The sequence below is a fragment of the Salmo trutta genome, chromosome 32 (assembly GCF_901001165.1).
Source record: "Salmo trutta chromosome 32, fSalTru1.1, whole genome shotgun sequence".
In the NCBI taxonomy this organism is placed as follows: Eukaryota; Metazoa; Chordata; class Actinopteri; order Salmoniformes; family Salmonidae; genus Salmo; species Salmo trutta.
In genome coordinates, this window is record NC_042988.1 from 8,800,345 (window position 1) to 8,862,033 (window position 61,689).

At 41.9% G+C, this 61,689-nt stretch overlaps 2 protein-coding genes and 1 long non-coding RNA gene across 4 annotated transcripts; all 3 read left to right on the forward strand.

The window, feature by feature from the left end:
* The first annotated feature begins 298 nt into the window (after window positions 1–298).
* On the forward strand, window positions 299–31,082 carry LOC115170986 (deleted in malignant brain tumors 1 protein-like). 2 transcript variants are annotated; one of them, XM_029727414.1, is made up of 10 exons: window positions 299–551; window positions 4,110–4,139; window positions 4,488–4,808; window positions 4,969–5,280; window positions 5,572–5,868; window positions 10,572–10,892; window positions 26,975–27,298; window positions 27,428–27,559; window positions 27,870–27,966; window positions 30,301–31,082. In XM_029727414.1, the coding sequence occupies exons 1-10, from the start codon at window positions 521–523 to the stop codon at window positions 30,530–30,532; spliced, it is 2,097 nt and encodes a 698-aa protein (XP_029583274.1). In that variant the 5' UTR covers window positions 299–520; the 3' UTR covers window positions 30,533–31,082. The 2 variants fall into 2 exon arrangements, with proteins under 2 accessions (XP_029583274.1, XP_029583272.1); XM_029727412.1 differs by lacking the exons at window positions 26,975–27,298; window positions 27,428–27,559; window positions 27,870–27,966; window positions 30,301–31,082 and adding exons at window positions 11,090–11,227; window positions 11,413–12,256.
* LOC115170987 (uncharacterized) lies at window positions 18,515–19,917 on the forward strand. The gene is made up of 2 exons (XR_003871120.1): window positions 18,515–19,397; window positions 19,600–19,917. It is a non-coding gene; the product is annotated as an uncharacterized LOC115170987 (long non-coding RNA).
* A 23,717-nt stretch (window positions 31,083–54,799) lies between the features above and the next one.
* Window positions 54,800–60,722, forward strand: LOC115170988 (leucine-rich repeat-containing protein 3B-like). The gene is made up of 2 exons (XM_029727415.1): window positions 54,800–55,233; window positions 59,033–60,722. Exon 2 carries the CDS (start codon window positions 59,080–59,082, stop codon window positions 59,932–59,934), a length of 855 nt encoding a protein of 284 aa, XP_029583275.1. The 5' UTR covers window positions 54,800–55,233; window positions 59,033–59,079; the 3' UTR covers window positions 59,935–60,722.
* Window positions 60,723–61,689: the final 967 nt, after the last annotated feature.

Here is a 61,689-nt window from a genome sequence, read left to right on the forward strand (position 1 = left end):
TGGGACTATGGTAGATCACGTTACAAGAACAAACACAAGATTCAGAGAACATTTAAGGGTTATACTACAATTTTAGATTTTTGTTTGGGGGGGTGACTTACTTTTTAGGTTCTGTGCATTTCTTACTGGCCCCTCAGTTTATTTTTGTGTTTTATGGGTTTCATACTATTTGATTAAAAAATGAAACAAATGGTGTTTGTGGTGTTGAGCTCAGTTTAGTGGAATCGGTGGCCAAACAAGAGACTAAACATAGTAGTGGGCCAGGATTTCCTGTTTTGTGACTGTGTGACTCTGAAAGTGTGTAGAAGATCACACATTGATCTTTTTTACATGGGTGTAACATTGCCAGACCATGGTAATTTAACTCTCAATTTTGGTTCAGCAGAATTTTGGTTGTATTGTTAGTTGAGTCCATTGTATTGTAACTTGAAAATAGTTAAATCTGAGGTAAAAATTGCAATTTACTGCCAAGTGTTGGTGAGAATCATACCTGATATTGGAGGACATTACAAGGATCAAGATGGTGACAATTCTACTCTTTATGGCATTAGGTGAGTCTTTGTGTATTACAATAACTAAGTTGTCATAAAGGAAAGTCTTTCAAGTGCCTTACATGAATAAGAATAGAATCTATATATAGATTGGTATCTGTTGTCTCTGTGACTTCTGCGTTATCCAAGTACAGTATTATATTGTTTCTTTCAAGCTTAGCCTTGTTTCAATAGGCTTTGATTTATGTAATGGATATACGAATATCTGCAATGGAATTTTAATGTGCTAATTTGTGGATTTTGATCTCCATGAATATTGCTCATGAGCGACTTGGTAGACAGTCACAAAATCACACTGACCTATAACAAAGGAGTAATTTCCAGTACTCATGTCTGCTTTCTTGGCTCACACAACAGTGACTTCAAAGTTAAAAATATATGTGCTTTGCGGACCTATACTGGAAAAGTTGAGCAATTTTGCAGTTATTAACTTTGATAGAAAATGTAGCAAAATAGGATCTTGAAACTGCGGAGAGGATAACACCGGTCCATCTATGCAAAAATGACACTGATTAATTCTCTAGTGATATCGTAGTTTACATATTTATTAATGGTCTAGAATCGTCTTTCAAGTCACACGAGAATTTTTTTTTTGAAATGGCAAAACAAAGTTAAAAGGGTTGGGGTCAATTTCAATTCTTGAATTCACTCATGAAGTAGAGAATTTACATTGAATTCATTTCAAAATGTAAACAATCTTCAAGTTTTGGAATTGAAGTGTTTGGAATGTTTTGAATTGGAATTCAATTAGAATTACATTTTTGTACATTTCCCAGTTAATTGAATGAATGGGAAAGTTTTCAGACCCCTTCCCCTTTTCCACCTTTTGTTACGTTACAGGCTTATTCTAAAATGTATTAAATAAAACATTTTCCTCATCAATCTACACAGAATACACTATATTGAAAAAGCGAAAACAGGTTTTTAGAATTTCTGCAAATTTATAAAAAAGTATTCAGAACCTTTGCTATAAGACTCTAAATTGAGCTCAGGTGCATCCTGTTTCCATTGATCATCCTTGAGATGTATCCAGAACTTGATTTGAGTCCACTTGTGGGAAAGTCAATTGATTGGACATGATTTGGAAAGGCACACCCCTGTCTAAATAAGGTCCCACAGTTGACAGTGCATGTCAGAGCAAACACCAATAATAAACTTTTGTTTATTATCTATTTCACTTGCTCAAAATCAAACACTTATTAAAGAGACAATTAAGAGAGTAAAATCTCAGTAGCTGTAACATAAACTATATGTTACATACAGTGTTGGGGAGTAGTTCCACTTCATTTAATTCAACTAGTAATTTAACAACAGTGAGGGAAAAAAGTACACTGACAAAGAAATTACCAGTCTATAATTTTAATGGTAGGTTTATTTGAACAGTGAGAGACAGAATAACAACAAAAAAATCCAGAAAAACGCATGTCAAAAATGTTATAAATTGATTTGCATTTTAATGAGGGAAATAAGTATTTGACCCCTCTGCAAAACATGACTTAGTACTTGGTGGCAAAACCCTTGTTGGCAATCACAGAGGTTAGACGTTTCTTGTAGTTGGCCACCAGGTTTGCACACATCTCAGGAGGGATTTTGTCCCACTCCTCTTTGCAGATCTTCTCCAAGTCATTAAGGTTTCGAGGCTGACATTTGGCCACCCAAACCTTCAGCTCCTTCCACAGATTTTCTATGGGATTAAGGTCTGGAGACTGGCTAGGCCACTCCAGGACCTTAATGTGCTTCTTCTTGAGCCACTCCTTTGTTGCCTTGGCCGTGTGTTTTGGGTCATTGTCATGCTGGAATACTCATCCACGACCCATTTTCAATGCCCTGGCTGAGGGAAGGAGGTTCTCACCCAAGATTTGACGGTACATGGCCCCGTCCACTCGTCCCTTTGATGCGGTGAAGTTGTCCTGTCCCCTTAGCAGAAAAACACCCCCAAAGCATAATGTTTCCACCTCCACGTTTGACGGTGGGGATGGTGTTTTTGGGGTCATAGGCAGCATTCCTCCTCCTCCAAACACGGGGAGTTGAGTTGATGCCAAAGAGCTCCATTTTGGTCTCATCTGACCACAACAATTTCACCCAGTTGTCCTCTGAATCATTCAGATGTTCATTGGCAAACTTCAGACGGGCATGTATATGTGATTTCTTGAGCAGGGGGACCTTGCGGGCGCTGCAGGATTTCAGTCCTTCACGGCGTAGTGTGTTACCAATTGTTTTCTTGATGACTATGGTCCCAGCTGCCTTGAGATCATTGACAAGATCCTCCTGTGTAGTTCTGGGCTGAGTCCCCATTGTTCTCATGATCATTGCAACTCCATGAGGTGAGATCTTGCATGGAGCCCCAGGCCGAGGGAGATTGACAGTTCTTTTGTGTTTCTTCCATTTGCGAATAATCGCACCAACTGTTGTCCCCTTCTCACCAAGCTGCTTGGCGATGGTCTTGTAGCCCATTCCAGCCTTGTGTAGGTCTACAATCTTGTCCCTGACATCCTTGGAGAGCTCTTTGATCTTGGCCATGGTGGAGAGTTTGGAATCTTATTGATTGATTGCTTCTGTGGACAGGTGTCTTTTATACAGTTAACAAACTGAGATTAGGAGCACTCCCTTTAAGAGTGTGCTCCTAATCTCAGCTCGTTACCTGTATAAAGACACCTGGGAGCCAGAAATCTTTCTGTTTGAGAGGGGGTCAAATACTTATTTCCCTCATTAAAATGCAAATCAATTTCTAACATTTTTGACATGTGTTTTTCTGGATTTTTTTGTTGTTATTCTGTCTCTCACTGTTCAAATAAACCTACCATTAAAATTAAAGACTGATAATTTCTTTGTCAGTGGGCAAACATACAAAATCAGCAGGAGATCAAATACTTGTTTCCCTCACTCGCACTGTACAGTGTAGCTGAACTTTTTACTCCAGTGTGAAGTAACTGGTAGCAAGCTAAACTATATTCTCAGAGTAGCTTCCTCAACACTGCTGACATTTTATATCAGGAAATAACATAAGGCAACATCAAGTGGAGAAACTATTTCACAAAATAAAGTGTTGAGCGTCATTAATAGCATTTAGCAGAAAGCAGGACTAGCTGATTTTTAAACAAATGAATTGGGCCATTTTGTGTGAAACTGATACATTATTTTATCTGTATACTAAACAGAAGTCTGTGAGAGTCTGGTAACTGTCAACCACGACAAGTTCACTACTGTACATGAGACACAGGGCAGTTTCATAAAGGAAATCCTTAAGCTCAATATATACTTAACTATCTGGCTTTACAGATGCTGTAAATACCACAACAGCATATGCAAATAATGTTTGCTTGCCCGGTTTATGTTTAAAATTGTTTAGAAATATGTAAATAACTATCTATATACAGCTTACTAACATTTACAAATGTAGCAATAACAATTCAGAAATGGTGAGCAGAGTTACATATAAAAAAATGTAGGATTTTTTAAATTTACATTATTATAAGTTGTTATCCATTTACAAATGGCAACCTCAGTAAATAGGTGTTTAATTGTAATGTTTTGGTTGTCTGTGTTTCTCCCCAACAGCTCATCAAATGGTCAAATCTTCATTGGCTGGTAAGTGTTCCTGTGGGGTGGCAGGTAGCTTAGTGGTTAAAGCGTTGGGCCAGTAACCGAAAGTTTGCTAGATCGAATCCCTGAGCGGACAAGGTCGTTCTGCTCCTGAACAAGGCAGTTAACCCACTTTTCCTAGGCTGTCATTGTAAATTAAAATTTGTTCTTACCTGACTTGCCTAGTTAAATAAAATTTGTGAACACAAGTCTCAAAAGATTTAAAATGCTGTTATAGTCCAAAAAGGTTAATTAACATGTTTGAAACAGCTTTGACAACTGGCAGTGTTAAATTGCGTATTTGCTTATTAATCATTAATAATTGTTCCTATCATCTCTTTTCCTCTTTGTGAGCTGGTGAAGAGATCAGGCTTGTCAATGGCACTAGTCGCTGCTCTGGGACAGTGGAGATTCTTTACGAGGGCCAGTGGGGAAGAGTGTGTGGCCAGAAGTGGGACGTCAACGATGCCAATGTGGTGTGTGGCCAGCTGGGCTGTGGGAGGGCTGTGAGTGTCCAAGGTAGTGTCCACTTAGGTCAGGGTAGTGGTGGCAGGCCTACTTGGCTGGATGATGTTGGGTGTAATGGCAGTGAGAGCTCCCTCACAGAATGCTCACATGGAGGATTGAAACACCATGACTGTTTACAGTCTCAAGATGCCAGAGTTGTCTGCTCAGGTAAGAAAAGTCCCTCTATGTTGCTATTGTGGTTAATGAAAGTCAAAATACCTTGATTATACTTGTGTCAACTTGGCATTGATTTAGTTGAATATGATACTGAAATGCATTTATTTTCTCCCACATTGTCAAATGTTTTTAATTTTTCTTTAATTCCTAGTTAAACCTAATATCAGACTGGTCAATGGGAGTGACCTCTGTTCTGGGAGGGTGGAGGTCTATAAAATTGGTCACTGGCGAACCGTGTGTAATGACATGTGGGATTTGAATGTCTCTGCTGTGGCGTGCAGACAGCTTGGCTGTGGGAATGCTGTTAGTGCCCCAGAGAGGGCTTACTTTGGTCAGGGCAGTGGGCCCATCTGGCAGGATGATGTTGGCTGCTCTGGCAGTGAGTGCTCCATCACACAGTGCCCACACACAGGAGGAACACATAACTGTAATCATGGTAACGACGCAGGTGTTATTTGTTCAGGTAAGGGAGTCTCTTTTCCTTGTCTAGACTTAAGTTTTGGTTTGAATGATTTGAATTGTGCAAAAATGTCACATCAGAGAGCAAATTCTAAAAATCATATTACTGCATTATTATGGCCTGCTCTGCTACCTAGTGGAGACTTGACTGTTGCATAAATAATCTTAACCCAGGCCAGACTTGGTGCTATGTGACCAGATTGGTGCAGCCTAGATCAGAGCAGGTGTGTAATACAGTATGAAGACCAGTTGTGATTACTGTTACTTAACTAAACTACATGTCTTTGACCAACAGGTGTTGTCTTGCAGAAGCCTTCACTCTCCACAAACCAATCATATTCTGCCTTCTTACATGGAGAGGAGGTCCAACTCACCTGCACTCTTCCATCCCGTATCCTCTGTAATGCTGTGGAGTTCATCTTCTATCTGAATGGAGACTCTGTCATGAATGTGACCGTTGGATCCTCACAGCCCAGGGCTACTTTAACAAAGTTTAAGATGGATGCTTCACACCAGGGCAGTTACCGCTGTCTCTACAGAACCCTCTCCAACAGCCAAGTCATCAGCTCCCCTTACAGCAATGTTACTGAAGGTGAGGTGGCAGTTGGGAAACAAGAGTTGCTTAATCTACAGTGAGCTCCAAAAGTATTGGGACAGTGACAAATATTTTGTTTTGACTCTGTACTCCAGCACTTTATATTTGAAATGATACAATGACTGAGGTTAAAGTGCAGACTGTCAGCTTTAATTTGAGGGTATGGTTATTCATATTAGGGAACCGTTTAGAAATTACTGTCACGATCGTCGTTGGAAGCATACTCGGACCAAAGCGCAGCATGATTAAAGTTCCACATATTTATTTAAGCAAAACTTCCAAACAAAAAGAAACAAACAATCAACGAACCATGACATCAGCGGTGCCACATGCACTAACTCAAAACAAGGTCCCACAAAACACAGTGGGGAAATGGCTGCCTAAATATGATCCCCAATCAGAGACATCGAAAAACAGCTGTCTCTGATTGGGAACCATACCAAGCACACCAACATAGAAATAATAAACCTAGAACACCCCCTAGTCACGCCCTGACCTACTATACCATAGAGAACCAAGGGCTCTCTATGGTCAGGGTGTGACAATTACAGCACTTTTTGTATCTAGTCCACCCATTTTACGGGACCAAAAGTATTGGGACAAACTCACTTATACAGTAAGTGTATTAAAGTAATCAAAAGTTGAGTATTTGGTCCCATATTCCTAGCATGGAATGATTACATCACGCTTGTGACTCTACAACCTTGTTGGATGCATTTGCTGTTTGTTTTGGTTGTGTTTCAGATTATTTTGTGGGGTATGATACTTGTGTCTAACTTTCTCACTCATCATTATTCACAATTCATTCAGGACTATCCGTAAACATGGTAGAACATTAATGCAGAAGTGTTTAGAAACATATTATTTTCTTATTTAAAATATAGGTAAATCCAAAATGACACAATACACTTACCATTAATTTCTATTGGGCTTATTATTGTGGCCCTGGTGGCACAAAAATCAAAGGTCTGACTGCATGGAGATGCTTGGGATATGGTCACTACAGGGGACCATGTTGTGGGTGTTTCAGGGGAAGGGGGTATATCTGACCTCCATCATCTAGGACGTGACAATGGTTAATCAGATCTCCCCGTTTCTGCCCATTTGTTTTGCGCAGTCTTGCAGGCCTTCTCATGCAGCTGCAACTGTATATGCATTTGCAAATCAAGACTTTTCTTGAGTTGGGCTCTGGGACGGTGCAACTGCTGAGAATCTGAGTCTATGGTTGTTGTGGGGGAAAGGGGTTGAGTGTGTGAGTATGTATCCCACAACTGTTGCGAGGGAGTAAAAGATGTTAGAGACAATACAGGATGATTCACAATAATTGTTTGCTAATATAATAATTGCTTGCCATACTGTAATTTTGGTAATGGTGACTGGTGAGAGGTAAAAATCCTTTGCATAAATTGCCTACATTACTACAACTATTAATAGCTAATTATGGAAAATAAGAAACAGGATTTTAAAATAGATATATAGATTTTTTGATGGCTATATATAATACAAATCGAGGTGAGGGCGATGGAAATGCATTTGGCGGTTGATCTGCTTCTCTTCTGTGGGTGGCACTGTGCTCTTTTCGAAGGATGGGTCCCGGTCTCTCCGGGGCTATTGGGATCCGGGGGGTGGTCTGCCGGGCATTGGGATGACAACCCAACTCTGGATGAGGAGAGGGGTTCTAGCGGGTGGAATAGTGGGGACCAATTGGAGGTTTACTTAGTAGCAATGCAAATATCGTGGTACAGCTATATAGACACTCAATCATCATGTTACTTTTTAATGGTATGTTTACAAACATATATTTTGATAAATAGAATTAAAATTTGTGTCTCACTATGGTAAGTGGTGAAATAAGTATAGCCAGTTATAATTGTAATGGCTTAGCAGATAATAAAAAAAGACGATCAGTATTTACCTGGCTAAAAGAGAAGGAATATAATATCTATTGTTTACAGGAAACTCATTCAACAATTTTAGATGAAGTTTTGTGGAAAAAGGACTGGGGGGCAAAATATATTTCTCCCATAGGCAAAGAAATTCAAAAGGGGTGATGATATTAATTAACAGTTATTTTGATCCAAATGTGCAAATTGTCCAAACAGATCATTAAGGTAGATGGATTATTTTAAATGTTATTGGACAGTAAACATATTTGGCTTATTAACCTATATGGTCCAAATAATGATGATCCAAGCTTCATTGAAAGTATATATATAAGAATTGATCAACTCTATAAGCAACACTAGACTCTATTATTATGGTGGTGTAACGGCTGTCGTTGAAATGAGACCAAGGTGCAGCGGAGGATGTGTTCATCTTGAAAGGTTTTAATGACCGAATGAACACTATACAAAAAAGAAACCAAAAGAACGACCAGCAACAGTTGTGTCAGGAACAAACTCTAAACAGAAAACATTCACCCACAAACCCCAAAGGAAAAACAGGCTGCCTATGTATGACTCCCAATCAGCAACAACGATCTACACCTGTTCCTGAAACAAAGAAAACCACCAACATAGAAAAAGAAACCTAGAACGCCCACCCATGTCACACCCTGGCCTAACCAAAAATAGAGAACAAAAAACCCTCTCTATGGCCAGGGCGTTACATGGGGGGGATTTTAATACGGCTTTAAATACCTCTATGGACCGTAAAGGAAATCACCCTACAAACTATCACCCTCAGGCACTTAAGGAAATCATGATTGTCATGTTGGAATTAGTGGATATATGGAGGCTTAAATACCCTGACCTAGTGAGATAAACATGGCGGAGGCTTAATTAAGCTAGTCGTCTTGATTACTTTCTTATGTCATTCTCTCTGGCACCAAAAGTTTAAAAAAAGTGTTGATAGGGGACAGAATGCGGTTGGATCATCACATAGTTGGCATATATATTACTCTTACAGAATTTTCACGTGGGCGAGGATATTGGAAATTGAACCAAAGCCTACTGGATGATAACTTGTTTAGAACTAGGACAGAAGAATTTATAACTTACTTTTTCCGACATAACATAGGTACAGCAGATCCCCTTATTGTATGGGACACTTTTAAATGTGCCTTTAGGGGCCATGCAATTCAGTACTCATCTATAAAACAAAAGCAATTTAGATCTAACAGTACAGTTAGATAGCAATAAAAACTGTACAATAGAGGCACAGAATAAGTTAGAGGAAAAAGAATTGGAGGAACTTATTCAAGAAAGATCCAGTGTAATATATTATAAAAATAAAGCAAACTGGATGGAATAGGGGGAAAAATTTACCAAATTCTTTTTCAATCTTCAACATAGAAATGCTACCAATTTTTTTTTTATTGAAACTTGTTACAAATGAAGGAGTCACGCATGATTCACCAAATGATATTTTAAAAGAGGAAGTAAAGTACTTTAAGAATATGTTTTCGTTTCAGTCTCCACTAACCGAAGCTAATTGTATGGATTTTGTTCCTATTAATAATGTAAAATTAACTGCTGTACAGAAAGACTCATGTGAAAGCCAAATTACAGAGGAGGAACTTCTTGATGCAGTTAAAGCCTTTAAGGCTAGGAAAACTCCAAACTTTTTTGATATACTCAGAGGACCATTATTAGCATGTTATAACCAGTCCTATATAAACGGTAGATCATCGAACACGCAACAAGAAGGTCTTGCTTCATTATTACTGAAACAGGATCAAAGTGGTGTATATATATATATATATATATATATATATAGATAGATATATATATAGATCCAGACCATTTTAAAAATTGGAGGCCTCTTACACCACAGTGTTGTGCTCCAAAAATTCTAGCTAAATGCTTGGTGCATAGAATTAAAAAGTTATTGTCAGATATTATTCATCCTAATCAGACAGGTTTTTTTCATGGACGATACATTGGAGATAATGTCAGACAAGCACTGGAAACAATAGAATACTATGAAATATCGGGGAAACCAGGCATGGTTTTCATAGCTGATTTTGAACAGGCTTTTGATAAAGTACGACTGGATTGTATATATAAATGCCTAGAATATTTCAATTTTGGAGAATTGCTTATAAAATGGGTTAAAGTTATGTATAGTATCCCTAGGTGTAAAATAGTAAATAATGGCTACATCTCAGAAAGTTTTAAACTGTCAAGAGGAGTAAAACAAGGTTGTCCACTATCGACATGTATTTATTATTGCCATTGAAATGTTAGCTGTTAAAATTGGATCCAACAATAATATTAATGGATTAGAAATCCGTGGCTTAAAAACAAAGGTGTCATTGTACGCTGATGATTCATGTTTTCTTTTAAAACCACAGTTAGAATCCCTCCACAGCCTCAAAGGGGATCTAGATACTTTTGCTAACATCTCTGGATTAAAACCAAATTTTGCTAAGTATTATCAAATATAATATTACGTATTGGATCACAAAAAAACTGCAACTTTTATATTACCGTGTAGTTTACCAATAAAATGGTCTGACGGGGATGTGGACATATTCTGTATACAATCCCGAAAGAAAAAAATGATCTCACTCCAATACATTTTTTATAGAAAGTTAGCAAAAATAGATAAGATCTTGCTACCATGGAAAGGAAAATACCTGTCTATTTGTGGAAAATTCGAGAGACTGATTACCTTGTCCATCACACACATATTTCTCAGTCACAAGGTGTGAATATGGAATCACATGACTTTCAAATTGCTGTTTACTTTCTTCCCAGTGGTCCTGCTACAGCCCAACATCTCTCTCAGTCCTCCAAATGGAGGGATGTTTTGGGAACCTCAGGGGCCAGTGGTGATCAGGGGCCACAGCTTCTCCATCACCTGCTCCATTCAGCCACAGTATCCTGGAGGCCTCTTCTATCTGGACTTCTCTGGGTTCAACAGGACTGAAACTAAGCCAGCAGTCAACCACTCTGCCTCGTTCCACTTCCCTGTTGCAGAGTATAAAGACCAGGGGAACTACAGCTGCAGCTATGTAGTCAACGTCTCCACCCCGTCATTCAGGTCGGCTAATAGGGTACTAGCTGTCACCATTAGAGGTAAAGTATTGGTGCATAAAGTAAGGGTGCATGCTTTAAAAAAACGGTTTTAAAATCGTGAGAGAAGAATCATAGTATTGTAAGATGATTCATAATCCTTCATGTCACTTTTTTTGTTTGTTTTTATATCCTATGAATTTGCCATTACAAGTCTCGATATGTAGGTCTAAATCTTGAAATACCTACATTTTCTTCAGCATTCTTGGTCCCCATCATTGTCTCTGGAGGGACTGGTGGGGTGGCACTGCTGTTTCTACTTCTTCTAGTCATCTGTCTAGTCAGCTGGAGGACAAGGATGAACAGAAAGCCATCTACAGAGACTGACCAGGGAGAATGTAAGTGATATCACTATACTGTAAACTCAAAGGCTGAATATGAACTTGATTTACGCCTTGAGCCTGACAAGTTAAGCAGCATCTCAAATTCGGCCCAAAGACTTTTGAAATCATTTTCTTTGTAAGGCTTTTTTCCCCTTGAGTTTGCTGTAACGAATATTCATGAGCGAACTGTTATGCAACAGGTATTGACAACAGACACAACAGAGGGGAGGACAACGAAGAGGACTATGTGAATGTTGAAAACGTCTGTTACCAGAGAGGTCTGGAGGGAGTGAAGGGTGTAAAGAAGAATGAGAAGGAAAAAGGGCACAGCTATGGAAAATCAGAGGATGTCTATGTCAACGGGGAGGGAAACACTCAAAGAAATAGTGTTTGTGGGGGGTCTCTTGAGAAAATGAACAGTGAAGATGATTATGTTAATGTCTCTGCTTAGGACAATGCTGTAGGCGTGTTAGTTGGGTATAGCTTAAGGCCAAAAATGTAAAAGTAGGCTACAAAAAAAGTTGACTAAAATCATTCAAATCCCCCATTAAAATGCAACAGCTGTTTAGTGTATCTATTGGCTGGCTTTAGGACTATGCAGCAATTAGCTCGGAGGGAAGCTGCCAGCATGTGTGCCTTTCTCTCAGCATTGAGCAGAGACAGTACCCAACAGCTTGCTTGAGGTCAGCTATTTAGGCAGTTCGCCGATTGCTTTGAATTTGATGTCGGCATTTGAACTCGGCCTTGTAAGTCTCACAGCCAGTTTTATGCACCGGCTACTTATACATTGGTGTCGGCATAGGCAGTGCATCCAATAGGCTAGGGGAAGATAAGCTTCCCCTAATGGAAATAGAATGACATTTCCAAAATTAGCTATATAATTAATTGTGCCTTATACAGAAATAAATAACATCATTACAAATACTACACCAGAGAATATGATTTGTGTCACGTTCGCTATCTTCAAACTCCCTATCACAAATAAACCACGGCGCAGCGTGCATGGAATTCCACATCTTTTAATGAAAATGAAACTCACCAAAACAACAAAACAGGAGACACCGCATAACACGGTGCCTGACTGGTCACATGCTCCCCACGGTAAGCACAGGGAGTTGGCTCAGGTCTCAACCCTGACGCCGCCAATCTCCCCGTGTGCCCCCCCGCCCCCCCCCCTTTTTGGGGGGAGCTGCCTCTCGGGCTTCCGTCGTTGCCATGACTCCCGATCTCGTCGCTGTTCCTCCCTCACTGCTTCCACCTGTTCCCATGGGAGGCGATCCCTTCCGGCCTGGATCTCCTCCCACGTCCAGGATCCTTTGCCATCCAGGATGTCCTCCCATGTCCAACTCGTCTTCCCCGTAGGCGCACGCTGCTTGGTCTTTTTGTGGTGGGATCTTCTGTCACATTCGCTATCTTCAAACTCCCGATCATAAATAAACCAAGGCGCAGTGTGCATGGAATTCCACATCTTTTAATGAAAATGAAACTCACCAAAACAACAAAACAGGAGAAAAACGAAACGTGACGTTCTGGGGCTGCTCACAGGCAGCTACACAAAAACAAGATCCCACAATCACAGGTGGAAAAAGGGCTGCCTAAGTATGATTCCCAATCAGAGACAACGATAGACAACTGCCTCTGAATAGGAACCATACTCGGCCAAAAACAAAGAAATAAACAACATAGAATGCCTACCCCACATCACACCCTGACCTAACCAAATAGAGAAATAAAACGTCTCTTATGAGACTTACCTTCCACAGATCTATTCTGCTCAGGACTTACTCGCTGTGAGGCTTACCCTCCACAGGATCTATCCTGCTCGGGATTTACTCTTTACTTTATGGTACTAGCATATACCACAAAGCTACGACCGGTCATTACACATTGGGCCTGCCAAATTAACTCAGTCTCTCGACGTCCGTATCCTATAATTATTCAGCCTACGATTCTCATTACCCCACGATGTCAAAATGAGTGGTAACAGGTGTAGGAACTTTCCTACCTTATTTGCTGTGCCTGCTCCTGTTCCACCAATCTGGACTCTTTGGTTAGATTAAAGATCATGGTGAGTCCTGCCGACAACACCAACTATTAGGTTCTTATTTTTCAGCGTAAATAACTAATGGTCATTAGAGAAGCTTAACCAAGTTTAACTGTTCTCAAAGGGTTGACACAGCTGTATTCAGACAGCAAAACATTTTTCACTATCACAGTTATATACATCCCACTTAAGACACTCCTCCTTCTCTCCAATCCTTACATCTTATGGTTCAACAGGAAGAAGGTAACCAGATACTAAACCCTGATTACTCCCTTAAGGGGAACTGACCTCACCTCCTGACCTCAACCCCTACTTCCCCTAGTCCACAGATGTCCAACTGTCTCCCCTATCTCAACCCGTTGTTCTCCTCCCTTCCACCCAACACATTCCAAAGCGATCTGTCTTCCTACAGAGAACCATTAACTTCTGACATAAAACCCAGTCTCTTTCACTCTTTCTATTCAAGGCTCCTTCTCTATCATTTTTTTTATATCTCAATGTTCAAAGTGTATCCGATTCCAACAGTCCTTCCTCTTGAGCAATAGCGTCCTAATGTTCAATTTACATAAACTTGGAAATTACTTATAAATGGATAAACAATGATAATAAAACATGAATTTACAAAAAAAACTAACAAATGATTATAAAATATGAATTAAACAAACTAACAAATGGAACAAACAATGAGCAAACATTCACCTCAAGGTTTACAAATTCAGAGACTTATGGCCTCTGTACTATGATCACACAATTTTTTTTCTCATCTATCATCACATAACAAAATGCCATTCCAGCTGAATCTGATGTCTTGTTATATGTCAGATGGAGCGGCTTTGATTTCTCCACTTCCCCCTTCTGGTTCCTAAGAGAGTAATAGCACAAAACTTGGAAAGCAACAAAAGGACACACAAACATAACAGCATTAATACCGTGTTAAGATATTCACAATTATTTATGAATAACAACTCAAAGTTTGATAACATGACAATTCCCACTCTCCCTTAGCCTGACTATGTCTTCAGGATACTTTTCCACTGAGTTTGGCAAAAATGGAAGCGCTAAAAAGCTTCCTCATGCTTACACACAGTCTTCCCCATCAGACTACAGGATCCAAGAGGTGTTCCCATGTCATTCTCACTTTGCTCCCCATCATCTACCTCCATAGCCACCCGATATATACGTGCAGTAGCCTTAATCAATTTTACCTCATCTTGAGGTAACTCAGCACTGTGTATTCATTTTAACATCAATGCCCTCAGCACATGATATCCCAACAATATCACCAAAGTAACCCTTGCTATTACTAAGACTGCTCCTGACGCATATCTGTCATTTGCAACCGACAATAAAACTGTGACGGTTAAAATCGCTCCCAGACCCACCCCAACTGCTTGTCTACAGTGAACTCTACTCTTCCTCTCTCTCTTTAGCTCTGCTTCAGCTATCATGGCAACTTCTGGCTCACCCATTATGCTGCGGGATCTCGCTTCACGTGAGAGGTGTGAAGCCACCGAGGAGAGGCTGTGGTCTTTACCACTGTGGTCGCGGTAAGTAGTACGGTGTGTGGTCCTGACCAACGCCGTCCCAACACCCCCGCCTGGTGGATCTTGATGTACCCTCGATCTCCAGGAGTCAGCCCGTGCTCTTGGTTATCTCCTGGCGCTTGTTCCTCGTGTGCAGCTTTCACCTGGCAATATACACACTGCAACGCATGGGTCATTTTCTGACAATATGACAGCATAGATTCTCCCATTATTGCCAAATCACTAATTTGTGACATGTGAATAACAGCCCCTGGAGCCCTCATCGGTCTGTCAGTCACCACTTCGTGGTGGCGTTAGTTTACGCCCTCATTGACATCAGTACCACGGGTAAATTCGTAACCCAGTCTTTCCCTTCGGTACCTAAAGTCTTGGCCAATTTCTCCTTAATTGAATGATTCTGACGCTCCGTAATCCCTGCTGCTTGCGGCCTATACGAACAATGAAAAGCATGGGAGATTCCCAAAGCCAAACATACCGCTTGTAGTACTTTAGAAGTGAAATGCGTTCCTTGGTCGGAATCTAATGCCCGAAATAAGCCCCATCTCGGTATCACTTCCCTCAAAAAAGTTTGTGGCACAAAGTTCGCTGATGCTGTGGAAGTTGCAAATACTTCTGTCCATCTGGAAAATCTGTCCACCACCACCAATGCATGGGTCTTCCCCCTGCTTCGAGGGAGTGGCCCTATAAAGTCAATCTACAATGATGTGAATGGTCCTTCCAGCAGGGGTTGCTGTTGGGCAGGAGTAGGCATTGTTGGTGCAATATTATGTTGGGCACAAATCACACATCTTTTAACCTCTGGGCGGGCTCCGTCCCATATGTGAAAAATCCTATCGCCATTAGCATAAAGAAATTTAATAAAATGTTTTTCTTCAAATATAGGACTATGTTATATCGTTTTATAGATACACCTCTCCTGAATCGAACCACGTTGTCCGATTTCAAAAAGGCTTTACAGCAAAAGAAAACATTAGATTATGTTAGAGGAGTATATCGTAAAAGTAGCCACATAGCCATTTTCCGACCAACCACATGCATCACAAATAACCAAAAAACAGCTAAATGCAGCACTAATCTTTGACAATCTTCATCAGATGACACTCCTAGGACATCATGTTACACAATACATGCATTCTTTTGTTCGATAAAGTTCATATTTATATATAAAAACAGCATTTTACATTGGCGCGTGACGTTGACTAACTATTTTCCCTCAAATGCATCCGGTGAAACAGCGCTACAATTGACTAAATTACTATTCGAAAACATTTTTAAAATGTAATATTGTCATTCTAAGATTTATAGATGAATATCTCTTGAAAGCACCTGTAATGCCAGATTTAAAAATAACTTTACTGGGTAATCACACTTTGCGATAAAAGGGGATGCGATACTCAGAACAATAGGCTACCGTTACAGGTCAGCACCATCTTGGAACAATGTATTTTCGTTCGAAAAAGTTAATCCTTTACGTCCCAATAGCTTGTTCTTGTTAGCGCGTTCTGAAGGCTGCTCCAAAAGTTCCGTCGGCCGCGGGACTCCTCTTTCAATAAAATGCTTTTTTTTTTTATTTAGGTTCGTTCAAACATGTCAAACGTTGTATAACATAAATCTTTAGGGCCTTTTTCAACCACAGCTCCAATAAGATTCAAGGGGGACAATTGCATTGTCTTTCTAAACGTTTCGAAAGGGGAGGGTAGCCAGGGGCGCCGGCGTCATAATGGTGATGGCCCTCCTCATGTGACCACTTTCCACAGCCTCTCATTCTGTCAGTTTTCACAGTAGGAGACTCAAACCACTTTGTAAAGACTGGGGACATCTAGTGGAAGCAATAGGAAGTGCTCAATGAACCATTGCTCACGGTGTGATTTATAGGCAAAGTGATGAAGTTGAGTCCGCAATTCAGAATTCCACATCCTGTTACGATCGGTCTCGGGGTTTTGACTGCCATATGAGTTCTGTTATACTCACAGACACCATTCAAACAGTTTTAGAAACTTTAGAGTGTTTTCTATCCACAAGTATTAATTATATGCATATCCTAGCTTCTGAGTTTGAGAAGGAGGCCGTTTAAAATGGGCACAAATTTTTTTTTTTAATCGCTGTAGCGCCCCCATCCTAGGCGACCGTCAAGAGGTTAACCCAGTACCGAAATGTTCCTAACACACCCTTTCCCCACAACGTCGTCCCGAACTGAGAGTACGTGTTCACAGCCGATTGATGAGTTGGTCCATGATACATTTCAGAAAGAGTAACATCAAATCAAATCAAATTTTATTTGTCACATACGCATGGCTAGCAGATGTTAATGTGAGTGTAGTGAAATGCTTGTGCTTCTAGTTCCGACAATGCAGTAATATCCAACGAGTAATCTAACCTAACAATTTCACAACAATTACCTTATACACACAAGTGTAAAGGAATGAATAAGAATATGTACCTAAAAAAATATATGAATGAGTGATGGTATAGAACGGCATAGGCAAGATGCAGTAGATGGTATAGAGTACAGTATATACATATGAGATGAGTAATGTAGGGTATGTAAACATATAAAAGTGGCATTGTTTAAAGTGGCTAGTGATACATTACATCAAGATGGCAAGATGCAGTAGATGGCAGAGTACAGTATATACATATGAGATGAGTAATGTAGGGTATGTAAACATTATATGAAGTGGCATTGTTTAAAGTGGCTAGTGATACATTTATTACATCAATTTTTCCATTATTAAAGTGGCAGTAGTGAGTCAGTATGTTGGCAGGAGCCACTCAATGTTAGTGATGGCTGTTTAACAGTCTGATGGCCTTGCGATAGAAGCTGTTTTCAGTCTCTCGGTCCCCGCTTTGATGCACCTGTACTGACCTCGCCTTCTGGATGATAGCGGGGTGAACAGGCAGTGGCTCGGGTGGTTGTTGTCCTTAATGATCTTTTTGGCCTTCCTGTGACATCGGGTGGTGTAGGTGTCCTGGAGGGCAGGTAGTTTGCACCCGGTGATGCGTTGTGCAGACCTCACTACCCTCTGGAGAACCTTACGGTTATGGGCAGAGCAGTTGCCGTACCAGGCGGTGACACAGACCGACAGGATGCTCACAATTGTGCATCTGTAAAAGTTTGAGTGTTTTTGGTGACAAGCCAAATTTCTTCAGCCTCCTGAGGTTGAAGAGGCACTGCTGTGTGGTTGGACTATTTCAGTTTGTCCGTGATGTGTATGCCGAGGAACTTAAAACTTTCTACCCTCACCACTACTGTCCTGTCGATGTGGATAGGGGGGTGCTCCCTCCGCTGTTTCCTGAAGTCCACGATCATCTCCTTTGCTTTGTTGACATTGAGTGTGAGGTTATTTTCCTGACACCACACTCCGAGGGCCCTCACCTCCTCCCTGTAGGCCGTCTCGTCGTTGTTGGTAATCAAGCCTACCACTGTAGTGTCATCTGCAAACTTGATGATTGAGTTGGAGGCGTGCATGGCCACGGAGTCGTGGGTGAACAGGGAGTACAGGAGAGGGCTGAGTACGCACCCTTGTGGGGCCCCAGTGTTGACGATCAGCGGGGTGGAGATGTTGTTACCTACCCTCACCACCTGGGGGCGGCCCGTCAGGAAGTCCAGGACCCAGTTGCACAGGGCGGGGTCGAGACCCAGGGTCTCGAGCTTGATGACGAGTTTGGAGGGTACACTATGGTGTTAAATGCTGAGCTGTAGTCGATGAACAGCATTCTCACATAGGTATTCCTCACATAGACTCACAATCCCAGCCTTCCTATTCACAATATTTACATGTGGTTCTCTAACACTTTCTCTCACCAAGGCAGCCGCCTTAGCCATTTCGTCTGCTCTACGATTACCTATGGCGATTTTATCTGTGTGACTAGTATGAGCTTCACATTTCACCACTGCTAATTTACTGGGTAACTGACATGCTTCTAATAATGCCTCTACCTCCAGTCCATTTTTTATTGGTGTTCCTGTCACTGTTAACCTAATTAGGCAAGTTAGTTAAGAACAAATTCACTGGATGTCCACCTACCCCAAAGAGGTTATTAAGATGGATGCTACACACCAGGGCAGTTACCGGTGCCCCTACAGAACCCACTCCAACTGCAAAGCCAACAGCTCCCCTTACATCAACATTACTAAAGGTGAGGTGGTAGTTGGGAAACAAGTGTTGCCTAATCTATATGTTTGCCTAATCTATATGTTTAAGATTCAGAGCCTTGATAGAGACAAGAGACTGATTACCTTGTCCATCAACACACAGTTCTCAGTTACAAGGTGTGAATATGGAATCACATGACTTTCAAATTGCTGTTTACTTCCTTCCCAGTGGTTCTGCTACAGCCCAACATCTCTCTCAGTCCTCCAAATGGAGGGATGTTTTGGGAACCTCAATACTAATCTTAGTATTGTAACATTACTTATCATCCTTCATATCACATTTTTTTTTGCTTTTATATTATATGAATTTGCTATCTACAAGTATTGATCTGTAGGTCTCAGCCTTGAAATACTGACCTTTTCCTCAGCATCCATGGTCCCCATCATCGCCTCTGGAAGGACTGGTGGGTTAGCACTCCTGTTTCTGCTTCTGCTTGAAACGTAAGTGATATATCACTATACTGTAAACTCAAAGGCTGAATCTGAACTTGATTTACGCCTTGAGCCTGACAGGTTAAGTTAAGCAGCATCTCAAAATCGGCCTAAAGACTTTTGTTGATGCATCATTTTGTTTGGAAGTTGTTTTTTTTATTCCCCAGACTTTGCTGTTGCGAACATTCATGAGCACACTGTTATGCAACAGGTATTGACACCAGACACAACAGAGGGGAGGACAACGAAGGGGAAAGGAGGAGGACTATGTGAACGTTGAAAACGTCTGCTATGAGAGAGGTCCGGAGAGAGTGAAGGGTGAAAAGAAGAATGGGAAGGAAAAAGGGCACATCTATGGGAAATCGGAGGATGTCTATGTCAAGGAGGAGGAGGGTGTAAGGGAGGGAAAGGGTGTTTGTGGTGGGTCTCATGAGAAAATGAATAGTGCAGACGATGATGAAGATTACTTTAATGTCTCTGTCTATGACAATACTCTACCACATGACATGAATGAAAACATTTATCAAAACTATTAGGAAAAGTAACAGTGTGCAACAGTAGTAACAGTATGCAACCTGTCACTAAAGTGGCGGCAGGTGGTTAGAGCGTTGGACTAGTAACCGAAACTTTGCAAGATCGAATCCCTGAGCTGACAAGGTAAAAATCTGTTGTTCTGCTCCTGAACAAGGCAGTTAACCCACTGTTCCTAGGCCGTCATTGAAAAGAAGAATTTGTTCTTAACTGACTTGCCTAGGTAAAAAAAATGTAAGTAACTAATTTGCATCAACACATTGATTTGGTCCTTTGTGACATGTAAATAACGTTAAATAATAATTCAGATGCAATAGTATTAGAACTATAGTTGACACTTAAATTAGACATTATATTGCTTTATTTGATTTAGCTTTTTGTAACCAATCAAAATGTTCAGCATATTTGATCCATTGGGTCGAGGGTGGGGTGTCACTTTGTGTCTTTGATCAGTTCCAGTGTTGTTGAGGAACTAGCATTATGTGTTTAACTGTTGGGTGATTTGCATTAAACTGAACTGGATCCTCATTGCATGTTTTGGAGATGAACTTTTATGTCTCCACTTCTTCTTTGAAGTGGAGTAGAAGGTGTTCCACCAAGTGAGACGAGGTCCAACCATAAAAATAATATGAGCACTGGGAAGTAAAAGGTGTGACTCTCGACTCGCTATTTTGGGCCTTTGCCTTCCTAATCTACTTCCTTAGGTCAAGACCATCAAGCTCTCACTTTTGATTCTCCCTGGTTTGTCTATCAATCAAACAGGGTACATGGGCTTTTCTGGCAACAAAACTGTTTACCCAAGATACAACAGCACAAATTAGGAAGTAACAGGAGCTGGGCCCAGCAAATTCACCAGACAGTTTCCGACAGAGACTGGCCATCACACATTTTACAAGAAAGCTTGTTCAGTTCTACAAGAGAAAATACCTTTCTTAATTTCTAAAATGAAGATCAAAATATTGAAAAGTCTCCTCTATCTGACAATGGGTGAGTTTAACTTCCAAAACGTTCAATTTAATTTAATATCTGTCAGCAAAGGGAGAACACTGCTTTGCTTGAAATTAATGTTTTTAACAGCTGCTTATTGGATAAAAGTACTCAGGGATAAATCCTACATTCAGTTGAGAAATGTGTTTCAAATGTTCATGTCAATCTAAATCAATGTCAATTGGAGATTTGCTTGAATCTCAAGTAAAGATTTGTATCTCTGTCAGTAATGGGGAAGAATGAATAGAGTAATCTGTCCAGACTATCATAAATTGCCAGCAAATAGTCAAATGACCTATCAATGTTTAGTAAAGGGGGGGATTTTCTCAATCATATCATTGACCAATAAGGAAAGATTGACATCTGCCAGATAATTGATACATGCAATTAATGTAATATTGGTTGTATATACAAACAGAGATGCCTAGAAGCCTTGGGAATGAGAATTGATCATACAACCTTCCTCCATGGACTGGATACAGGATAAGAGAGAGAACAAAGGCATTTAATTACATTTATAACATGTTTAGGTGTAACCTTCTCAACCCAAATCCAACCACCATTGACCAATCAAATGATACCAAGTTTACAGTAACCTAAACACTCCCAGGACCAATCTTCACAGGGTGTCACAGCACAGACAGAATTACTGAGAAGACAATAAAAAAGTTCACACCGAGATCTATTCGAAGAACCTCCCTAAAGTCTAGAACCACAGACAGATAGGACAACCGCCAACACAAAACACTGCAAGTTATTTTTAAAGGTCCTTACTGTCATTTTATTTTTTGTAATTTGAAATGGATTTCTAAGTCTTTTTGTAAATGATTGCAAAGCCCAATATGGATTATACAAACAGAGATACAAGTTACCAAAGAGATCATTCATCCATATAGATAGCATCAGAGTTACCCTCAGTGAACAAGTTTCAGATAGATAGCAGACATGGATACTATAGTATTATTCTATCATATTCAATCGTCAGTCCTCTGAATACTGTAACAGAGCGATACATCTTGGCCTCACAGAGAGGGAAGGGCTTACCTGTCCTTGGGCATTGTCCTTTGTGCTTTCCTTTTGTTCTTGGACCATTTGTCATGCAGCTCCAGGTGACAGACAGGACATAAATTAGGTCCAACATTACAGAGTATCTGTATGATGAATAGGAGGTATTAAGTTCAGGGGAAGGGCGGGAGTCATCACACATACTGAAGTGCGTTAACATAGCCTTTTTTTCTGTGTTATTTCTTACTTAATTTCATTTGATAGAAAGAAAATTGTCACACAGAAGATGGTGAAAGAATATAACATGAAAGTAGGTCACTTCTGAAGTTGTGGTGGTGGCTGGTTAGAAATACAGTAATAGTTTAAGGCAAAAAAACAACAACCTAAATGTGAGAGAGGTGTAAGATGAAATCCAACCAAGGTCACATAGTGGTCCTCACTTTATTCTAGGGTTCAAAATCTAACAAACAAACTAAATGGATATATGAGCCACTTATAAGCAGTTAATAGTTCATCATCATAGCATAGTACATGCTTTAGGTTCAATTGAATTTAGATTATGCTTAATAGACATTCTCACTATCCATCATGCTTCCCCTTTTTAGAAGCAGTTTTTTTAAAAAACACGTTCTCTGGTTGGTTGACAGGGTTAACTTAAAAGAGAAACATTGGGTTTGTGAGATATTTTTAAAACAGACATTTCATCTCACATACTGAACATGTTTCTTGAGTCTGAAGTTGAACAGAGAAGTAGGGAGGTGTTAACTAGCCAAAGGATGTTGTTGCACTAGCTTTGTCTAAGGGACTTGGGTCTGTAACCTGAATGAATGTGTGCATTTATGTGAGAAATCAGTTAATGCTCCTACAGTTGAAGTCGGACGTTTACATACACCTTAGCCAAATACATTTAAACTCAGTCTTTCACAATTCCTGACATTTAATCCTAGTAAAAATTCCCTGTCTTAGGTCAGTTAGGATAACCACTTTATTTTAAGAATGTGAAATGTCAGAATAATAGTAGAGAGAATGATTTATTTCAACTTTTATTTCTTTCATCACATTCCCAGTGGGTCAGAAGTTTACATACACTCAATTAGTATTTGGTAGCATTGCCTTTAAATTGTTTAACTTGGGTCAAACGTTTTGGGTAGCCTTCCACAAGCTTCCGACAATAAGTTGGGTGAAATTTGGCCCATTCCTCCTGACAGAGCTGGTGTAACTGAGTCAGGTTTGTAGGCCTCCTTTCTCCCACACGCTTTTTCAGTTCTGCCCACAAATTTTATACAGGATTGAGGTCAGGGCTTTGTGATGGCCAGTCCAATACCTTGACATTGTTGTCCTTAAGCCATTTTACCACATCTTTGGAAGTATGCTTGGGGTCATTGCCCATTTGGAAGAGCCATTTGGGGCTATGCTTTAATTTCCTGACTGGTGTCTTGAGGTGTTGCTTCATAATATCCACATAATTGTCCTTCCACATGATGCCATCTATTTTGTGAAGTGCACCAGTCCCTCCTGCAGCAAAGCACCAACACAACATGATGCTGCCACCCCTGTACTTCACGGTTGGGATGGTGTTCTTCGGGTTGCAAGCCTCCCCCTTTTTCCTCCAAACATAATGATAGTCATTATGGCCAAACAGTTCTATTTTTGTTTCACCAGACCAGAGGACATTTCTCCAAAATTTACAATCTTTGTCCTCATGTGCAGTTTTTTATGGCAGTTTTGGAGCAGTGGCTTCTTCCTTGCTGAGCAGCCTTTCAGGTTTTGTCTATATAGGACTCGTTTTACTGCGGATATAGATAGTTTTGTACCTGTTTCCTCCAGCATCTTCACAAGGTCCTTTGCTGTTGTTCTTGGATTGATTTGCACTTTTCGCACCAAAGTACGTTCATCTCTAGGAAACAGAACATAGCCTCCTTCCTGAGCGGTATGACGAATGCGTGGTCCCATGGTGTTTATACTTGCATACTATTGTTTGTACAGATGAACGTGGTACCTTCAGGCGTTTGGAAATTGCTCCCAAGGATGAACCAGACTTGTGAAGGTCTACAATTTTTTTTCTGAGGTCTTGGCTGATTTCTTTTAATTTTCCCATGATGTCAAGCAAAGAGGCACTGAGTTTGAAGGTAGGCCTTGAAATACATCCACAGGTACACCTCCAATTGACTCAAATTATGTCAATTAGCCTATCAGAAGCTTCTAAAGCCTTGACATCATTTTCTGGAATTTTCCAAACTGTTTAAAGGCACAGCCAACTTAGTGTATGTAAACGTCTGACCCACTGGAATTGTAATACAGTGAATTATAAGTGAAATATTCTGTCCGTAAACAATTGTCGGAAAAATTACTTGTGTCATGCACAAAGTAGATGTCCTAACCATCTTGCCAAAACTATAGTTTGTTAACAAGAAATGTGTGGAGTGTTTGAAAAACAAGTTTAAATCACTCCAACCTAAGTGAATGTAAACTTCCGACTTCAAGTGTAAGTCAGAGGCAGGCAACCCTGTTCCTGGAGAGCCGTAGGATTTTGCTTTAACATGGAAATAACTATTGAAATAGCTGTTCTATGATACAGCCTACAGCAGCAGCCAATGTGTAGTGTTCAATGTAGGCCTACATTCCATGAGGCGTTTAAAAACATGCAGGGCTTAACAAGCTGTTTAGCCACTTATCCTTCAGACAAGGATGTGAGTGAAAATGTTGTTGTATTGTCTTGTTTGATGTTCGATACAAAATAAGATGCATTGTTATTCCCATACCATTATTATAATGACAGCAAATGAGACAAAAATGTATGCTACCCTGTGCCTATTGACTACGTAGCTTATTCAAGCCTGTCTCAAAATACAACACTGCCCCTTTAAGACATTAAAAATCTTTTTATCTGAGTCGCTTTTCAAAGATAGCTAGAATCACTCCCCCACTGCTGACCAGAAATGATCTATTACTGAGCTAATAACTCACTAATTAGCAAAGAATAGACCTATGAACAAATGTGCACATGTGGCTACATGAGGTTCTTCACTTTGATCTCAACACAATAGCATCTACTCATGACCACTCGTGCCTGTCAATGGAGTCTTGCATAGTTTGTTTTGTTTCGGTATGTAGCATTGAAAGAGGCTAATATTATGTTGATTCGATCACAATTCCCACAGTGAAGAGAAACGTTGATAGTGTTAACTAACGGGGTGGGAACTCTAGTAAAGTTTTGTGAAGTTCCATCTCATGTGTCTCTGCTCAGGTTGATATTTCTTCTGCGCAGCAGTCCTGGGGGAGCTAAGTACCCACGTCTTACAAGGGAACATTGCTCATGGCCACCAAACAAAACCAGCCATCTCACAGCTTGCAAGCTGAGAATTACCTTAATGTGATCTGCTTATCAACCAGGATCAGCACCTGGGGGAATGTAGTGTGCAGTCTAAACTACCTAACCTATTCCCTAACAGGAAGTCACACCTCTGTCTGAGGTCAGAACAACCTGAATCCTGGCTTAGGAAGGCCACCAAAAATCCCTAAATTTCCATCCCTAACTATAACATTTTCCAACAATATAGAACTGCCAAAGGGGGCGGAGTTGCAATCTACTACAGAAATCTCTGAAGCTGGAGTCTTATATCTCCCTCTCTAACTTTAAGCATCAGCTGTCTGAGCAGCTTACCGATCACTGTACCTGGACACAGCCAATCTGTAAATAGCACACCCAACTACCTCATCCCCATATTATTACTTACCCTCTTGTTCTTTTGCACCCCAGTATCTCTACTTGCACATCTTCATCTGCACATCTATCACTCGAGTATTAATGCTAAATTGTATTATTTTCACTTCTAGGACCTATTTATTGCCTACCTCCCTACTCTTCTACATTTGCACACACTGTACATCGATTTTTCTATTGTTCTTTTATTTTGTGTTATTGACTGTATGTTTGTTTACGTGTAACTCTGTGTTGTTGTTTTTGTCGCACTGCTTTGCTTTATCTTGGCCAGGTCGCAGTTGTAAATGACAACTTGTTCTCAACTGGCCTACTGGTTAAATCAAGGTGAAATAAAAAAATACTAAATAAAAATCTTTCACACAGCATGCTTCTTGAGCATGTGGATTAATGCTTGTGACAGTTCATGCGATGAACCACAGAAGACTGCATGTGGGCTCGTCTTCAGTTTGATTTTGCTGACAGTATCAAGTGGTTTCAGCTGTACATTTACTGCATACATATATTTTGAGACTGCCTACCACTAATTACCTGCATTTGTTTTTCTCTATTAGTTTATCCACTAAATGTGTTACCTGCTGGTAAGTGAATCTCCTTGAGATAGTTGTGGCAATTACATTTTTCCCATTGAATGAACAAAAAAGTCTATAGCATATTCTTTATAAAAAGAAGTCGTAGTATGATGCACAAATCAGATACATTCGCTGAGTTGTCAAATACATTTATAAAAAAAGATGGGCAATTAAGCAAAACTGTGAATTTTGATGAATGACTTTCCATGTCTTTTTACCTGACAGTCACTTCCCAGGTAAGGCTGGTCAATGGTTCTGATCACTGCTCTGGGAGAGTGGAGATCTATCACAGTGGCCAGTGGGGAACAGTTTGTGACGATTCCTGGGATATTAAAGATGCTGAGGTGGTGTGTGGACAGCTGGGTTGTGGGAGTGCTGTAGGTGCCCCTCTTCATGCTCATTTTGGTCAGGGTAGTGAACCAACCTGGCTGGATGATGTGAACTGCAATGGAAGTGAAAGCTACCTCTCAGAGTGCTCACACGGAGGTTTTGGAGTTGAAGACTGTAGTCATGGTGAAGATGCTGGTGTTTTCTGCCTCTCAGGTAGGGAGTGGTTTTATCATGTTGTGACATGAGTGCAGAAACAGTAAAGAGAGATAAAAAGATGTTAAACAAAGCCTGGGGTCGACACTTCCGACACCATTCATTTAGAATACTGCTGCTTGTGATTTTAATGTATGTATGTTCAGTTATGTGAAGTGAACAGGACAGAACGTGAAATTCTGCAGTCACAGTGCGCACGTTAACAACCTGCTCTTGTCTTTTCCTAGCCGTCTTGTTACAGCCCAACATCTCTCTCAGTGCTCCAAATGGAGGGATGTTCTGGGGACTTCAGGGGCCAGAGGTGACCAGGGGCCACAGCTTCTCCATCACCTGCTCCATTCAGCCACAGTATCTTGGAGGCCTCTTCTATCTGGAGTTCTCTGGGTCCAACAGGACTGAACCTAAGCCAGCAGTCAACCACTCTGCCTACTTTCACTTTCCTGTTGCGGAGTATACAGACCAGGGGAACTACAGCTGTGTTTATGAAGTTAATGTCTCCAACCTGTCATTCCATTCTATCAAGACAGAGTTGCTGACAGTAAGCATTCGAGGTAAAATACATTTTAGTTTCATGTTTTCAAGTGCATTACCATGAAGGCCGTATTTAAGGATTGTGAGTAGAAACAAATTCTGAAATGTGGTCTTCTGAAAGATGTTGAATATGGTGTTTCTCTCCATAGCATCCATAGTCCCCATTATTGCCTCTGGTGCAATAGGTGGGCTACTGCTCCTCCTGCTGCTGCTCATTCCTTGTCTAGTCTGGAGGAAGATAAGCAGCAGAGAGCAGTCTATTATGATAAACCTGAGAGAAAGTAAGATCTAGCTCCTCTTATCAAGATTCAGGTTAGGGTTACAAAATACCCAGGTTTTCAAGAACACCCAGTTGGAAGATTCCTGAAAATCAGGAAGGATTCATCAGGAAATTTGGAATCCTCCAACCAGGATATCTTGAAAACCTGGACATTTTGATTACTAGAATTGTTCAACCCTAATTTTGTTATGGTTTTGTACTGTTTATGATATCTAGTCCTGCTTATATTCACTGACATTATTTATTTGAATTAAACTGATCAATCCCTCAGCTGCCAATAACATTAACACATATGGAAACTGTGGTTGCAGCGAGTGAGGAAAATGATGAAGAGGACTATGTCAACGTAGAAACCTTTGTCAACAAGAGCAAAGACGAAGACTTGAAAAAAGGATGCCATGCAGGAATGTATGTGAAAAGGGTACCACCAAAAATAATGATAAAAAAAATGTCTCCAGTAATGAAAGGATAACCTGTGCCAAGATCCTGACTTGAAGTCCAGCGGCCGGATTCACAAAACCTTCTTAAGAAGAAATTTCTTCTTAACTGGCATTTTTTCCTAAAATATAGACTTAAGATGAAAGTTAAGCAAAGTTGCTATTCCTCAATATAGTTCTTGGAAATGTTCTTAAGGTTTTTCCTAAGTTTCTTCCTAAGAAAAAAGTTAAGAAGAAATGGGATTCTTGAAAATAATGCTTTAGAATTTCTTCTTGTCTTGAGACGAATGGGTACTTTTGTAACCATTAATGTTTTCTTGCGCCACAGAAACAGTTGGCTACCGGATATTTAAATAAAGCAAGAATACAAATTAAACACATATTATCTAGCTAGCTAGTAATTAACAATATATTACAATATTCTAGAAGTGTTAAATAGCTAGCGCTATCTCGTCAATTTTCAAAGAAGAACTTGGCTAACTTATGTAACATTACATCGTTAGCTATGTTGGATATAATGTCTTTACACGTTAGCTAGCTAACGTAGCTAACTAACTTACCGGTCGCGCAGTGCCTCTACCACCATCTATATAATGGACAACACCTTCTCCTCCAGCTGGTCCACATGAATGGTCTCTCAGCTCCCTTCTTCTTAGCAGATTACTTGATGCCAGAAAACTTATTTTTTACGGCGTCACTGTCCCTTGCCATACCCCCGATGGTAGAGACAGACACGGCCAATCCTCTCTTTTTGATCTCCGCAGTGAACCCGTAGTTATCAAGTCTCCCCAACAGCAATCTTTTGCTGGCTGCTATTTCCTCCCCCATCACGTCAAGCTCTTGTTTACTGAAGGTTTTATTGCGCTTTCCTTGGTTATCCATTTTTGGGTTTGATGTACAGTAGCTAACGTTAGTCTGATGGGTATTATGTGTGAAAAATAATGGTTTTTTGATTGTGTGTAAAGGGTTCACGAGACAACTATACATATTTTTTATCGAGACATAAAGCAAAAAAAGAAATGTAATAAAATTGAAATATCAACACTTTATTACAGTGCGCCAAATCCTATCATCCCTGTCACATAGGCATATTTATTGGTTTCAAGCATGTCAGTAATGTCAATGCCACATAAGAAGATATTTACAAAGTTCCTAAGAAAACTACGAATTCCTAAGAACATTTTGAGGAATTGCATTTACGAACTATCTTATGAACTTCTTATTTTTTTCTAGGCAGCTTCTTAATAATTAGGGCTATTGGGACACCTGTCGCCAACTTCCGGTGAAATTGGAAGTTAATTATCATTACAATTATTATGGATATTAAACATCTAGGTACATACAAGTGTCCTATATCAGTTAAAAGCTTAAATTCGTGTTAATCTAATTGCATTGTCTGATTTACAATAGGCGAAACAGCGAAAGCATGTCATGCGATTATTTGAAGACGGCGCCCCCATCAAAATATTTTTCAACCAGCACAGGCTTCGTAAAATCACAAATAGCGATTAAATATTCACTTACTTTTGAAAATATTCCTCTGATTTGCAATCCAAAGGGTCCCAGCTATAACATGTAGTGTCGTTTTGTTAGATAAAGTCCTTCTTTATATCCCAAAAAGTCAGTTTAGTTGGCGCCCTCGATTTGAGTAATCCACTCGTTCAACTTGCAGAGAAAGGAATCCAAAAAGCTACCGCTAAACGTTGTTAAAACAAGTCATAATACGTTCCAATTCAATCCTCAGGTACCCTAAAATGTAATTAAACTAATATTTCATACAGAAAGAAGTATGTTCAATAGGAAAGTAAAATTACCAGGTGCGTGTCCTCTTCGTTGCGTGTGCACAGACTGATTTCCAACTATGACTCCCAGTACCAAAACTCAAAATTCTTCCTCGTTTGGGAAGAAACAAGCCTGAAACCTTGAACAAAGACTGTTGACATCTAGTGTAAGCCATAGGAATTGCAATCTGGGAGTTGGAATTGCATAAGAACCACAGCTTTCCATTGTAAGAGCATGGGCTCTCAAAAAAAAGTGTATTTTTGGTTTTTCTTTGGATTTTCTCCTACCATATCAATTGTGTTATAGTCTCATACATTATTTTACCATTTCTACAAACTTCAAAGTGTTGTCTATCCAATGGTACCAATTGTATGCATATCATGGCTTCTGGGCCTGAGTGACAGGCAATTTACTTTGGGCACGTCAGTCAGACAGGAAGTGGAGAAAAATAGACCCTAGTCTGAGTAATGTTTCATGAATCTGACCCCAGGCATGTAACTCAAATGTTTGTATTCATTCTCAGGAATGCTCCAGGAGCCATGAACAAGTTTGGAAACCAAGGTGAAGGGCCAGAGGCAAGTGAGGAAGATGAAGCCGACTATGAAAATCAGGATATCTTCACAGATAGGGCTTTTGCTGAAGATGTCTACGATGAAGACAGTGAGTCTTTAGACCTGGAGCAGCTCACTTCATATAAAGCTGGTGGGGAAAATGACAATGAAGAAGATGACAACATATACGCAAACTATGAGTGAAGGCCTTGTAATACGAATGTTGATGCAGAGATATTGATGCCAGGAGAGGCATGAAAGGTTAGCTTTGTGAGTTGAATTATAAGGGCTTAAAAAAACAACTTTTTCATCAAAATATTCACTTAGTAGATATGAGTAAAGGCTTTCTTTGAATATGAATTAGAATTTCAATGTAAATAGTTTGGGTGGATGAGTTCTAGTTGTATTATTGCCAGGTAATTGTATGAGTTTTCTGACTTGACTTTGTTATATATATATATATTTTTAAATTATGACATTATTTACTTCAGTTTAAAAATAGTGATTGTCTTGATGAATTGGCTGAACGCATTGAACATAATCTATTATTACATTTTCTTAAGTAAATATATTAATACTTTAGACTATTTCTCTTCTATAACATTCAGTGTGCTCTCAAGGAGTTGTGCTGTCAAAGAATAGTCCGTAGCAATGACTGGTTGTGATGTGCTAAACTTGAGATCTACACTCTTAGAAAAAAGGTCCCAAAAGGTTTTTTTGGCTGTCTCCATAGGATAACCCTTTTTGGTTCCAGGTAGAACTCTTTTGGGTTCCATGTAGAAACATCTGTGTAAAGGGTTCTACCTGGAACCAAAAAAGGGTTCTTCAAAGGGTTCTCCTATGGGACAGCCGAAGAACTCTTTTAGATTCTAGATAGCACCTTTTTTTCTAAGTGTACAGTATGGCAAAATGCAAATACATTTGTACTGTATGTATAGAATCGAACAATAATTTTGATTTCAGTGTACATTTTCGATTATTGTGTGTCTGGCTTTAAAGAACATGAAATCCATGAAACCTGACTACTTTTTACAAAGCTTAAAACTTAAATTGTTGTTGATGAACAGAAATTGTCTTGAAAACATGTTGAGATTTAAATACTGTACAACTATATGTTCAAGAATTAGAAATAGATCTCTGGATGCAGAAGGCCAAAATCGACCGTCACCAACAACTTTCATTTTGAAGAAACGTATAAAATGGAGACATTTATTATTTTTTTAAAGAAGAAACCCGCACACTGCTCTTGATTGTATGACACGGAACCCAAACCGGCTGCGTGCGTGCACCATCGTGCGCCATCGTGCATACATTTATTTTGTCCCCCCACACCAAACGCGATCACGACTCACAGGTTAAAATATAAAAAACAAACTCTGAACCAATTACATTAATTTGGGGACAGGTCGAAAAGCATTAAACATGTATGGCAATTTAGCTAGCTAATTTGTCCTGGGATATGAATATTGAGTTGTTATTTTACCTGAAATGCACAAGGTCCGCTACTCCAACAATTAATCCACACATAAAACGGTCAACCGAATCGTTTCTCATAATATCTCCTCCTTCCAGGCTTTTTCATCTTTGAACTAATATGGTGATTGGCATCTAAACTTTCATAGTATTACCACGACGACCGGCAACAAAGTTCGTCTTTCATTCACCCACGTGGGTATAACCAATGAGGAGATGGCACGTGGGTACCTGCTTCTATAAACCAATGAGGAGATGGGAGAGGCAGGATTTGCAGCGCGATCTGCATCAAAAATAGGAATGACTTCTATTTTAGCCCATGGCAATGCAGACGCTCGTTGACGCGTGCGAGCAGTGTGGGTGCAATAATTGAATAACATAGATTCCTACATTTATTTTGCAACGCGAGCGGTGTAGTCAGGGTATCACCGTTCTTTAAAAAGCTTTACTTATCGGCCACGCGGCCTTCGTCAGAGCTTTTGTGAATTTTTTTAATTAGCACCGTTATGTAGACATAGCCCCACCCACATCCGTTCCACGCATCGAATGGGGTTGGACTCGAGAGAAAACAAATAAGTGCTACCAAATATAATGTGCATTTCATCCATATTAGAATAAAGTGTGTACATAAAACATATTAAACACGTCTGTAAAACCACAATGAGGACATCGACCTACCAAGCAATCGCCGCTCCATTTTTCATGTATCCATTTGTTTTGTCTTGTTCCCTGCACACCTGGTTTTCATTCCCCAATCAATCTATATGTATTTATTCCTCTGTTCCCCATCATGTCTTTGTGTAAGATTGTTTGTGTTACGTGTGTATTGTTGTTGCGCCAGACTGGCTTGTTTTTTCCGTGTTATTTTCACGAAGATGTTTATTGTTAAACATAATTCTTGTAACTTTTTTGCGCGTTTTGCACTTTGCCTAAATAAAGTGTGCACCTGTTCACAAATCCCTGCTCTCCTGCACCTGACTTCGCTACCAGTACGCACACATTTGACAGAGTGATGATCTGGAACTTTCAATAATTATTTTATTGTTTGAAATGTTTTTAGACGCTCTTCAACAGTTTGACACCCTTTTCAATGATAACATATTATGACATTTCATAACGGAAACAACGTTTCACATTCAACATTTTAGTGTGAAGAACAAAATAAAACCACCTGAAGCATGTTTTATAATATTTCAAAACATTTATCTGAAATTCCAAAGTTCATCATCAATATAAACGACAACACTAACAATTGTGAATTTAGAAAACATGAACACTAAAAGGAACAAAGTGTGTGTGTGATGCTTATTTATGCTGTCTAGTCCATGCATTTGTTACAAACCACAAGCATGTGACTGTGCTATTTGCAGATGAGTGTGTTGCACTGAGAACACCAGCAGCTGACTTGTCTATCCTTTGCGCTTGGCCAGAGCTGGCACCACTTCCTCTTCTGGCCCTGGCTGCTCTGAGTAGTGGTGGCATGGCTCTCTTTCATCTCCCCACATCTTTCTATTGCCTCAGTTCTTCTGTGGAGATGGGAGAACTTTCCAGAAGGACAACCATCTCTGCAGCACTCCAACAATCAGACCTTTATGGTAGAGTGGCCAGACGAAAGCCACTCCTCAGTAAAAAGCACATGACAGCCTGCTTGGAGTTTGCCAAAAGGAAACTAAAGGACTCTCAGACCATGAGAAACAAGATTCTCTGGTCTGATGAAACCATGATTGAACACTTTGGACGGAATGCCAAGCATCACGTCTGGAGGAAAGCTGCTCATCCACTGTGACGCAGTCGCTGGGGATGAACCTTCCTCTACAGTTTTCTAGGAAAAGGTCCCTCACATACTGGAAGGCTGCAAGGTGGTCCGTTGCCTCTCTGAACACTCTGGTCCTCTATCCTCATATCTCCCGACCGACATGGTGGCTTTATTCATTGGATTCTGCAGTGGATCCAAAAATAGCTCCCGTGTGGAATCATCCCACCTGTTCTCCACTCCGGCAAGGAGGGTTAAACCAATAAAGGCATTTAGTTCCTCTTTGTCTCTCCACTCTGTCCCTTTTGCTGTCGCTCTTCTCCGTCCTTCTAAATGTGTACACTTTAGGACCTCCTCAATGATGCTGTCACTAATGAACAGCTCCCAGCCAACTTTTGGTGACACAACTGTTGTCCCCGGCACAGACCCTGGGCAGCTCCTCAGGATGTTATGGCTTCTGGTCCTTCCTTTAGTGTGTGTGTGTGTGTGTGTGTGTGTGTGTGTGTGGGGGGGGCTCCTTATGAAACGCCTTTTACTCAGTGAGACAAAAAGGAGTAATGAAAATGGTGCTTAATGAACATTAAAAGCAAGATATTTAATAAATGTATAATTAATTACTTTGATTTTATTGTTGTAGCAAGAAGAAAGGTCAGTCTGATGAGTGCAATGCAGTGAATACGATTGGAAATACATACGGGTCATATTTGACCCACATATGAAAACTTGGGGTAGTGATGCAAAAACTATTTTTACTTCAAAAATAAGAAATTGAAAAACCAAACTAGGATGTTAGAACATTATATTATTCTATATTATAAATATAGATGCTGAATTTTTTTTGGGGGGGGTCAATACAGCAAAAAAAACATTAGGCCGGGTCATGTTGACCCACGAATGCATTCTAGGTTTGAAGAACAGTGATACTATCTAGAGTGGTGTGCGGGTTTCTTCTTGTCACATCGTTCATTATGTCAAACACACTACATAGTGTACACACTGTACTCTCTCTTTCACTCACTCACACACACACACACACACACACACACACACACACACACACACACACACACACACACACACACACACACACACACACACACACACACACACACGGGTCCCACACAATAGCATCGGTGCAGTGGCCGACACGCAGCAGCGAGACAGCCTCCGACAGCCACCACTCTTGACTGGTGTTCACATTTATTCATTTATTGAGGTTTTTCTTCTCCAGCCTGGCTGACACACACTGTCTGGAGCACAAGCTGCATTACTAGGTTGAGAGAGAACAGCAGACATGAAGAAAAGAAGGCTGACTAAAGACAAGGATCCCACCTGGAGCCACTCCAGAGAGACAACTATATTGCTCTTCCATACTGTTTGCCAGGGACAAGAATTCGGCCTTGGCATTTAATCTACACCAGCCCCGACTACTGGTCGCGCCGCCAACTCACCCCGGACTGGTGCCCAGACCCTGTCAGCCACTGCCCAGACCCTATCACAGACCTACATCTACAGCAGGATTGAGCCTTCTGTCTGACATTCAGCATCCATTCTGAGTTAGACTTAGACACAAGCAGTAGTGCTGAAACATAACTTTGACAGCACAGTACAGAGTTTCTCAACCATGTATGTACCAGTGACTGGTTAGACATGGTCCTCCTCCTCTTTTTTAACAAGCTCATATTTAAAACAAATACAATATGTAAAAGCCCCACTGGAGATACAACTCACCACTATAACTGGGCCTCTGCACTAGCCATTTTGTTTGCCTCCCTGTTATGCTGTCTGTCTGTCTGTCTCAGCATCTTGTCTGCTGTCACTCTGTGCTTTTTCTTGTTCACTTTCAGTCTGTCTGTCTGCCTGTCTGTTTAAACCTTATACGTTATAAAAGCCAAGCTAACGATTTAGAGCTCTATTCAATCAGATCCACTTTAGCCAACATCCACATAGCTGTTGTTTTGGCGTTGTTGGGGGTGGAACTGTGTTCGAGCTGTCAAATCCACAAGCACCTCCTGTTTTGATTATGCCAGATCATTGGACGAAGAGAATAACATTTAATAAAGAACCCTGCCTGTGTGTGTTTTTAAATGTTGTTTCTTAACTGGTGGTGGGTGCACTATTAGGCTGAAAGTAAGATTGTGGGGGGACTTTAAGATCAGCATTTCGGTGGACCTGGGACTATATAGCAGGTCACGTTACAATAACAAATACAAGAATCAGAGACCCTTTAAGGGTTATACTACAAGACCAGTGTAACGCCCTGGCCAAAGAGAGGGGTTTTTTGTTCTTTATTTTGGTTAGGCCAGGGTGTTACATTGGGTGGGCGTTCTATGTTCCTTTTTCTATGTTTTTGTATTTCTTTGTTTTGGGCCAAGTAGGGTTCCTAATCAGAGGCAGCTGTCTATCGTTGTCTCTGATTAGGAATCATACTTAGGCAGCCTGTTTTCCTTTGGGGTTTTGTGGGTAGTTGTTTTCTGTCTTGTGTGTGTTCACCTGGCAGAACTGTTGGCTTTTGTTTTCCCTGTTTGTTTTTGAAGTGTTTCATTAAATATCATTATGACCACTTACCACGCTGCATTTTGGTCCCCTCTTCCAGACGATCGTTACAACCAGAGAATAAACACATTAGTAGGCTAAAATTTCAAGTTTTGTGACAGTGTACCGCTCTTCTCTGTCATTTTAACTCTTATTCCCGGAAAGTGTGTAGAAGATCACACATTGGTCTCTTGTACATGGAGGTAGCATTGCCAGAACATGGTCATTTATTATTTGTATTGTAAATAGAAAATAGTTAACTTCTACGGGCTAGGTGGGACGTTTGCGTCCCACCCTAGTCAACAGCCAGTGGAATCGCGTGGCGCGAAATACAAATACCTCAAAAATGCTATATTTCAATTTCTCAAACATATGACTATTTTACACAATTTTAAAAACAAGACTCTCGTTAATCTAACCACATTGGCTTTACAGCGAAAGCAAAACATTAGATTATGTCAGGAGAGTACCCTGCCAAAAATAATCACACAGCCATTTTCAAAGCAAGCATATATGTCACAAAAACCAAAACCACAGCTAAATGCAGCACTAACCTTTGATGATCTTCAACAGATGACACTCCTAGGACATTATGTTATACAATACATGCATGTTTTGTTCAATCAAGTTCATATTTATATTAAAAACCAGCTTTTTACATTAGCATGTGATGTTGAGAACTAGCATACCCACCAAAAACTTCCGGTGAATTTACTAAATTACTCATGATTAACGTTCACAAAAAACATAACAATTATTTTAAGAATTATAGATACAGAACTCCTTTATGCAAACGCTATGTCTGATTTTAAAATAGCTTTTCGGGGGAAAGCACATTTTGCAATATTCTGAGTACATAGCTCGGCCATCAAAGGCTAGCTAATTTGACACCCACCAAGTTTGGGGCTCACTAAACTCAGAATTACTATTAGAAAAATTGGATTACCTTTGCTGTTCTACGTCAGAATGCACTCCCAGGTCTTCTACTTCAACAACAAATGTTGTTTTGTTTCCAAATAATCCATAGTTATATCCAAATACCTCCGTTGTGTTCATGCATTCAGGTCACTATCTGAAGGGTAACGCGCGAGCACATTTCGTGACAAAAAATGTCAAAATATTCCATTACCGTACTTAGAAGCATGTCAAACACTGTTTAAAATCAATTTTTATGCTATTTTTCTCGTAAAATAGCGATAATATTCCAACCGGGCAATGTTGTATTCATTCAAAGGCTGAAAGAAAACAAATTGAGAAGTTTCGTGAACGCGTATCTCAGTCTCACTGTCCCCAGGCTGACCACTCACAGAGGTTCTGTACTTTGCCCAGAGACAGCAGGCACCCCATTCCACTTTCTGGCGGCTTTAGAGAGCCAATGGAAGCCTTAGAAAGTGTCACGTTACAGCACAGATGCTGTATTATTGATAGAGATGCAACAGAAGGACAACAAATTGTCAGACAGGGCACTTCCTGTATGGAACCTTCTCAGATTTTGGCCTGCCATATGAGTTCTGTTATACTCACAGACAACATTCAAATAGTTTTAGAAACTTTAGAGCGTTTTCTATCCAAATCTACTAATTATATGCATATTCTCGTTTCTGGGCAAGAGTAGTAACCAGATTAAATCGGGTATGTTTTTTATCCGGCCGTGAAAATACTGCCCCCTAGCCCCAACAGGTTAAATCTGGGATAAATATTGCAATAATTTACTGCCAAGTGTTGGTGAGAATCATACCTGATATTGGAGGACATTACAAGGATCAACATGGTGACAATTCTACTCTTTATGACATTAGGTGAGTCTTTGTGTATTACAGTAACTAAGTTGTCATAAAGGAAGGTCTTTCAAGTTCCTTCCATGAATTAGAATAGACTCTATATATTGGTATCTGTTGTCTCTGTGCCTTCTGCTCTATCCAAGTACAGTATGATATTCTCTCTGTCTAGCCTTGTTTCAATAGGCTATGGTTTATGTATTGGATATACGAATGTCTGCAATGGAATTTTAACATGCTAATTTGTGGATTCTGGTATCCATGAACGTGTCACAAAGTCCACAGAAGGTGGCGCCACTCCCCGGTCGGGCGGTGCTCGGCGGTCGTCGTCGCCGGCCTACTAGCTGCCACGATCCATGTTTCATGTGTTTGTTGGTCTCCACGACACCGAGGAGTGGACCATCGATCCTACTCCCATCCTCCCTGCCTCCTGTCTGGTGGCACCAGTGGTTTGGGAGGTGGATGCGGACATCGAGCGGGCGAGGCAGTCAGAACCTATTCCACCTCAGTGTCCCGCTGGTCGGAAGTACGTCCCGCTTGGTGTTCGCGATCGTCTGATCCGGTGGTCGCACACTCTACCCTGGAGGAGAGGTGGTGCGTCCCGGTGGGGGACATTCTGGATCCAGCCCTGTTGCAGAGATTCCACAGCCTCCGCCCGGATCGCCCTGCTCCTCGTCCTCTGGGTCGTCCCCGAGGCCGGCGTCAGCGTGCTGCGGGAGCCACGCGTCGGGGGGGGGGGTACTGTCACAACGTCCACAGAAGGTGGTGCCACTCCCCAGTTGGGCGGCGCTCGGCGGTCGTCGTCGCCGGCCTACTAGCTGCCACCGATACATGTTTCATGTGTCTGTTGGTTATGTCTGTTTAGTACGCCTGTTCCTTGTTTGTAATTAGTGGGGGAGTATTTAGTTTGTCCATTTTTTGTTTGGGATTTGTGCGGGATTGTTTTGTGTTACATCGATGGTAGTGGGCTGGATGATTTTTTCTATGTGTTTGTATACGCGACTATATTTGATAGGCTTTAGGGTTGCCGGGCTGCGCCCCGTGTATTTTGGAGTTTGGAGCTGTTCCCCCTCTTGTTTGTGGTTTGCACCCTGCCTAGTCGCTGTATTGACTCTGGACTTTATTAAACGTATATTCTACGGACCTCTAGTCTCCTGCGCCTGACTCACCCGTTTCCTGCTATCTTGAAATTCGTGACAGAACGTGGCTAACGAATGACTTGTTACAGAGAGTCACAAAATCGAAACCAACCTACAACAAATGACTCATTCCCTTTTCCAGTTCTTATTACCGCTTTCTAGTCTCACACAACTGTGACTTGAAAGTTAGAAGTTGATGTGCTTGGTGTACATATCCCAGAAAGTATCAGATCAGATTGTGAATAAGGATGGTAAAATTGTCACACAAGCAATTAAGAGATGTAGATTTTTTTATTTTATTTATTTCACCTTTATTTAACCAGGTAGGCAAGTTGAGAACAAGTTCTCATTTACAATTGCGACCTGGCCAAGTTAAAGCAAAGCAGTTCGACACATACAACAACACAGAGTTACACATGGAGTAAAACAAACATACAGTCAATAATACAGTAGAAAAATAAGTCTATATACAATGTGAGCAAATGAGGTGAGATAAGGGAGGTAAAGGCAAAAAATGCCATGGTGGCAAAGTAAATACAATATAGCAAGTAAAACACTGGAATGGTAGATTTGTAGTGGAAGAAAGTGCAAAGTAGAAATAGAAATAATGGGGTGCAAAGGAGCAAAATAATTAAATAAAGAAATACAGTAGGGGAAGCGGTAGTTGTTTGGGCTAAATTATAGATGGGCTATGTACAGGTGCAGTGATCTGTGAGATAGGGATGTACTAATCCGAAAGTATAACCAACTCATCGCAGCTCTCCCACAAAAATGGAAGAGGCGATTACTCAAAAAAGAAAGGAATGAAGAAGATTGTCTGCCTCCAATTAAAAACCATTTAAACTTTAAATGACTTAAGATGGAGAGTTTTGACAACTAAGGCGCATACAATTCAAGAAGTTAGGAACATATGTTTATGTCCCAATACCATGGAATCGAGTTCATGAACTGACATACAAAACAACAATTGACACATTAATCAGTACTTTTCAACTTAAATGATTATATACAATTCCCGCCCCAAAGAAATATGCAAAAAAGAATGCTATTTGACCAAGAAGGAGAGTGATGGAGTGCTGTTTCAGATGATCTGGCCTCCACAATCACCCAACCTCAACCCAATTGAGATGGTTTGGGATGAGTTAGAATGCAGAGTGAAGGAAAAGAAGCGAACAAGTGCTAAGCACATGTGGGAACTCCTTCAAGACTGTTGGAAAAGCATTCTAGGTGAAGCTGATTGAGAGAATGCCAAAAGTGTGCAAAACTGTCATAAAGGCAAAGGGTGGCTACTTTATGAATCTCAAATCTCAAATATATTTTTATTTGTTTAACACTTTTTTGGTTACTACATGATTCCATATGTGTCATGTCATAGTTTTGATGTCTTCACTATTATCCTACAATGTAGAAAATAGAAAAAATAAAGAAAAACCCTGGAATGAGTAGGTGTGTCCAAACTTTTGACTGGTACTGTATATATATATATGATTTTTTATATTTTCCACCAAGTCCTCCAACTAGGGGAGACATGCAGACAGTCAAATCTCAGTAACTGTAACACAAGCTATATCTGACATACATTTTGCATTAGCTTGGTTGTATTTTATCTAAATTCAAATCCTATTTTCAGTAGTTAATTACTCTTTTGCCATGTAGCGGTGTAGCTAACTACTGAAACTACCCACTACATTTTTTTCTCTCCTGAACCACTGGGCTAAGCCGATGCACTCTCCTATCTGGCTGTCACATAGATCTCCTTACACTGTTAACATCTGACTCTAGAGTTATGTATACTTACAGTCATGTTTTATTAACATTTTGTATAATATGACATTTCAGATTTACATATGATATTTTTGATGGAGGTCGTTTTGACCTCCATCAAGCGAATAACTTTTTCAAAGTAACTTTATTTACACAAACTACATTTCTCTCATCGGTAGCTTTACTGTAGCTCAACTTCTTCCCCCAGTGTGAAATAATTGGTAGCTTGGTAAACTATATCTTCAGAGTAGTTTCCGCAACACTGCTGACTTATTACATAGGAAAATAACATAAGTCAACATCAAGTGGAGAAACTATTTCACAAAATAAAGTGTTGAGAGTCATTAATAGCAGAAAGCAGGATTTGTGGATTTTAAACATAGAAAGAAGGCCATAGTGAGTGAAACTGATTCTAAAAATGTAAGTTTCAGTTGGTCTGTGAGAGTGTGGCAAACGTTAACCACAAGTTAACTGCTGTACATGAGAGGTACATCTCTAACAGGGCGGTTTCACAAAGGAAATGATTGAGCTTGACATACAGTGCATTTCGAAAGTATTCAGATCACTTCACTTTTTCCACATTTTGTTATGTTACAGCCTTATTCTAAAATGAATGTAATAGTTTTTTTCACTCATCAATGCACATACAATACCCCACAATGACAAAGCATGCTGCGTGCTGCTCACCATGGAGCGATGGGAAAAAAGGTTTTTTCCCACAACTCCATCAACTTCAATCTAACCAATATTACAACCCACACCGCTGTCCACCCCTCTGTCACCTGGACCCAGTGGGATTCGGCTCTTGCTCCCAAGGGCTTATGATGGGACGGCTGCTGAGTGCCAGGGGTTCCTGCTCCAGATGGAGCTCTACCTGGCAACCGTTCACCCGGCTCCCTCGGGATACGAGAGCATGTTCGCCCTCATCTCCTGTCTGTCTGGGAAGGCGCTTGAGTGGGCCAACGTGGAATGGGGAAGTATATAAGCCACGTTGGTCCACTATGAGGATTTCACACGCCGCTTCCGGGCGGTCTTCGATCATCCACCTGAGGGGAGAGCGGCGGGGGAACGCTTGTTCCATCTCAGACAGGGGATGAGGAGCGCACAGGAATTCGCAGTGGACTTCAGGACCCTGGCTGCCAGCGCGGGATGGAATGAGAGGGCCCTGATCGACCATTAACAATGTAGCCTACGTGAGGACGTCCGTCGGGAGCTGGCCTGCAGGGACATCACCCTTAACCTCAACCAGCTGGTGGATTTATCCATCCGGCTGGATAACCTGTTGGCCACCCGCGGACGTCCGGTTCAGGGTCCGTCCATTCCGTCCCCCAGCACCTCCGATTCTACAGCTATGGAGCTCGGAGGTGCTGCTCTAAGGGGGACCGGAGGGGGGGCTGTTACCTGCACTACCTGTGGCCGCAGAGGACACACTGCTGGTCGGTGCTGGAGAGGTACCCCAGGAAGTCGAGGCAGCAGGCAGGGCACTGGTGGATCATCCCAGGTGAGTATGCACCCAACTCACCCAGAGCTTCCTGTTGCACACATGTATATATCTATAGAATTTCCTGAGTTTTCCCCGCATTCCCAGCATAAGGCGCTAGTAGATTCATGCGCAGCTGGGAACTTTATTGATTGTTCGTTTGCTCGTAGATTAGGGATCCCTGTTGTTCCTGTTGATGTGCCCTTCCCTGTACATTACTTAGATAGTCGTCCTTTAGGGTCAGGTCTGATTAGGGAGGTCACAGCTCCACTATGTATGAGAACGCAGGAGGGTCATGAGGAGAGAATTAGTCTCTTCCTGATAGATTCTCCTGCATTTCCTGTGGTGTTGGGGTTTCCCTGGTTGGCCCATCATGACCCCACTATTTCGTGGCAACAGAGGGCTCTCAAGGGATGGTCACGTCAGTGTTCAGGGAGGTGTATAGGTGTTTTCATAGGTGCAACTACGGTGGAGAGTCCAAACCAGGTCTCCACCATGCACATCCCCTCTGAATATGCCGATTTGGCTCTCGCCTTCTGTAAAAAGAAGGTGACTCAACTACCACCCCATCGATGGGGGGATTGTGCGATACATCTCTTGGTAGACACAGCACTTCCCAGGAGTCACGTGTATCCTCTGTCACAGGAAGAGACGGCGGCTATGGAAACATATGTCACCGAATCTCTGGGACAGGGATACATTCGGCCTTCCACTTCACCTGCCTCCTCGAGTTTCTTTTCTGTGAAGAAGAAGGATGGAGGTTTACGCCCGTGCATTGACTATAGAGGTTTAAATCAGATCACGGTGAAGTATAGTTACCCTCTGCCTCTCATAGCCAGTGTGACCGAATCATTACATGGGATGCGCTTCTTCACCAAATTGGATCTCAGGAGTGCTTACAACCTGGTGCGTATCCGGGAGGGGGATGAATGGAAGATGGCATTTAATACCACCTCTGGGCACTATGAGTACCTCGTCAGGCTGTACGGGTTGATGAATGCGCCATCCGTCTTCCAATCCTTTGTAGACGAGATTTTCAGGGACCTGCACGGGCAGGGTGTAGTGGTGTATATAGATGACATTCTGATATACTCCGCTACACGTGCCGAGCATGTGTCCCTGGTGCGCAAGGTGCTTGGTCGACTGTTGGAGCATGACCTGTACGTTAAGGCTGAGAAATGTCTGTTCTTCCAACAGTCCGTCTCCTTCCTAGGGTATCGCCTGTCCGAGTCAGGGGTGGAGATGGAGAATGACCGCATTTCAGCCGTGCGTAATTGGCCGACTCCAACCACGGTTAAGGAGGTGCAGCGGTTCTTAGGGTTTGCTAACTACTACCGGAGGTTCATCCGGGGCTTTGGTCAGGTAGGGGCTCCCATTACCTCACTGCTTAAGGGGGGACCGGTGCAACCGGTGCAACCTGAAGGCTTTGTTTACCTCAGCTCCTGTGTTGGCTCATCCTGATCCCTCCTTAGCGTTCATAGTAGAGGTGGATGCGTCCGAGGCTGGGATAGGAGCTGTGCTGTCTCAGCGCTCGGGTACGCCACCTAAACTCCGCCCCTGTGCGTTCTTTTCGAAGAAGCTCAGCCCGGCGGAGCGAAACTATGATGTGGGGGACCGGGAGTTGTTGGCTGTTATCGGGGCTCTGAAAGCGTGGAGGCATTGACTTGAGGGGGCTAAACACCCTTTTCTCATTTGGACTGACCACCGCAATCTGTAGTACATCCGGGCGGCGAGGAGACTGAATCCTCGCCAGGCAAGGTGGGCCATGTTTTTCACTCGTTTTGTGTTCAGTCTATCCTACTGACCAGGTTCCCAGAACGCTAAGGCAGACACACTGTCTCGAATGTATGACACAGAGGAGCGGTCCATGGATCCCACTCCCATAATTAAGGCTTCTTGCCTGGTGGCACCGGTGGTATGGGAGGTTGACGTGGACATCGAGCGGGCGTTACGTGCGGAGCACACTCCCACCCAGTGTCCAGTTGGACGTAAGTACGTTCCATCTGATGTTCGTGATCGATTGATCTGTTTCGGCTCATACGTCACCTTCCTCTGGTCATCCTGGTATCGGTCGGACAGTGCGCTGTCTTAGTGGGTGTATGTTTCCTCCTGCTCTGTGTCCGCCCAGTGCAAGGCACCTAGACACCTGCCCAGAGGGAAATTACAACCCCTACCCATTCCACAACGGCCGTGGTCACATCTATCGGTGGATTTCGTGACGGATCTTCCTCCGTCACAAGGAAACACCACGATTCTGGTTGTTGTGGATCGGTTTTCTAAGTCCTGCTGTCTCATTCCTTTGCCCGGTCTCCCTACGGCCCTACAGACTGCGGAGGGCCTGTTTACACACGTCTTCCGGCACTACGGGGTGCCTGAGGATATAGTGTCTGATCGGGGTCCCCAGTTCACATCAAGGGTCTGGAGGGCGTTCATGGAACTTCAGGGGTTCTCGGTCAGCCTGACCTCAGGGTTTCACCCCGAAAGTAATGGGCAGGTGGAGAGAGTTAACCAAGATGTGGGTAGGTTTCTGCAGTAGTATTGCCAGGACCGGCCGGGGGAGTGGTCAGCTTTCATCCCCTGGGCAGAGAGGGCCCAAAATTCCCTCCACCACTCCTCCACTAACCTGTCCCTGTTTCAGTGTGTACTAGGTTATCAGCCGGGTCTGGCACCGTTGCATCAAAGCCAGATCAATGCACCTGCGGTGGATGAATGGTTTTGGCGCTCGAAGGAAACCTTGGACGCTGCCCATGTACGCCTGCAAGGGGCCATCAGGTGACAGGCGAGCACCAACCGCCACCGTAGTGAGGCCCCGGTATATACACTGGGAGACCGGGTCTGGCTCTCGACCCGAAACCTGCCCCTTTGCCTGCTCTGCCGGAAGCTGGTTTGTGGGGCCATTTAAAGTCCTGAGGAGACTGAACGAGGTATGTTATAGGTTACAGCTTCCCCCTGATTATCGTATTAACCCCTCGTTCCATGTGTCTGTCCTCAGGCCGGTGGTGGCTGATCCGCTCCAGCAATCTGAGGTGCGGGAGGTTCCTCCGCCCCCTCCGGACATCGAGGGGGCCCCGCCGTATACTGTGCGAGCCATCATGGACTCAAGGCGTCGGGCGAGGGGCCTTCAGTACCTCGTGGAGTGGGAGGGATACGGTCCTGAGGAGAGATGCTGGGTGCCGGTGGAGGACATACTATACCCTTCCTTGTTGCAGGAATTTCACCGTCTCCACCCAGATTGCCCTGCGCCTTGTCCTCCGTGTCGTCCCCGAGGCCGGTGTCGTTGCACTGCTGGAGCCGCGCGTCGGGGGGTGGGATACTGTCACGATGTCCGCCGAAGTTGGTGCCTCTCCTTGTTCGGGCGGCATTCGGCGGTTGTCGTTACCGGCTTTCTAGCTGTCACCGATCCACGTTTCTTTTTCCATTTGTTATGTCTTGATTGTTCACACCTGGTTCCCATTACGTTATTATTATTTCCCTATTTAACCCTCTGGTTCTCATTTATGTTTTTGTGCGTGATTGTTTCATGGTTTGTGTGTTAGTCTTTTGTGTTAGGGTTGTTATCCCTGCGTGTATTTTGGATCATTATTTTTTCAGAGTAAAGTCCATTATTTTACTCATTTCTGTGTCCTGCGCCTGACTCCATCCTCACCTCCACATAACTGACACTTGACACATCCAGCTTTACAAATGGTGTAAATACCACAACAGCATATGGAAATATTGTTTGTTTGCTTGGTTTACATTTAAAGTTGTTTATAAATGTGTTAATTACTATCTATATAACGCGTACTAACATTTACAAATGTAGCAATAAAAGTTAATATATGGTGAATAAACATATAAAAACCTTATGATATTTTACTGAACATTATTATAAGGCGTTATCCATTTAGAAATGGCAATACCAGTAAATGTGTGTTTAATTGCAATGTGTTGGTTGTCTGTGTTTCTCCCCAACAGCTCATCAAATGGTGCTGTATTCATTGGCAGGTTCACACTGAACGAAAATATGAACTTAACATGCTACAATTTCAATGATTTTATTGAGTTGCAGTTAACCTCTCTGGGGTATGTGGGACGATTTCGTCCCACCTACGTAACAGCTACTGAAATTCCAGTGGCGCGATTTTTGAATCGTTAGAAATACTATTACTTCAATTTCTCAAACATATGACTATTTTACAGCTATTTAAAGACAAGAATCTCGTTAATCTAACCCCACTGTCCGATTTCAAAAAGGCTTTACAACGAAAGCAAAACATTAGATTATGTCAGCAGAGTGCCCAGCCAGAAAAAATCAGACAGCCATTTTTCAAGCTAGCATATCATGTCACATAAACCCAAACCACAGCTAAATGCAGCACTAACCTTTGATGATCTTCATCAGATGACACACCTAGGACATTGTGTTATACAATACATGCATGTCTGTTCAATCAAGTTCATATTTATATCAAAAAACAGCTTTTTGCATTAGCATGTGACGTTCAGAAAACGCATAACCCCCGGCAAACTTCCGTTGAATTTACTAACAGTTTGCTAAATTACTCACGATAAACGTTCACAAAAAGCATAACAATTATTTTAAGAATTATAGATACATTACTCCTCTATGCACTCGATATGTCCGATTTTAAAATAGCTTTTCGGATGAAGCACATTTTGCAATAATCTAAGTACATAGCCCGGCATTACAGGGCTAGCTATTTAGATACCCACCCAGGTCAGCATCCACCAAAATCACATTTCCTATAAGAAAAATGTTCTTACCTTGCTTGTTCTTCATCAGAATACACTGCCAGGACTTCTACTTCAATAACAAATGTTGGTTTGGTCCCAAATAATCCATCGTTATATCCAAACAGCGACGTTTTGTTCGTGAGTTCTAGAATGCTTCTTCACGGTCCCGCGCATGGCGCATTGGCGTGTCAAAAATGTCTAAATATTCCATTACCGTACTTCGAAGCATGTCAACCGCTGTTTAAAACCAATTTTTATGCCATTTATGTCGTAGAGAAGTGATAATATTCCGACCGGGAGTATGCATTGAGCCTAAACAGCCGAATAAAATTTCTCCTCGGGAGCGACTCATGCACGCGCATCATTCAAAGGTCCTCTGAGCATCCACTTACAAAAGGCGATAATCTGTTTCAACCTGAGGCTCCCTCGTAAACCTTCAGGTTTTTCGCGGGCTCTGAGAGCCTATTGGAGCCCTGGGAATTGTCACGTTACAGCTAAGATCCTTACTTTTCAATAAAAAGATGCAAGACGCACGACTCCTTGTCAGACAGGGTACTTCCTGCTTGAAACCTTGTCAGGTTTTTGCCTGCCATAGGAGTTCTGTTATACTCACAGACACCATTCAAACAGTTTTAGAAAATTCAGAGTGTTTTCTATCCAAACCTGAACAATAATATGCATATTCTAGCTTCTGAGTTGGTGTAGGAGGCAGTTAAAAATGGGAACATATTTTTTCCAAAATTCTCAATACTGCCCCCTACCCCAAACAGGTTAAAACCTCTTACATCTAGACGTTCCGCTAGCGGAACACCTGCTCCAATATCCAATGATGGGCGTGGCGTGAAATACAAATTCCTCTAAAATCCAAAAACTTCCATTTTTCAAACATATGACTATTTTACAGCATTTTAAAGACAAGACTCTCGTTAATCTAACCACACTGTCTGATTTCAAAAAGGCTTTACAGCGAAAGCAAAACATTAGATTATGTCAGCAGAGTACCCAGCCAGAAATAATCAGACACCCATTTTTCAAGCTAGCATATATGTCACAAAAAACAAAACCACAGCTAATTGCAGCACTAACCTTTGATGATCTTCATCAGATGACAACCCTAGGACATTATGTTATACAATGCATGCATGTTTTGTTCAATCAAGTTCATATTTATATCAAAAACCAGCTTTTTTACATTAGCATGTGACATTTAGAACTAGCATACCCCCCGCAAACTTCCGGTGAATTTACTAAATTACTCACGATAAACGTTCACAAAAAACATAACAATTATTTTAAGAATCATAGATACAGAACTCCTCTATGCACTCGATATGTCCGATTTTAAAATAGCTTTTCGGTGAAAGCACATTTTGCAATATTCTCAGTAGATAGCCCGGCATCACAGGGCTAGCTATTTAGACACCCAGCAAGTTTAGCCTTCACCAAACTCCGATTTACTATTAGAAAAGTTTGATTACCTTTGGTGTTCTTCGTCAGAATGCATTCCCAGGACTTCTACTTCAATAACAAATGTTGGTTTGGGCCAAAATAATCCATAGTTATATCCAAACAGCTGCGTTTTGTTCGTGCGTTCAAGACACTATCCGAAGTGTAAATAAGGGTCACGAGCATGGCGCATTTCGTGACAAAAGATTTCTAAATATTCCATTACCGTACTTCGAAGCATGTCAACCGCTGTTTAAAATCAATTTTTATGCCACTTTTCTCGTAAAAAAGCGATAATATTCCGACCGGGAAAGCGTGTATACGTACAAAGAGAGAGAAAATAAAAGCATGGGATCCCCTCGTGCACGAGCCTGAGTTTCATAGTACTGGCCACTATCCAAACGCGCTACTTTTTTTCAGCCAGAGCCTGCAAAGCCACGATTCAGCTTTTTGCCGCCTTCTGAGATCCCATGGGAGCCGTAGGAAGTGTCACGTAACAGCAGAGATCCCCTGTAATGGATAGAGATAATCAAGAAGGGCAAGAAATGGTCAGACAGGGTACTTCCTGTACAGAATCTTCTCAGGTTTTGGCCTGCCAAATGAGTTCTGTTATACTCACAGACACCATTCAAACAGTTTTAGAAACTTTGGAGTGTTTTCTATCCAAAGCTAATAATTATATGCATATTCTAGTTTCTGGGCAGGAGTAATAATCAGATTAAATCGGGTACGTTTTTTATCCGGCCGTGAAAATACTGCCCCCTAGCCAGCCTGTTTTTGCTTTTTGCTTTGGGGTATTGTGTGTAGATTGATGAAGGGTGAAAAAATGTATCCATTTTAGAATAAGGCTGTAAAGTAACACAATGTGGAAAAAGTCAAGGGGTCTGAATACTTTCCAAATGCATTGCAATTAAGCAGCATACCACCCTGCATCTCACTATTGGCTTGCCTCTGAAGCTAAGCAGGGTTGGTCCTGATCAGCCCTTGGATGGGAGACCAGATGTTGCTGGAAGTGGTGTTGTAAGGCCAGTAGGTGGCACTCTTTCCTCCACTCTAAAATGATACCAGTGCAGTTATTGTGGACATTTTCCTGTGTGGAGTGCCATCTTTCAGATGGGATGTTGAACGGGTGTCCTGACTCTCTGAGGTCACTAAAGATCCCATGGCACTTATTGTAAGAGTAGCGTTGTTAACCCTGGTGTCATGGCTAAATTCCCAATCATGCCATCTAATCAACCCCGGTTTCCAATTGTCTTATTCATCCCCCCTACTCTCCCATGTAACTATTCCCCAGGTTGTTGCTGTAAATGAGAATGTGTTCTCAATCAACTTACCTGGTAAAATAAGGTTTAAATAAAACAAGGTTATGTGAACTAACTAATATCATAGGCTAATTAATTTGGGTTTCAACACCTGAAGAACTAGAAACACATGAACTTCATTGCTATCACTAAATATAATACCCACTGCTAGTAGCTATGTATTCATCCAACAGTAAATTGAATGTCCTAAAAAAAATGTTTGGAGTTATTAGCTACTACCCATGAGCTCCATATTTCAAATGTCTTTGTTGTAAAATAGATGCTATTGAGATGAATATTGAGAGTTGAGAAATACATAATTATACCTACAGAAAACTGACCCTCCTCTCTTCGACAAGGGGACAAAGCTTGTTGTATGTTTAGAACATATTGTTTCTCTCTCAAGCGCATGGGGGAGAGGAGAGTGGCTCATTATATAAAAACATATTTTGTGTGTGTCAGTTTCGATGGGAAATTAATGGTTTGGTCCCCACAAGGATAGTAAAACAAATGTGTGTGTGTGTGTGTGTGTACGTGCTTTCTCCTGAGTGTCGTTGATTACACATAAGTGTGTGTATGTGTGCCTGGCTACAGGTGTGTGGGACCTTAATGTGTGAGGGCACCTGTCACCCAGCAGCACGCAGTAAAACTAGCTGTGTCTGGCTCAGAGGCTAACCAGGGCTGACAAGGGACGGGGGTGCAAGGCATCAGGGCTGACACACACACACACACACACACACACACACACACACACACACACACACACACACACACACACACACACCAGGGGTGGAGACACCATGCAGCTTTAATGAGCTGCCTTTAAAAACCATCACACTCCTCCTACAGTCAGAGGCCTGACGAGGCATACTGAACACTGACTAGACACACACCAGTCAGGGAAAGTTGGGCAGAGATGGAAAATGTTAACTGCAGCCTGGTCTGGTGTCTATATAGATAGACATGTACACACAGAGGCTCAGCCAAAATATAACAAACTTCACTGCAGAACATTTTCTCTTATTGCCTTGAACTCTCGTAACCCAAGCATACAAAATACATACGATTATTGAGTACTGCATTTCATGCTGGCACTCTAGCACAATGAACAGTAGATTGCAAGAGAGATCACTTGCTGGCTATCTAGCACAATGACGGAAAGAAATGTACTGCTTTTGAGGAGTGGTGTGAGGACAATCAGAGAGCTGTGACAATGTGTTCTTGAGGGGTGAGAGAGAGCATATGTGTCCTCTCCATCACCTGCCCTGAGGCAAAGCAAACTTCCACGCTGACAACCTCTGTGACACCAGTTTCTCTTTAGCTCTCTTAAGGCTCCGTATTGCAGCTGCAAACCCTGGCTGTGTCTGAAAATGTTACTAGCTTTCATATCCTTGCAATGGAGATGAGGATTTAAGGTCCCTCCTCCGGGCCTCCTCCTCCAATGAGCTTTAAGAGGAATTAAGGAAACAAGGATTGGAAAACGTTACTATCAAATGAAATTGTATTTGTCACATGCGCCGAATACAACAGGTATTACAACCTTACAGTGAAATGCTTACTTACAAGCCCTTAAACCAACAATGCAGTTTTAAGAAAAATACCTGAAAAGAAATAAATAAAAGTAACCAGTAATTAAAGAGCAGCAGTAAAATAACAATAGTGAGGCTATATACAGGGGGTACCGGTACAGAGTCATGTTTGGGGTCACCGGTTAGTCGAGGTAATTGAGGTAATATGTACATGTAGGTAGAGTTATTAAAGTGACTATGCATAGATAATAACAGAGAGTAGCAGCAGCGTAAAGGAGTGTGGGGGGAGGGGGGCAGTAGAAAAAATCTGGGTAGCCATTTGAGTAGATATTCAGGAGACTTATGGTTTGAGGATAAAAGCGGTTTAGAAGCCTCTTGGTCCTAGACTTGGCGCTCCGGTAGTGCTCGCCGTGCGGTAGCAGAGAGAACAGTCTATGACTAGGGTGGTTGGAGTCAATGAATATCATTCTCACAAAAGTGTTCATTCTGTCCAGTTGTGAAAGGGCAGTGTGGAGTGCAATAGAGATTGCATCATCTGGGGATCTGTTGGGGCGGTATGCAAATTGGAGTGGGTCTAGGGTTTCTGGGATAATGGTGTTGATATGAGCCATGACCAGCCTTTCAAGGCACTTCACGGCTATAGACGCGAGTGCTATGGGCCGGTAGTCATTTAGGCAGGTTACCTTAGTGTTCTTGGGCACAGGAACTGTGGTGGTCTGCTTGAAACATGTTGCTATTACAGACTCAGACAGGGAGAGGTTGAAAATGTCAGTGAAGACACTTGCCAGTTGGTCAGCGCATGCTCGGAGTACACATCCTGGTAAGCCCTGCGGCCTTGTGAATGTTGACCTGTTTAAAGGTCTTACTCTCATCGGCTGCGAAGAGCGGGATCACACAGTCATCCGGAACAGCTGATGCTCTCATGCATGTTTCAGTGTTACTTCCCCTGAGCATAGGCGTTATTTAGCTCGTCTGGTAGGCTCATGTCACTGGGCAGCTCTCGGCTGCGCTTCCCTTTGTAGTCTGTAATAGTTTGCAAATCCTGCCACATACGACGAGCATCGGAGCCGGTGTAGTACAATTGGATCTTAGTCCTGTATTGACACTTTGCCTGTTTGATGGTTGGAGGGCATAGCGGGATTTCTTATAAACTTCCGAGTTAGAGTCCCGCTCCTTGAAAGCGGCAGCTCTACCCTTTAGCTCAGTGAGGATGTTGCCTGTAATCCATGGCTTCTGGTTGTGGTATGTACGTACGTACAGTCACTGTTGGGACGCTGTCATCGATGCACTTATTGATGAAGCCAGTGACTGATGTGGTGTACTCCTCAATGCCATCGGAAGAATCCCGGAACATATTTCAGTCTGTGCTAGCAAAACAGGCTAGCTATCATATCCTTGCATTAGTGAAGAGGACTTAAGGTCCCTTCCCCGGGCCTCCTCCTCCAATGAGCATTGAAAGTAATTGAGGAAACAATGATTGAGGAAGCAAGTAAGAATTTGACAGCTCTCTCCATCCCCCCTCCCCTCTCCCTTGTTCCATTTTCCTCAAGACACTCTTTTCTCTCCCTCTCACTTCCTTCCCCCTCTCCCTCCTTCCTTGCCTTTCACACCTTCTCTTCTGATGTTGTTTTCAACCCCTTCAAATATATTATTGTCTTGCTACTCTGTACATCTGAACTCCTTATTTAATTGAATTATATTGGCGCTAACCTTCCTTTAGTCACGCTTCTGTCTATTTTCTCTCTAAGTACGAAAAGCTCCTTTAAATCATTTTTTATCCTCATTTCTCTTTTTTTCTGTTCATTGAGAAAGGTGCAAGTGAGTCTTCTCTCTCTATCCATCTCTCTTCTCCACTCTACTTAATGGATGTCCTCCATAAACACATTTTCAATTCTTCTACATTTGGGAGATTCCTCCTTCTATTTCAGCCATATCAGATATCAAACATGTTGCTCTCTCTTGGAGATCATAGCCTTTGAGAACAGAGTCTTTGCTTAGCCTACAATTGGACTCTTTAGGCCTATTTTACGATGGCTGACAGACAGTGTAGCTGAAGGTCGACTTATTCTCATGACCGTAACTCCATATGTTTTTGTCAGTCTGGGTCTCAAATTACTGTTGAGAGTAAGAATAGTAGAATACACAAAGTGCAATTTCAAAACTTATATTGCATCAGCAAGTTTCCTCTAGCTATACTGTATGTCACTCATTTACAGTAACTCAATTAGCCCATGCAAGTTAACAAGATTGGCAAATTAGTCTAGTTAGTCTAGGGCACGAGCCCTGGGGCACTGACCTCCAGGGAGCCAGCATTGATTTTGCTAGTCACTCTCACTCAGATATCATATTAACATGGCATAAATTATGCCAGAATATGTGGAATTGCAAGAAATTAGCTGTAAAATTTTAAAACGAATTTGTTTACTTTCTATTGATAAAATACATTTCCAGCTAACATATCCCTCTGTACGTATTACATTATAATATAATTTGTTATCCTGGTTTTAGCAGATATCCATAGACTTCAAGTCACTGTACTTACTGCCAGTTAGCATTGGCTCACAAAACTACCTTTAACTTCCGTAAATGAGGGGGAAATGTCCCCTTGTCAGCATGGCATCACAACTCTCCCCCTCCTTTACTATTAGAAAGCCTGCAAAATGTCATTCACCTATTTTAACTTCAGCCTATGAGCATGGCACACTAAAGCAATTTCCCCACACTTGTTGAATAACCTATTGGCTCACTCGTGAAATAATCACTTTCCCTTCTTCCAACCAATGGGCATAAATCTAGGGGAGTATTTATATGTCAACTCACCCCTTGTGTCTCTCACTTGCTGTTTTGCAGCAGCAGTCTTCCAACGACCTTCCACATTCCCACCACCACCAATGAAGGCCCCGTCATCTGAACCCCGTTCTCCAGGAAACCTGTCATCAGCATCTGGCTCCAAGGAGCATTCCTTGGAGACAAGGCCTACTCCAAACTATTCATTAACATTCTATATTGCATTTAGTGTCAAGTTTGAAGAAGCACTCATTGCATATAGACTTAGGCCTACAATAATAGAAAAAAGGTTTCCCAAACGGTTTTCGGCTGTCCCCATGGGAGAACCTTTTTTGGTTCCAGGTAGAATCCTTTTTGGTTCCATGTAGAACCTTCTGTGGAACAGGTTCTACCTAGAACTATGGGACAGCCAAATAACCCTTTTAGGTTCTAGATAGCACCTTTTTTTCCTAAGTGTGAAGGTCTACTTGGAAGCACACAGAGATGGTCTATAATTTGGTAGGTCAGCATTTTGTAGATTCTTGTTATCTCTGAGAGGAACAGCTAGCAATCCCCCCCATTAGCAATTATTAATTAGTCATTAGCAGCCTACTTCCCATGTGACCATAGGCTGTTGTATTGCTCGGATAATTGTTAGGAAAACGTAATTAAGCGCAGGACATTTTAGCTTTCTCACCCTTTACACTCTTCCCTTGAAGGCTATGCATGACATTAATCATGGAAAGGTTTCCCGCCTCTAAGAAGTCACGACGTGGGTTCACCGGCACAGCAGAGCGCACAGCGCAGCAGTAACAAATAGCATTGTACTGTAGCAGGCGGTGTATGTGTTGTGAGGAGATGATATGCTTCGACGCCCCTGTGCCTGCGTTTTGACGGCTCATATTCCAATTTAAGCCGACAAGTATAGGTTACGGTTTGGTAAGGGACCAATTCCCCTGTGCCCCTCTTTATATTTACAGTCGCGTTAATTTCTTGAGCAACTAGATAGCGGGGAGCGTAGAGGCAACAATCATCGGTATTGAATGTTGGTAAGCAGGTTCCAGTCCATTGGGCTTTGACGCGGATTCTCGGGCTGCGCTGCATTGCTCGCGAGTACTGTAATCGCAGCTGAGATATGGACGCTATTCTGTGAAGCATGCTGTACTGACAAATGTTCTCCTCCCGGACAACAAAAACTGAAGTGGTAAGAAAGCTCTTATGTTTGCCAGCCTTACATTTACACCTGATGATAGAATGAATGCATATGCCCTTTATACATAAGAAGCAAAAAGTTTCATGGAGGAGTAACATTATATCGCATTGAGAAATATTGAATCTTGTTGTCTGAAACATTGTATTGCTTTATTGTTGGGGACCTTTTCCTTTTTCATTGTCACGATGGAATATTGAGGTGCAGCTTACATAATCATATCTCAGGGGGAAATGATATGCTTTTGTAAACTACATATCAATATTCATCATTAATCAGTTATGTAGGGTATCCATAAAACTCTTTCAATTTCGGTCAGTGGTCTAATGAATTCATAATAGCCTACTGTATGTGCCAAAGTGTCATTCCTTTGGCACATACAGAATGCATCCATTTAGCCCGAGTGTTGTGGAGAGTAATGGCATATAAATGTAGGCCTACCTTTGTGTACATTAATATTTGATTATGTACATTCATATTTGCCATATCAATATTTGATTTATAAAGTTCTGACATTTTGAATATTTGAATGTATTAGAACTTTGTCTGCAGGGGATTTTGTGTGATGTCTGGCAGTCCGGCTGAAAGGAACTTTAAATAAGATAGGGTTCAGACAAACTAATTCACATGCATAACAGAAGATTAGAGGTACTTTAGCCAAAGTTGGTAACTACACAGCTATAATAACCCTCATTTGAGTAGAGGGTCCATGCATCATGTACTGGGAACAAGCTGAATAAAAAAAAAGTCCCAGTATTCCTACAATAACATTTCTAGGCTGTCCACTGTGGAAAAGGGTTTTCTGTCTGTGTAAGCCCTGCTCGCAGCGGCAAGCCTCGTGAGACAGGTTCTTCTATTGCACAAAGGTTAACCATGTGAACGTCAAACCAATGACTGGAGAATATCCATCACTTCACTGAGGAGGAGGAGGAGGGAGGACTCAATAGAGGATAACAGCATGAGGCCTTCCTTCGCTCGATAATTGCAAGTTCCCCCATATCACTTACTGGGATGATAGTCTAATCTAATGCATTCAAATGTTATTCTTGTAGTCAGACAGTGAGTGCACATTGTACACCAGGCCCTGTGATTCGGCCGTATTTTTACTATAATTCAACAGTTTATACAGTGGCAAATCAGTATCTTATTGGAGGACTCATAAGTAACTGAGAGAGTTAGTCAATTGGGACCAGCACATTGGTGGCATGGCAGAGCTGCAACATTTATATTCAATACTCTCTTGGCCTATAATAATACTAAGTCGTTAGGAAGAAAAACGGATGTAACTGAGTAAATGAAGTACTGAGTCTACTCTCGGTCACACACATACACACAGTCGCACACTGTAGTACACACACTATAGTACAGTCACACAGTATATCAATCCATTCCACTCAGATAATGGGGTTCTGTATCGTTTGGAATTAGTGGTTGTCAAGTTAATGACGCTATGTTTAGCCTCTCGTCATTTTCTTTATTAGGTTGTACCCCTCTCCTCCTTATGCATTCAGCAGAACCCTAATAAACCAGACTTCTTCTGATCAACTCAGACAGGGAAACTTACTGTATCACGATGACATGCTGTGACAGGTACCTCTAATACGGTTGTTATATGGTCCACTCAGGCCTCCCAGACACTCGGCCATCCCTCACCCTGACTCTGAGAAGACAGTGTGCGAGACACAATCCTTCTTATTGAGCCGTGCTGCCTTCGTAATGTGAATTTAAGAGCCGCTCTTAGATTATGTCATTTGTAAACCAGCCTAAGTGGAGTCTGTCTGGTCAGATAGAGCTCATTTCCCAGAAGCTGAACGAACAGTACATTATGTTACAGTACATTATGCTCGTATGGAACAGGCCAATCTGATGGGATGGGAGCCATGTTGGATATAAAGATGCCAGTTACTGTTTTATTTATTTTCAGTGATCATTCTTTTCTTTGACTCAGCTGGCTTCGTAAATTGGTGAATACTTTAGGAAGAATATATGTTTACAATTCTGAAAAAGCATGAATCCCTAAAACCAACCTACGACGAATAAGAGCTCTCTTAAGGTTGTTAGACCTTTAGGCCAAACGTTATATCCCGTCAGATCTGCCTGTTGCGTACAGGCATAATGTACTGTAACTGTTCTCATCAAGCTTTGATTATTTGAATTGGCTGTGTAGGGCAAAAACCTAAACGTGCACCCAGGGAGTCCTCAGGGCCGAGATTGGGAAACCCTGCTCTAGGCTACGGTTGTGTTGCGGTGAAACTGTGAGCGTCCCCCGTCCAACTCATACACATTCTCTGGGGTTTTGTGTCAGTGGAGAAACACATTCTATGTGGCCTTTAGAGAGGATTAGTAAGACGATACTGGACTGTGGCATTTACTGCGCCTCAGCCTGCCTCAGACAGCGCTGCTCCAGAGTCTATTACCTGAGTCGGGCACAGTACTGATGGGCCCGGAAACATTACATTGATTGACCCAAAATGTACTTACACTAAATGGCCCAAAGATTACCTACTTTCCGTTACAGATATAGCCTACATCCTACATCCAAACAGACTTCGGCCTAGATTCAATTAGTTCCAGCATTAGGGCTCTATTACAGCGTGATTGAAATGTTCCCGTGATAGCGGAGACTGCATTCACGGTCAGTGTGCATATGTCGGCTCAATCGGAAATGACCTTTACTTTTCTATCACAACAACCTGGAACGCTTCGACGATGCAGATTGAATAGAGCCCTTAATTCGCGATAACCGACAACTACATAGCAGTTTTACTGCTTTTATTTAGGCGATGTTGGAGGTGTAACTGCGTTGGAGCTGTCCAATCGGTGAGCGGCTGCCCTTGCCGTCATTGTCACGAAACCACACCTGTCCTTAAATCCAACGTGTTAGAAGTTCAGAACGAGAAAGTGTAGGCTATATAGAAATGACACTCAAGTTTAAAATCATTCAATTAATCCATAAGGGTTTGATATCAGCCTAACCGAGTTGTCGATTACAACACATGTTCCAGTGGTCGAACTTGCATAGGATTTCTACGAATGCAACTCGGTGCATCCAATGGCAATGTCCGCTGAAATCGCCTGGAGCAGCTTGCTGATTGGACAGCTCCAACGCAGTTCCACCTCCGACATCGCCTAAATAAAACAATAATACTGCTATGCAGTTGTCGGGTTATCGCGGGTTAAGGCGGTTCTGATTGAATCTAGCCCATAGCCTACATCCAAACAGGGTTGGTGCTGTACTGTAGGTGCCAGAGGCCCAGAGATATTCACTCTGAATCCATTAGAGGCTGACAATACTTTGCCATCTGAAATAACCATGACCATATATCTTTTGAGCGTCAATCTCCCTAGTTCCACTGAATCAGAGCAGGATTATGGTAATGCCAAGTCACTCCACGGCAACGTTGAAGTAGGACAAGAGAGAGAGAAAAAAACATGCCAATCAATGAGAGTTCCATCTTCCATCACAGCACTGGCAGGAAGCACCTTATCTGTAATCTGTATGCACGGATGACGCCCTCGCTGATCTCTATCCCACTCCTCCTCTTCACTACAGCTGTGTTTTGTCATTTTCTGTTCGCCAAGACACAAGTGCCAATTCATTACAATTAGCCCAGTCAGGATCAAAGTGGGCTAAAAATAACACATAGCACTTGTATGGCTATTAGGATTACTCACACAGAGATGGTTCTGTGTTGCTTCTGCCACTGATATTAGTGTCATTTGCAATCACTTGTTGTCCTCGTTCCTTTTCTCCATTATTTTCTGTCTGACATTTTTCCTCATTGTCTCTCAGGCCGGCTGGTTCGTGAAGCTGTGACCTATGCAGAGTTGTCTTGGCTAATGGTCCAGGGGCTGTGTCCTTCTAGGAGGGTATGCCTGTATCCCACCATGCCGCTGCTGGCAGAATGGCTGCTGTGCCACTCCTTGGTGGCATGCCTGCTGCTGCATAGCCTGGCACTCAGCTCCACCACCGCGGGCTTCCACGGTGCAAACACCGGCTGCGCCGAGAGCTGCTACTGCTCCGAGTTGGCAGACGGCGGGAGGGTGGTGCGCTGCAGCAACATGCGCCTGGCGGAGGTGCCGCATGACCTGCCTAACGACACCCGCCGACTTTACCTGGACGGTAACCTCCTCACCACCATCCCCGCCAATGCCTTTGCGGGGCTTCCTTTGCTCAACGAGCTGGACCTCTCCCACAATGAGCTAACTCAGATGGAGCCGGGGGCCTTCCGGGGTCTGGTCCCCTCTCTCAGGAGCCTGGACCTGTCCTCTAACAGACTGACCACCCTGGAGCCAGAGGTCCTGGGGGGCCTGAGGGCCCAGGCCAACCTCACCCACAACCCCTGGCACTGTGACTGCCGCCTCCAGGTGGCTATGCCCCGGCTGGACCTGGAACCGGCCTCACTGGCTGGCGTGGTGTGCCACACTTCGGAGCCCAAGGACGTCGGCGTAGATACAGGGGTGCCCTTCGTCATGGTTGCGGCCGACCTGGACCTGTGCGCAGGGCTCAAGAGGACCACGGACGTGGCCATGCTGGTGACCATGTTCGGCTGGTTCGCCATGGTCATCTCCTACCTGGTGTATTACGTCAGGCACAACCAGGAAGACACACGGAGACACCTGGAGTACCTCAAGTCCCTTCCCAGCAAACTGGACAGACCAGAGGAGTCCTCTACACTCAGCACAGTGGTGTGAGAAGTAAAATACCAGACCTTTGTCAAGTACTTTCACATTCTGAAAATGTGCTTGATTGAGCTTGATTGTTGTGCAAGGAGGTAGAGTTTGCACCTTTGGGACTATTCTATTGTAGTCGGTAAGCTAAATCAAGCGAACCTGTAGTATTTTAAAGTATTTGACATATATTTACCTAAGTCAGGTGGAGACAAAGGAAATAACAGCCAAACACCTCAAAAGGATCCAAAAAGGAAATGCCCAAACTTGGAAATAGACCGGGATACTAGTGTACTGTACAAGTTTTCAACCTGTTGATCACCAGTAATCCATTTGAAACACAATACCTCACGGTAACGTTTCATTCAAACAAATTCACACTCTTTGATAAATGAATGCTATTAAATTAGAAAAAAAATTCACATAGCTGTTTGTTATACAAAATAAGGAATTATTTTACACATACATTTGTGAATATTCTAAATGTATTTGCAAATCAGTCTCAGTCTTTATGTAAGATTCTCTGTATTTGAAAATGATTTAATTCCAACAAGGTATTGAACGATTGTCAAATGCATAACTATTTCACAATGGACTGCCGAGGGCACCGTTTTGTTGTTATTCAGGAATGCATGACGTCATAAAATGTCCCCATATTAGTCATAATACTGTGCTTGGCAGTATAACAGAGACTGCATTGTTCTTCCAGCAGCTGCACTCATTGAATGTTGGATCTATATTTTCTGGATGAGAACCCCATGTAATCGTCAAACATTTTACCAGAAAGAATAAAATCATGAAATGCTCCTTCATTTTTATTTTGGCCACAATACCATATTTATTCACAGTTGTATTGCATGTAATGTTTAATTTCGCACTAAGTCTGCCTGAACATATCACATTTTCATTTATTTTAAGTGAACAATGTGTTGATTATATTGAATTATGATATTTGACAGACCGTAGTGCACGATGGCAAAACTAGTTTAGAAATGTGAATTGCGCAACTTTGTGGGCCCAAAAAGTAATTTCTTAAGAAAGAGTTCACTGTCTGAAGTCTTATTTCAATTTCCTCCAAGCCTCATGAATTCCTTTGATCTCACTAACAGGTATGTCTTTTAGTATTATTAATTAGCTTTAGGGACAGACTGCACTAAATATGGCTTCTGTCACACACACACACACACACACACACACACACACACACACACACACACACACACACACACACACACACACACACACACACACACACACACACACACACACACACACACACACACACACACACACACACGACTAATGGCCACAAAGCACACAGTAAAACTTCACACCCTCAGGCTGAAATAAAAATGATGTATTTGACCTTTGCTCATCGTTTGGAAACTGGGCCTGCCAATGGGATCACCCCTGGCCTTCCCCATTATGACGTAGGATGGGAACAAATACAGAATGGTGTTTTCCTGTCCTACTGGAACTATTAAAACCCTGCCCCTTGACCGTGGTACAGTATCTAGCCACGGTCTGTCTGCTTTCTGTTTGTCTTAAGTGCCCATTCGTGGAGGATGGGAAGATGGGCGTAACCTCTCTCCCTTGCGTTTATCTGTCATACTGAGCTCTTAATGACCATGGGGACATACACACCACCAATCTGATGCTGAACACTGAAGGTCACTCGCACGCACACACACAAATAAATATAGTTCACATAATTATACAGTATAGCCTGTTCAATCTTAAAAATGTCAGCCATGAGCCTTACCAGACACGGATACATTA

Excerpts from the sequence above, each read along its gene's own strand:
- LOC115170986 (XM_029727414.1), top strand. The coding sequence starts at position 521 with ATGGTGACAATTCTACTCTTTATGGCATTAG. Across the intron at positions 5,281-5,571 it reads CGCAGGTGTTATTTGTTCAG|GTGTTGTCTTGCAGAAGCCT; the intron begins GTAAGGGAGTCT and ends TTTGACCAACAG. Across the intron at positions 5,869-10,571 it reads TTACAGCAATGTTACTGAAG|TGGTCCTGCTACAGCCCAAC; the intron begins GTGAGGTGGCAG and ends CTTTCTTCCCAG.
- LOC115170988 (XM_029727415.1), top strand. The coding sequence starts at position 59,080 with ATGGTCCAGGGGCTGTGTCCTTCTAGGAGGGTATGCCTGTATCCCACC.